Genomic DNA, 72,089 nt, shown 5'->3' on the forward strand with positions numbered 1-72,089 from the left:
AAGATTGCATCAGAGAACAACCTTGCAGACTTTTTCACAAAAGCTTTACCACAAAAGTCTTCTGATAGGCATGTTGAAGGAATGGGTGTTAGCGTTGTAGGTACATGGTTATGAGTCTAAGTAAGAGATTGTTAGGATATACTATTAACCATGCTTTTTGATATAGTATTAATATTGAATAATTATTTATTCATTTATTCATTTCAATAAAGTGTTACATTAAATAGGTCAATTGTCATATATGTGTCCTTAACTTATATAGTAGATGATTTGGTATAGAGTTTAAGTTTATACAAAAAAGACTAAATCATCGGTTCTTCTAAGTTAAAATTTATAGTTCACAATCATAGATGAAAATTTATTTTGATTGGACAAACCACCAGATAGATTGTAGCACGAGATTAAATGTAATTTATCTTGATTATGAGAATGACATAGTTCTAACTTCTCGTGCTAGTGCATTTGGTATATATTGAATGGGACCAAGAAGAGATAGTTGTTTTAGACTGACTGATAAAAATATATTCTCTAAACTATTAAATGTACTTATATTCTTAATCTTGATATAACGATTATGATTTGTATATATTAATTATCATTTTGATTTATTAAAAGTTGAGATTCTGACATGGGTCAATATGCCTGGTAGATTGGATGATAATAATATATATTGGTGAAATATTTAGTTAGTTGATGCAATCCATGTCTCAGTTTAGAGATTGATGATACACCTTTTATGAAATGCTTATAAGTTTTCATGTGTAAACCCATCGGTATATTTATGAATCTGACACATGAAATAAGTTAAGCATTGCTCAAAAATAAGTTAATAATTGAATTAAATTCGTCAGTAATTTAATTTATTAATTAGTATCGGTAATCTTAACATGGGGAATTACATAAGTGTTTAATGGTGAATTTCAAAATAAATAGAGGAGTGAAATTACGAATTTTTAGTGGAATGATTTGTAATTTGTTATGGTAAGAATAATTCAAATTAATTATTTAGAATTATTACAATAATAGGGAGCCTCAATTAGTGTTACAAAAGGCAAGCACCCCCTCGCCTTTGGCGAGAGGCGAGACGATGGAACCTCGCCATTCTCTGCCGAGGCGCGGTGATAGCAAAAAGGAGAGGAGTAGCGCTACAATGGCGACAGAAAAGGCACCGCCTTTTTAATTAAAAATATTTGACTTAATAATATTAGTCAAAATTAAGGTTTTTTTTTTTTTTGAAATTTTTGAAACTCCATCGCGACTCTCTCTCTCCAGTTCTCTTCTCCTCCATCGCTGTCTCTTCTCCCTCGCTCTCCATCACTGTCGGCTTCTCGGCTTCTACATCCCGAGCCTCTCTACAGTTCTCCCTTACTGTCGGATTTTGCTCGCCTTCTCCCTCGCCGACCGCCGGCTCATGATTGTGTTCCCTTCAACCCTCACGACTCTCTGTTCTCACTTCTCCAGGTATGTCGTTTTCTCTCTTCTTCTTCAACAATTTTTCTGCTCTTCTTCTTCATTTTTTTTCCAGTGGTGTTTTTTTAGGCTGTAAGTTGTGCTTAGTTGCTTACTGCTTTGGCAGTTTGGCCTTTGTGTAAACTTTTTTTTAAATTATAGGCAATTATTCAAAAAAAATCTTTCCATTTTCCTAATTATTTATTCCAATATTCCTAAACAGCGAATTAATTGAATTTAATAATCAATGGCGGATGCTAGCAAAATGAGGGATATTGGATGGAATTATGGCACTCATGAAGCGACGAAAGATTCGGTTAACTGTAACTTTTGTGGGAGTACTTTCAATGGTGGAATAACTCGACACAAACAACATTTAGTGGGTCGTTTCAAGAATGTTAAACAATGTGTCGCTTTTCCGTCGGAGATTATAGAAGAAGTAAGGGCTTATATGCAAAACAAAATAGCTAATAATCCCAAATTTCAAGTGGGGCAGCCGGATTAATTTGTTGATATTGATTATCTTGATGAAATGGATGATTATGCGGAAATGATGCCTCCCTCCAAAACTCAAAAGATATCTTCTAGTGGAGGTTCATCCAACGCACGGAGTGTGACGAAAGGACCATTGAACCTCTATTTTTCACAAAAATCAACACAAAAAGGAGGCTTAGAAAAAGGAGGAGGAATCGAAGAAACAAAGAAAATTCTAAGAGAGCGTGCGGTAAGTGCTTTTGCAATTTGGATGTTTAATGCCGGGCTCCCTTTTAATTGCGTCAATCACAAATCATTCGATAAATTTATTGAGGCGGTTGGACAACATGGCCCCGGAATGAACCCTCCTACATTCCATGAAGTTAGAGTCACTCACCTTAAAAAAAAGGTGGATAAAGTAGAAAAAATTGTTGATGAGCATAAAGTGAAATGAACAAAGTTTGGATGTTCCATTATGATGGACAAATGGACGGCACGAAATGGCAAAATGATCATCAATATTTTGGTGAATTCTCCAATCGCTAGTGTATTTCTTGGTTCTGTTGATGCTAGCAATGAATCTACCGATTCCACCAAAATGTACAAGTTATTTGAAAGCACTATCGAAAGAATTGGACCGGAAAATGTTGTACAAATTTTCACTGATAATGCTAGGGAGAATGTCAAAGCGGGAAGTATGATGATTGGTGCGTATCCACACATTTATTGGACTCCATGTGCCTCTCATTGCATCAACTTGATATTTGGTGACATATTCAAGGTTAAGCCATATGCTTCCGGTAATCAACCTATAGTCAATAATTAGCTACTAATTAATATAATTTAATCTTTCTGTAACAGTTTTTAAGAAGGCCATCAGAATCCATTCTTACATTAGTCAAAGGCCATTATTGTTAAACTTGATGAGAAAATTCACCATAGAAAGAAATTTGGTGAAACCGGCCAAGACAAGATTTGCAACGACATTCTTAACTTTGAGAGCTATGTACATACAAAGAAAAAACTTGAGAACTTTAGTCCTCTCAACCGAATGGAATTCAAGTAAATTTGCAAAGGAAACTTTGGGAAAAGAAGTTTCCAATCTTATTATTTCTGTCCACTTTTGGAATAATGTTGTTCGGGCACTTACATTTTGTAGCCCTTTGACAAAAGTGCTTCGTTTGGTGGATGGGGAGAAAAAACCACCAATGGGTTATATTTATGAAGCAATGGATAGAGCCAAAGAAGCTATTGCACATGGTTTTCGTGGAGTTAGGAAGCAATATGAGAAAGTGTTTCAAATTATTGGTGCAAGGTGGTCAGAACAACTCCATCGGCCTTTGCATGCTGCAAGCCATATTTTGAACCCAGGATTATATTATAAAGCTGAAGAAGAGGGAACTCTATTATAGACTTTGTGGACCGAGAATTATGCATGTGTTGAGAAGTTGGTACATGATACAAAAATACAAGATGCACTAGTCGCTGAGCTTCCTAAGTACAAAATGGCGGATGGACTATTTGGTTGTGGTCCGACTTAAAAAGCTAGAGAAACAAGGTCACCGGGTAAGTGGGTTGATTTAGATCTTACTTAAATTATTTGACTTATTTATAGTCACTAACCTTAAATTTTATTTTGTTATAGTTGAAGGGTGGTCACTATTTGGTAGTGAAACACCAAACTTGCAAAAGTTTGCCATGAAAGTATTAAGCCTATCTTGTAGCTCATCCGGACGTGAGCGAAAGTGGAGTGTGTTTGAACACATAAGTAAAATTTATATTCTATTTTTCATATTATATTATTATCAATATCAACTAGTTAATATCAATAACTTATGCACAGATTCATTCCAAAAAGAGGAATAGGCTTACACTATCGCGTCTCAATGATCTAGTGTAGATTAAGTACAATAGAACATTGAAACGTCGTTATGATGCTCGTGATCTTATTGATCAAATTCGCTTGGATAACATAGAGGATTCAAATGAATGGTTAGTTGGATGCCCCGAAGATCAAGATGATGAACTAGTATATGAGGATGATGATCTTACTTGGGGTAGTGTTGCTACGACAATTGGAGCGAACGAGAGTATATATCATCTTAGGGGACTTTCTTCAAGATCAACAGTACTTGACAAGGGCAAAGGAGTAGAAAGTACATCTAAAAGTTCATCTTCAAGTAGGACTCGGACCTTAATTGATGAAGAATACGAGGAGGAAGAAGATGAAGAGCAATATAATGATGTAGAGGATTTTGATCTTCAAGAGTTGGATAATTTTGAATAAGAATAGACTTTTAAAGTTTTGGTTTATTGTATTTTGAATTGTTTGGTCTTTAAAGTTTTAGGCATTTTAGTATCTACTATTGGTTTTTGAATTGAATATTTGCTAATATGTGTTATTGCTATTAATATTTTGGATAAAATATGGAATTAAATATTTTTAATTTTTGGTATTAATTGGCGCCTTTATTCAAAAAGGCAAGCGCCTGCCGCTTGCCTCGCCGCGTGGCGAGGCAGGCCCTTGTCGCCTTTTGTCGCCTCTGGCCGTCCACAACACTGGCCTCAATAATAAATTTTGTGGTCTCTCCAGTTCCCAATTTAACTACAACTTAGAATTCTATTTTCTAGAAAAAAGAAAAAAAATAACGTGTTCTTCTCAAAAAAAGGAAGAAGAAACGTGTAATGTTCTTTTTTTTTTCTTGAAAGAAAAGGAATTCTCTTTGGACTAGGAAGACAACTGTATAAGTAGGGATTCTTCTGACCTTGAAAGAGATCGAATTTAGTATTCTATACAATACATGTCCACCCAAGTATTGAGAGATCCCAATTCACTGTAGAAGACTGTAGAACTAGAGTTGGATTGCTTCAAGATATCTGGAGTTAGATATATGCTTCAAGATATCTGCACACGCTTCAAGAGGTAATTCTGAGTTAATTTTCAACATACTTTGTATGTGAAGTAATCCCGAGTTAATTTTCAACATACTTTGTATGTGATGACTATTTGTGATTGTTATTTATATTCATGCAAGATGTATAATTTTGCAATGCTTCCGCTTAGTATGCTATTTTCTAACAACTAGGTATGTTGTTATTATCGTAATCAACTTTGTAATGTTTTGCTCCAGTTTTAAGATTCTTATTTTTGAATTTACGAATATGATGTCTCTTTTTTTGTAGTTCACAACGTTTGATTGGAGAGCTAAGACATCTATTCCAAAATTTCTCACACGAGACGGGCACAAAACTTGCATTTCATAAAGAAAATTTCTGAACTTCAAAATTATTTTACTATACTTTAGAGATTCATGCTTAACTTGACTCCAATGAATATGAATGATGTTAGAAAGAAAAATACATTATCAGCTATATGAAGCTCTTAACCTGCAAAGTCATTACTGAGAACTCAAATCTATCTTTAGGTGTTGAAAATAAATTTACCTGTGAGCACTTTAATTATTATTTATTGCCTTAAAAAGCAATGAAAAACAACATTAGCACATGTTTTGTAGTTAGACGTATCTATAGGTAAAAGATAGATGTAAAAAAAATGTGTGGAAAAGTAATCCTCTAGCCTTTGATATTCTCAACTCTCCGGTGTATAAGAGATATTTATTCTGAAGAAGAAGAGCAAAGGGGATGTGTAGGCATTTCGATAGTGTTGTGGTGATCCTGACCATTTTCAACATGTAGGTTAAAAAATCTGATGTCAAGTCTCTGCTGACCAAACTATCAAGAATATGTATGCATTCTTCTTGCTTCTCAAGTTATTCATTACATTTAATGGCTGATTATCCCTTCTACGATAGACATAATGTATATATTTATATTCTATCATATTCAAATTATCGCTAATGTTCAAGTAAAATGAATTTGGCAAGTTGAGAAATCAATAGTATAATTACAGTTAGAGATGTTCATGTCAAGAGTTTGAGCTCAGTCCTCGACCCGAAGTTGGGGAGAATTTACTGGAATCATACGAAGGGGCACGTCCATACTTCAGAAATTTTCTGACGAATAACTAAGGTTTGGCTAGCTAACTAAAAGAAAAATTTCCGACTATTAAATAAAACTGACTCTTTTCTCGACTAAATGATCTGTTTTAGTTTTTAACCATATAGCTCAGACTCTTTGAAAGTGTTAGTGGATGAGTTCTCAATGATTATAATTATGTTGTTTTCTCCTTATGAGTTGTTTACCTCATCCAATCCTTCACAATTTGATCAATATGTTCTGCTAGATTGTTGGACAGATTGCAAGAGAAGCTTATTTGGATGAGAATCACATATCATGTAGAGTTATTTCTTTCATTGTTTAAGTATTGTACCCTGTACTTTATTCTATTTAGTATAAGATCTCTTCTAGTTACTAATTCCTGCACTATAGAACATGGGCACATTGTATGATCCTTTTGAAGATCCTTCATAATGTGGAATTTTGATTCAAGATGCTTCACGAATCTGAAAGAAGAACTAAAGAATGTTGAATTTCCCGGTCTACCTGTTTGTTCTCATGAGTTTAACTTTCTATACATAATCAAATATAAATCCATATAATTTGAAGTGATTTAGCTATAATTCAGTGTGTAAAATTTTACATTATGCTGGTATAGAGATGCAATGATGTTTTGTCAAGTTTACTCCTTTTGATGCCTCAGATTGTTCTAAACAATTTTTTTTTTTTGAGCAAGGTAAAGTTATATTAATCAGCAATGTGGGTGCTATCAACCATCGAAAAAATCACAGTGCAAGTAATCATAATTAAAGAGTCTAAGAAGTCTACTTGTTGTTCTACCTCATATATACCCTCTTCTTTACACCAAAGATTTCGAGGCTTATACCTCCCTATTACTGGACCTAGAAAGGCTTTTACCCCTTTTTCAGTCTTTCCTGCACCAATTTTTGACCTTAACTTCTTTATTTTCTCGAATCTCCTCCACTTCATGTTTAATGCCAGTTTCCCGTTTTTTCCCAAAATTTTTTACTATGCATGTGATATCAACCTAATGGGAAGTTGCAGGGGATAGTCTTGAAAGTTATAACGATTGCTTTTTATTATTCTCCAAAAGCATGTTTAGATTTTAAGTGATAGAGAACTTTAAAACAATCAATGAGCCTTTATGCAGGCGAAGGTTATTAAATTGATTGTTGGCTTAATAATTTGTTGCATTTAAGGTAGATATATGTTATTGTCTATGTAAATTGAAACATCTCTTGAGCTTCCTTTCATTACTAAGGGCTAAAATAGAAGATATATTGTTGGGTTTCTGTTCTTTGAAATGCATACTACTTTTGTGGCTTGTGTATTACTAATAAACTTCTGCTTTAGAAAATTTTCTATAAGTTTCAGTTTGAGTATTAGAAAGGTAATTAAAAGTTATACGTGAGTGAATCTTAGAAATAAAATTGTGTTTCTATCATTTTTTTTTATCAATTGGTTATATAGTATCTTGTATTTGTTCTACCAAAAAAATGTTTTGCTTATGTTAAAGACATAGATCTTTGTTTTATTATAATCTTCTGTATATATATATATATATATAATAGTAGAGGTATGTATATGTGTCAGCATCACAAAAATAAGATTGTTTTAAATAACTAAAATTGTTTTAAAGTATTTTTTTTAAAAAAAGGAATTTTTTTTTTAAAAAATAAGGAATAACTGAAAATATATGTATTTATTATTTTAAAAAACACTACAAAGTAACGTATGTGATCCTTTTCTTTGTGGAAACATATTTTTAAAATTTTAACCATTTTTCCACCACCTTCTCGTTTAATGAAAAACAAATAATAATAATAATAATAGTGATGATGATGATGACGACGATGATAATAATAATAATAATAATGATGATAATGATAATGCCGATTAGTTAGTGGAGAATTTTAAGTATTATTAGTGCCCTATAATAGTTTCAAATTTAAAAATAAATATTAAATTTCAAATTTTTAATTGTTCAGTGAGATAGTAAAAAGAACATGTATCACGTTATTTAAAATAATTTTAAGGAGACAATTATAGAATTCCAAAAATAATTTAAAAATAATTTTAAAAAGGTAGATTCATATTTATATTAATTAGTGGAGAATTTTTGGGTTGATTTTAGTGCACCATAATAATTTCAAATTTTAGAATAGATATTAAATATGAAAATTTAAATTTCAAATTTTTAACTGTGTAATAATTAGTATTAAATTTAAAAACAAAAACATGCATCACGTTAATTAAAATAATTTTAAGGAGTGGTTTTAGTATGTGGTTATTAGTATAAATTTTTTAAAATACAGCATTTTTATTTATAAAAAATGCATATAATAATAATAACATAGAATGCAAAATACGGTGAAAACATATACTAAAATAATTAATAGAATTAAAATAATTAAAAAAAATCATTTTTGAAAACAAAAATTAAATTGCAAACATAGAATGAAAAAATGGGGATCACGGAAAGAAAAATTCAAAAAACACAGACAAAGTAGTTGAAGTCTGAATAAAAATATATTTCAATTACCCATATACAAAATGTTGTTCATCTTGTTTTCCTAACATACTTTAAACAAAACTTTGAAGGTTTAATAGAATCTATGACATGAATGAAACATGATAAACTAATCAATTCTAAATAAAATAATCCTTGAAAAAGAGGAAGGATCAAAGAATCAAAATGATCATAATAAGGAGACAATGTGCTCTTAGAGAGCCTACGACATAACACTTTATGAAAATCTCATGAGAGGGGTAGCTACCTAAAATAATGTAGTGAATGAGATCTCAATAAGTTTTATCATAATGTGAATCGATACAAAATGGTATATCGTTGACGTTATCTTTGATACAATATCACGCAATATTGTAAATGATTATTATGATATAATTTCTATGACTAATAAAGCATGCAGGTGTAGACATAATTATCAAGTGAAAAGTGAAATGGCGCATCTTGCTAAGCGTAAATCTTATTTGACTTGCAATCTAGGCACTAGAAGATGTCATACATCTAACATTGGATGTTGTCACTTTAAAAAATTGAGATGAAAATATCTGATGAGTTCAAAATCTAAAGCATATACAAGTTTTTGGAAAACTTATTTATCGTCCTCATAAGGATTAAATTGATACAAAATGCATAGAGAATATACAAGTATTATTATGCAAGTTGACGACTAGAATTAAAACTCTTGAAGAGTTTCCAAAATGCAATAGATTATTTGCATAAAAAAGTTGAAGTAAGGAACTTGCAGAAATTTTTGATCCTGAAGGAAAGTCTCATAAAAGCAGACAGAAGAAAACATATTTCATCAAGGTTTTTCTACACTCTTGAGCTCCCAAGGACGGCGATATCAACATGCAAGAGATCTGTTCAAGTAACATTATGTTGATTTATTCACCAAGTCTCTATCTTTATCAACTACAACTTTTAAGAAGATGTTGCACAAACTTGAAAAATAAAGATTCTAGTCTCTGAATTGATGTTGTCATTAGGGGGAGTTAATACGCGATGTACTTTTTTTTTCTTTCTCACAAGGTTTTAGCCTACTAGGTTTTCCTTGTAAGGTTTTTAATGAGGCAATTATAATGCGTATTATTAGATATGTGTACTCTTTTTTCTTCGCTACATTTTTTTCCTACAAGGTTTTATCTAGTAAGGTTTTTTATGAGGCACATAATCTACCGACATTCAAGGGGGAGTGTTATAAACAATTTGTATTATAGTGAATGTCTAATCGTGTGGAGTCCTTGTAGATATGGTTAGTAATCCTACTTGGGGACCAAGTAAGGTTTCCCATATAAATAAAGGATTTTCCTTCATTGTAAATAAGATTTATGAAAGATGTATGAATCCTGAATATACTATGAATTAGAGATCTTTTCTCTTCTCTCTACTTTCTTCCTCTAATTTCATATAGTTTCATAACAATATTTATATTAATTAGTGGAGAATTTTATGGGTTGATTTTAGTGCACCATAGTAATTTCAAATTTTAAAATATATATTAAATATAAAAATTTATATTTTGTTACGAAACTATACGAAATTAGAAGACGATAAAGTAGGGAGAAGATAAAAGATTTCTTATTCATCTTGAAGTATATTAGGATTCATTGATCTTTCACCAATCTTCTTTAAAATGAAAGAAAACTCTTTATTTATAGGGAAAACCTTACATGTTCCCCAAGTAGGATTCCTAACCATATTCTACAAGGACTCCACATAACTAGACATTCACTATAATACAAATTGTTTATAACACTCCCCCTTGAATGTCGGTAGATTATGTGCTTCGTTAAAACCTTACTAGATAAAACCCAGTAGGAAAAAAATCTAGTGAAGGAAAAAGAGTATATATCCAATAATATGCATTATGGATGCCTCATTAAAAACCTTACAAGGAAAACCCAGTGGGACAAAACCTTGTGAGAAAAAAAGAGTACATCGTGTATTAACTCCCCCTAATGACAACATCAATTTCGAGAGTAGAATCTTCGTTTTTCAAGCTTGTGCACCATCTTCTTGAAAGTTGTAGTTGGTAGAGACATGATGAATAAACCAACTACAATATTACTTGTAGAGACCTCTTACATGTTGATATCACCATTCTTGGGAGCCCATGAGTGTAGAACAACCGTGATGAAATATGCTTTCTTCTATCGTCTTTTATGAATCTTTCCTTTCAGGGTCAAAGATTTCTCCAAGTTCCTTACTTTAACTTCATTACTCAAATAATATATTGCCTTTTGAAAACTCTTCAAGAGTTTCAATTCTAGTCATCAACTTGCATAATAATACTTGTATATGTTAACTGCATTTTGAATCTATTTAATCCTTATGAGGATGGTAAACAAGTTTTTCAAAAACTTGTATATGCTTTAGATTTTGAACCCATTGGATATTTTCATATCAATTTTATGAATTAACAACATTCAATATTAGATGTATGACATCTTCTAGTGCCTAGATTGCAAGTCAAATAAGTTTTACGCTTACCAAGATGCATCGTTTCACTTTTCACTTGATAGTTATTTATACACCAACATGCTTTTATAATCGTAGAATTTATATCATAATAATCTTTTTACAATATTTCGTGCTATGTATCAAAGATATCGTCAACGATATACCATTTTGTATCGATTCACAATATGATAAAACTTATTGAGATCTCATTCACTACATTATTTTAGGTAGCTAGCCCTCTCATGAGATTTTCATAAAGTGTTATGTTGTAGGCTCTCCAAGAGCACATTGTCTCCTTATTATGATCATTTTGATTCTTTGATCCTCCCTTTTTTCAAAGATTATTTTATTTAGAATTGATTAGTATATCATGCTTCATGCATGTCATTGACTTTATCCTTAAGGGACATTCAATAGATGTATTTACAACTCTTGTGTTGCTTCTAGTCTCCTCCTTATGTTAGACAAACTAAATATATCTCAATTTTTTGGAGAATCTATCTTTGTGCATCATTGTATATTCGTTGATTATGTACTACATACCAAAATAATCAGATAAAAAATATTTGTCCCTGACCATGAATCAATAGAAAGAAAATTTGATAATAATTTGTTGGTTTAATTGCATGCTGTATCATATTTCAGATCAATACATGGAGCTTTACTTTCACAAGCAATGATTTCACTATCTCAGACATTTAATGTCACAATATCTTGAGTATTTATCAATATTATCAATATAAATTATCTTGATTACATATTTTAAAATTGTGCTCTTAACTCAATTATTTTTGCACAAACATTTTTTTTGAATGTCAAACTATAGGTTGACAACAAACGCACATGTGATTATCTTATAGATGCATCTTTTTATCGTATCATATGATAGGTGAACGGGCTCATATTCACCTTTTATACTTTTCAGAATTTAGTAATTTAATCTCAACTTTAGTTTATCCAATCAACTTTATCACGAGAACAAGCAACATAAAGAATTCTTGAAGAATCTTCTAGTTTTTCAATGTATGTCCATTATTCACTATGCACATCTTTGGGATGATCAAATTATTCATGCCAACTAATAAAATTATTAGTAATCGTAAACTCCATGTTTACTATGTCATGTGTCTTTTTGCTTTTAGTAAATTCTCAATTTATTACTATTATATGAAAAAATTTCAGCTTTAAAACTCTGAGAGTACATTTCAAAAATAAAATTCCTCAATTACTCTACCTCTTCTAAATGTGAGTCATGATCCCATCACTAAATAGAATCTCTGATAATCAGAAAATTGTGCATGTAATCGTATTATTCAAGTCAATACTTTTGCAAACATCAAGTTGCGATATAGCAATATGCACACATGTGATCATCTAAAAGAAACATCATTTAGGACCATTAAGTATCTAAACAAACCATTAGGTGTATGAATAAGTCCACAAATATCTGTATACGTTCCTGGAAAGCAGGAGATTCAATCTCAACTTTCGTTTATGATGGTCTCAAAATTAACTTGCCTTGCAACAAGCAGTACAAGAAAATTCACCATTTAAAATTTTTTTTAGGTTCTTCCATGGATGTCCATTTTAATTTTTCATAATTTATTTATACATTATAGATTAATGATGTTCCAAATAATCATGTCAAATTAAGAAAGTATTGGAATTAATAAACTTTTTCTTTATCATATAATGTGCCTCAATTGCACTAATTTTTGTCCAATACAAGCTTGAAGATAAAGTATGAAACTTTTCTATAATACATGTCTTCTTAGAGACATTGTTGGTGATACCACATCATTGATCAAAGGTTGCAATTTTTCACATGCCTAGCATGATGACTTACACCTCCTTCCCTTTAGAGAATGGATCAATATTTTAGTATTTATCAGAAGTTCTCATTCTTCATGAATGGAGCACAAACATGTGAGCTTTTTAAATTATGATAGCTTTAGTATCTCATTTCATGTTTATGTGCATTATTCAATCACTTGTCTTCTTTCAGACATATTATGCACTAATACCACATTCACTTTTGTAATGGAGTAAATTCTGTAAATTTCATGACTCTTCATCTAAAACACATTAGTTTTTCTTTAGTCATTATTATATCATCAATATGGTGCATCAAGACTCAAATTCAATGTCTTATCCACATAAAAGTGTCTTAGGTCATAAATCGACGGGCCTTGTACCCAATATCTTATCATCATGGTGTATCAAGACTTTAACCCAATGTCTTACCTTCTTTGTGCGATTAGACATAAAGCTATCGTCTTATTTTTTTGGTGCGATAAAACTTAAATCTATCGTCTTACCCACAATGAGGCTCAACCTCAAGCCTTCATAATAATTGTAATTTTACCACTTTTGATGACCATTAATATGATCGTACACTATAACTACATACAGAATTGAGATTATTGAATTCTTATAATCAACATTACTAGTTAATAAATATAGCTTAATAGATCACACACCTCATATAAAGGTTGAAAACATACCTTTCACTAAATTGTGCTTATTCAATTATTAAAGTAAATTGAGAAATTCTCTTCCCAATCGATTGAAATTAAACGTATAAAAAGTCAACAAGTCTCTTTAAATACTTACTTTAAATGGTACCTCCAGATCTGTCACATAAATAATTATAACATGAAGACAAATCATACCTTGAAGATATAAGAATCTTATTGCATAACTTATGCAAGACCTCTTTTGCACTGTTTCCGTCTTCTTCATAATTCTTTAAGAATAGAACAATTTTGCTGATAACGTGTTATGAAACTATATGAAATTGGAAGACGAATAAAGTAGGGAGAAGAGAAAAGATTTCTTATTCATCACGTTAATTAAAATGATTTTAAGGAGTGGTTTTAGTATGTAGTTATTAGTATAAAATTTTAAAATACAACATTTTTTTATATAAAAAAATGCATATAATAATAATAACATAGAATGCAAAATACGGTTAAAACATATATTAAAATAATTAACAAAATTAAAATAATTTAAAAAATCATTTTTGAAAATAAAAATTAAATTGCAAACATAGAATGAAAAAATGGGGAACACGAAAAGAAAAATTCAGAAAACACAGGCAAAGTAGTTGAAGTTTGAATAAAAAATATTTCAATTAACCCACATAGAAAATGTTGTTCATCTTGTTTTCCTAACATACTTAGAATAAAACTTTGAAGACTACAAAGTTTAAGAATATTTTCAAAACTAGAAAATTAAAACTAGTAGTGATGTACCGTGATTTCACGGTACTTTCAATGTTTTTTTCTTAAGATTGGTGTGTCTAGAGCCTATTGTAGTAATTTTAATATGATTTTGTCTTTGTTTTTCAAGAAAGTAGTCCAAAACTGAAACACAGAAGGCTGTGGAAATTAAGTGTAGATTCAATCCATGAAGTCATCGACGTCCGTCGTCTCATCAACGGACCATAGGTGGTGATCTTCAATCGGAGGTTCAAGCATCTTGAAGCAATTTGAGAAATTCTGACCAAGCACAAGGCTACGAGGGATCATCAGTCCGTCAACTGATCGAAGGACCGTCCTGGAAAATCCTCGATGTGATCAGGGACTACCCAGTATCCGATGTTGGAGAAAAGCTAAGTATGAAACAACGATAAGCATCGACGGACCTTAAGTAAATCGACGAAGTATGGATCAACGGAGAAGTCGACAAACAATGGACCGTCTGTGGGGTCGTTGATAGAAGCCGCGTTTTGGACAAAACTTTTCTTATTTTGAATCTTTTTTAATTTAGGACTCTTTTTATTATAATAGGGTGAAAACCTCATTTTTGGGGTTAATTTCTATTACTTATTTCATACTTTTGTTCTTGGAAATTTTTTTTTTTACAATTAATTCAAATTTCTGGATTTGGTGTTAAACATAATTGTGTAATTTAAAGTTGAATTTCTGGATTTTCTTAGAATTTGTTAAAGTAAGTTCATGATTTATTTTTTATCAATTATGAATTGTGTTCTTCTAAGAATGAGTAACTAAATCCACAACTAGGGTTGTGGTAACCATGCGTGATTAACAAGATAAACCAGCTAATTGACAATTATCAAATAGGTTATTGCATGCATCAAAAATTCTTTCGTCTAGAAGTCTTTTTACGAGTGCACGCGTTAGTTTTTACCTTATTGTTACTTGCCGGATCAAGGGGGTAGTTAATAGGAAAATAATTATCGACACAAATTTAGTGGATACTATCTAATAGGCTAGTATCGATTGTTGCAAAGCAATAACTAAGATAAACATCGAATATGATGCTTAATATGAAGTAAAGGTAAGGGTTAGTAACTTCAACACATGTAGCAGGACCATGTTACAGGGTGAAATTTTGTAAATGTTGGACCAAGGATTTAGAGATACACAACTTATCACTTTGCATGCAAAACATTGGAAAGAATCGTTATAGTTAGGATATGGCGTTATGAACCTACGGGGAACACTTACACACTAGTTTCTCTCATAACTTGATAAACACTAATAATTCACTCTTGTTACTTGTTTGAGTTCACAACATCTCAACATTTTTGCTTTCAAAACCCCCCTTTACTTACTAGTTTTTGGAAAGGACTTGACTAATTCGATGTAATTGTGCATTAAAGTTAAGTCTAAATCATTTTTCTCGTGGGATTGACCCCAACCTAATAGTGGGGTTCTTTACAAGATACGACCGCTTATACTTCATTAGGGAAGTGTAATTTGAGCGTATCAAATTTTAGCGCCGCTGCCGAGGAAAGTGGAGAACCAATACTTTCATTCGATCCAGAACTGAACCGTGCACTCTGCAGAACTAATAATAAACAAAATCCCACAAATCTAGGTGATGGGATCAACCGTCAGCTTCCTCCTCCAGTTGATGCTCACAACCAAGTGATTGTGGAGAACCCTGGTGATTGTGCTTTGAGGAGGCAACCTCCCGCCCCACGCCCTCAAGATTGTATAGGGGCAATGTTAACATCACCGATTCTGATGGGCCTCTTGTCCTACCTCCTCTAGCACATGGTCATTCATTCGTGGTAACTAGTAGTTTGATGTAGATGCTTATTGCCAGCGGTTTGTTTTTGGGGCTACCATCTGAGGATCCACATGCTCACATTGCCAAACTAAGGTCGGTGTGTAAGAGCTGTGTAGGAAGGACAGACTTGGACATGGACGTCATCGAGTTAAGAGTGTTCCCTCTCTCACTAATGAAAGAGACCACAATTTGGTTCACTGAGTTGTCCTATAATTTGATCTATACTTGGGAGCAGTTCAGGGAGATGTGTTCCTAGCACAATATTAACCGGTGTCTAAAAAGCTCAACAACAAATATAGAGTGAACAACTTTTTGGCATTGCCTGGGGAGTCGGTGAGTAGCTCTTGGTATAGGCTCACCTTGTTTATGAGAAGTGTCTCAAACCACCGCATTGAAGATGAGTCTTCAAAAGAATACTTCTATCGGGGGCAAAATGATAATAATAAGGTATTACTTGATACTATTGCGGGTGGTTCTTATGGTGAGTGCACATATGTAGAGATCGTACTAAATTTGGAGAAAATCTCTCGCAACAATAAGGCTGGAGCACTAGAAAGTCGGACACTAGAAGAAACACCTTTGAAGTGCAAGCTACACACAACTCGGTCGCAGATGAGATTTTGAAGAGATTGCTCAAATGAAAACTGAGCTTGGGTTGGTATTGAAACATGTCACTGGGGGTGCAGGGAAAGTAAATGCGACAAATTATTTTACTAAACCATCACTGCCAGCGGATGAGTGCTACTGTGAAGAGGATTCTTATGCAGTGAATGAGCAGACGGGGGGTTCCCGACCGAACACCCAAGGCTCCAATCAGGAGAATTGGCGCCAAGGTCATGGAAATCAAGGTTGGAACTATAGGAATTACAACAGAGAGGGTCATCATGTTTGAGATGGAAACTACAAATGTGACAATCACTTTAATCTAGGTAACTATAATAACCGAAACAATCGGAGTGGGCCCTATGTTCCGCCTCAAAATTAAGAAGTTGCTCCAAGGGATGGAAGAGGTAGTATGGCGAGAGTTGAAGATATGTTGCAAAAGATGATGAGGAGGATTGATGTTAGTCACGAGCATGACAAAGAGTGGAGAGGTAATTTGGCTAATATTTGGCAGAAGGTGGATGCACAGGCAATATCAATCAAGCATCTTTAGTTACAAATGGAACAATTGTCTTCTACTGCGAGCCCACGTCAATCAGGTACTCTTCCTAGAAATACCGTCCAAAATCTGAAAAATCATGGACATTGCATGACAGTCACTACTCGAGGGGGTAAGCAAACCATTAATCCACCTATGTTGTCTGGTGTGGAAGATGAGGTGAGAAAAGATGATGAGGTAGTGGAAGATAATGGCGAGTTGGTAGATACAACGGTGAAAGTAGTAGAGATACCCCAAAAGGTGATCCCCGTTCCAAGACCACCACCACCATTCCCGAAAAGATTAGTGAAGAAGACTGAGGATGGTAAATATCAGCATTTTATTCCTATGTTGAAACAACATTCCATCAATGTCCCTTTGATAGAAGATCTTGAACAAATGCCCGATTATCCAAAGTTTATGAAAGATATGGTTACTAAGAAGAAATCAGTATGTTTTGAGGATGATGACCGAATGCAATATTGTAGTTCTATTGCTACAAGGTCTCTTGTGCAAAAGAAAGAAGATCCGGGAGCATTCACTGCTCCATGTACCATCGGGTTGTTACACTTTTCTAAACCACTATGTCATCTTGGTGCAAGCATAAATCTCATGCCTCTCTGTATTTACAAGAAATTGGGTTTGGGTTACAAAGCCCACTGCGATGCGGTTACCGATAGCCGATCGAATAGTGAAGATGCCTATTGGGATACTCCATGATGTGTTAGTGAAGGTGGAGTAATTTATATTTTTGGAAGATTTTGTGATTCTTGAATGTGAGGGTGATTTTGAGGTACCTATTATTCTTGGGAGGCCGTTCCTTGCTACCGATCACGCCTTGGTTGACATGGAAAAAGGGAAGATGATGTTTAGACTAAACAATGAAGAAGCAACTTTCAACATTTATAGGTCCATGAAGAAAAGTGTTGAGATCCAAACGGTATCTACTATATCGTACAGGGTTGAGAGTACGTCTGAGGTACAAATTGAAGAGCGCCTTGGTGTTAAGGCACTAGCGGCAGTGATCATGAATTTTGAGAGGTGATGGTATTGAAGAGTATGGGCCGTCGGCTGCGGCACTTGATCGAGGTGATTATCATTTCAAACCAAAGAAATTGGAGTTAGATATGAAGCATCTCGAGTCTCCACCCGCGAAATCATCTATTGAGGAGGCCCCAAAATTAGAGCTTAAGGCTTTACCACCTCATATAAGGTATATATTCTTGGGAAGAGATGACACTTAGCCAGTAATCATTGAATCAAATTTGAATTTGGAACAAGTAAAGTGTCTGGCAGGAGTTTTAAAGAGGTTCAAACAAGCCATTGGTTGGACTATTACTGATATTATTGGGATCCCACTCGGTATTTGTTCACACAAAAATCCAACTCATGCCCGATCACAAGCGAAGTATTGAGCAACAAAGACTTTTGAATCCACCTATGCAAGAGGTAGTTAAGAAGGAGATTATTAAGTGGTTGGATGGCGGAGTCTTATATCCTATTGCAGATAGTAGTTGGGTATGCCCTGTTCAGTATGTTCCCAAAAAAGGGGGAATGACAATGGTCCCTAATGAGAAGAATGAGCTTGTTTAAATGAGGCCGATGACCGGAGGGAGAGTTTGTATGGATTGCCGGAAGTTGAATGCATGGACTGAGAAAGACCATTTTTCTATGCCCTTCATGGATCAGATGTTAGATAGGTTTGAAGAAAAAAAGATGATACTATTTTCTTGATGGTTATTCGGGTTACAATCAAATCTCTATTGCACCAGATGATCAAGAGAGAACCACATTCACCTGCCCTTATGGGACATTCGCATTCAAGAGAATGCTTTTTGGGTTGTGTAATGCACCTGCTACTTTTCAGAGATGTATGATGTTGATATTATCCGATATGGTGGAGGACAGTATTGAGGTGTTTATGGATGACTTTTCAGTTGTTGGCGACTCTTTTGATCGTTGTTTGAGTCACTTGGCTGAGGTTCTCAAAAGATGTGAAGATTGCAACCTTGTGCTAATTTGGGAAAAAAATTACATCATGGTGAAAGAGGGTATCGTATTGGGCCATCACATTTCAGAGAAGGGGATATAGGTTTATCAAGCCAAAGTTAAGGTTATAGAGAGACTTCCTCCACCTTTCTATGTAAAAGGTGTGAGAAGTTTTCTTGGGACCGGAGTTTATTAAGGATTTCTCAAAAAAATGCACATCCTATGTGCATGTTACTTGGGAAGGATTGTAAGTTCTATTTTGATGAATCCCGTGTGAAGGAATTTGGAGAGCTGAAGGAGAAGTTGGTGTCTGCGCCCATAATTATTTCCCCATATTGGCAATAAGCCATTTGAGGTAATGTGTGATGCTAGTGGGGTTTCTCTTGGTGTGGTATTGGGACAAAGAAGGGATAAAATCCTTCACCCCATCTATTATGCCAGTAAATCCCTAAATGAAGCACAAAAAAATGACACTGTGACTAAATAAGAGCTCCTTGTGGTAGTATTTGCTTTCAAAAAATTTTCTCCTATTTGCTTGGCACAAGAGTTATAGTGCATACTGACCACTCCGCTTTGTGGTATTTGATGGGAAAGAAGGATGCAAAACAAAGGTTGATTAGATGGGTCTTACTATTACAAGAATTCGATTTTGAGGTGAAAGATAGAAAAGGGACCGAAAATCAAGTTGTCGATCACTTGTCTAGATTAGAGGATAAAGTTATGCGAGAGTTGGGTTAAAAAGCTGAAATTGATGATACCTTTCCCTGATGAGCATGTATTGGCCACTTCTCATGAATTGATTCCGTAGTTCGCCGATTTCGCGAATTATCTTGCTATTGATATAGTCCCATTGGACTTGTCCTTCCATCAGAGGAAAAAGTTCATGCATGATGTGGAAGAGTTTTTTTGGGATGAGCCTTATTTATACCGGAGTTGTGCTGATTGACTTATCCGCCAGTGTGTTCCGGAAGTTGAGATGCTAAGTGTTTTGGAGGCATGCCATTCTTCGCCTGTGGGTGGGCATCATAGTGGTATCCGTTCTTCCCTTAAGATTTTTCAGTGTGGGTACTATTGGCCAACCATCCACTAAAATGCTCACGATTTTGCCCAGACATGTGATAGGTGCCAAAGAGATGGATAAATTTCGAAGAGGAAAGAGCTTCCTTTAAATTCCATTCTAGTGATCGAGTTATTTGATGTATGGGGCATTGATTTTATGGTACCATTTGTGAGTTCTCATGGGATGAAATATATTCTTGTGGCGGTGGATTATGTGTCAAAGTGGGTGGAAGTCATAGCACATGCCAACAATGAAGGGAAGAGTATCTCTGCGTTCTTGAAAAAGAACATCTTCTCTAGATTTAGCACACCTAGGGCCATTATTAGTGATGGGGGATCCCACTTTTGCAACAGTTTGTTCAAAAGTTTATTGGAGAAATATGGGGTTCTCCACAATGTAGCCACTCCGTACCATCCACAAACTAGCGGGCAAGTTGAGGTGTCCAACAGAGAAATCAAGTAGATCTTGTCGAAAACAGTGAATGCTAATAGAACGGATTGTCAAGGAGGCTTGATGATGCTCTTTGGTCTTTTTGGACTGCATACAAGACCCTCATAGGTATGTCTCCATAACAACTTGTTAATGGGAAGGCTTGTCACTTGTCGGTTGAGTTAGAGCACAAGCCATGTGGGCGATGAAGAAACTAAAGATGGACTGGAATGAAGTAGTGGAATAGAGACTTAATGGGTTGAATGTTGTATCGTGGTTTTAGGGTACTTTCAATGCTTTTTCCTTAAGATTGGTGTGTGTCTAGAGACTTTTTGTAGTAATTTTAATATGAGTTTTTCTTTGTTTTGCAGGAAAGCTGTCCAAAACTGAAATGCAGAAGACTGTAAAAATTAAGTGCAAATTCGACCCATGAAGATATCGACGGTCCATCGTCTCATCGACGGACCGTAGGTGGTGATCGTCGGTTGGAGGTTCAAACATTTGGAAGAAACTCGGGGAATTTTTACTAAGTGTGGGGCTACGGAAGGATCGACGGTCCGTCTATTGATTGAACGAACGTCCTGAGAAATCGTCGATGTGATCAGAGACTGCCTCTAGTACCCAATGTCGAAGAAAAGCTAAGTATGGAACAACGATAAGCATCGACGGACCATAAGTACATCGACGGACCGTGTTGCTGGTCCATCAATTGGATCAAGGAAGATGCATGTGGAGGCTTTGAAAAGATGCTAAGTATGGACCGACAAAGGCAGTCGATGGTCCGTCGTTTGAACGACAGACCGTCTGTGGGATCGTTGATTGAAGGCGCGTTTTGGACAAAACATTCCTTACTTTGAATCCCTTTTAATTTAGGCCTCCTTTTATTGTAAATAGGGTGAAAAACCTAGTTTTTGGGGTTGGATTCTTTTACTAATTTCATACTTTTGTTCTTGGATATTTGTTTTTACAATTAATTTAAATTTCCGCTTTTGGTTTTGAAGATAACTCTGTGATTTCAAGTTGAATTTTTGGATTTTCTTCGAATTTGATAAATTATGTTCATGATTTATTTTTTATCAATTATAAATTGTGTTCTTCTAAGAAAGCGTAACTAATTCCACAACTAGGGTTGTGCGAACCATGGGTTACTAACGAGATAAAACTAGCTAATTAACAATTCTCAAATAGGTTATTGCATGCATCAATAATTTTTTTGTCTAGAAGTCTTTTTAATGAGTGCGCGCGTTAGAATTTGCCTTATTGCTACTTGTCGGAGCAAGCGGGTAGTAAATATGAAAAGAAATATCGACATAGATTTAGTGGATACTATCTAATAGGCTAGTTTCGATTGTGCAAAGTAATAACTAAGCCAAACATCGAATATGATGCTTAATATGAAGTAAAGGTAAGGGTAAGTAACTTAAACACACGTAGCCGTACCAAGGTACGGGGTGAAATTCTCTAAATACTGTATCAATGATTTAGAGATACACAACATATCACTTTGCATGCAAAACATTAGGAAAAAATTGTTATATCTAGGATTATGGTGTTATGAACCTATAAGGAACACTTACACCCTAGTTTCTGTCACAACTTGATAAACACTAATAATTCTCTCTTCTTACTTGTTTGAGCTCACAACATTGCAATGCTTTTTGTTTACAAACTTCCCCCCTCCTTTATACCTTGTTTTCGGAAAGGACTTGACTAAATTGAGGTAATCGTACATTAAAGTTAAGTCTAAATCATTTTCCTGTGTGATCGACGCCAACCTAATAGTTGGGTTCTTTACACTATACGACCGATTATACTTCTATAGGAAAGTGTAATTTGAACATTTCAAGTAGCGAAACTAGAATTAGAAAAAGATTAGAAAAAATATACGAAATATTTTTGGTAAAGAAGAACTATTGTTAATATGTGTCTAAAGAATCTTACTGATTCTAACAAACTTTCCAGAAACACGACCGTATCAAAATTTAATGAACCAGTGAAGAACAAAAGAATAGAAGAACTGAAACTAATTCACGAATCTAAAATCTGTAACACATCAGAATCTGAAAAAAGAGAAAGAGGATCAAACCACTGAATGCACAGTGTCCCCTTAAGAAAATTATTTCCCCTCTAATATTCGAGGTTTGATTTGGAATATGTCCTCCCAGAGTAGAATGATCTCAATCACTACTGTATTGATACCCAAAATGCTGGTGTCAGCGAGCTACTCAACGGCAGTAAAGTACACTTAGAATACTAGATTTAGTAGTAGAAAAAGCAGTCCATAAATTCTCTTTTTAAAATGAGAGTAAGTACCTCAATTTATAGAAAACAAAGGTTAGTGCGAAAAGGTTCTTATTGTGCCTTATTGGAAAGGTCACAAACCTTTGAAAAAGTAACAATCTTTTGGAAAGGTCATCACCTTTCATAAAATTTACAACTTTCCATTAAATTCACAAATTTTCATAAAAGTCGCAACCTTTCATAAAGTTACAACTCTTCAAAAAGTCGCAACTCTTCATTTTTCATTCACACCTTTTAAAACCCAACAATCCCCCCCATGAATGGGGAATGAATTCAAGAGAAAGAAACGAACAAGTATGTGTACTTTACAAGGAAGAATTAATTGCATTTTGATAAGTAGATTTCCCCTTGTATTTTCTATAGTGAAGATATGTCGGATATACTCGGTTAATCGGTAGATGCGATATCTTTGAACCGTTGAGCTTTGGTGTATACCTAGACAACCATATGCCACATAATTAACCTTTTATCATTATGATTCTTACGGTTGTGTTTGTTTTAGCCATGAACACCTCTTAGTTTCATGAGTGTAGAGACAGATAGGCTTTTGACAATCATCTTCTAAGCAGCTTCCACTTCACACTCACATGGGTGATTTCTAATCGTGTTGTCACGTAGATACACTATTTGGTCGACTCTGTCAAACTTAGAAAATTATTAACATCATTCAACTTTATTAACGTATTAACAAGCCTTAATGTTGCATCCTTGTACCTTAGCATTGTCTTCATCATGAGAATGGATTGAGTTTGTTGACAATGCCGAACCGTCATTCACAACTTTATTTTTCTCCTTGAATCTTGCTCTTGGGATCTCCAGTCTACTAGATAGAGTTACCGCCATGATGATTTGTCTTAAGAAATAAATCAATTCCCTTAGATGATCTTTCAACTTTCTCTCTAGTTAGGCCTTTTTGTAAGTGGACTGACACATTATCCTTTGAATTTACATAGTCAATTTTGATAATTTCACTAGAGAGTAGTTTTCTATCGGTATCATGTCTATGTCATATATGACGAGACTTTCGTAATACATCATGATTCATGACCTACCTATTTCATCTTGACTATCAAAGTGTATGCATACTAATGCCAATGGTTTGGGCCAAAAAAAGAATATCTATCAAGAAATATTGGAGTCTTTCAACTTATTCACCGACCTTATCTAAAGCACCTAGCTCAGAGATCATTGTAGAGCTAGCAATACATGTCTCTTTTGAAATATTTCCAAGAGACTGCTCCTCTACCAAGAATAAATATATATCCACTTGTGGATATTACTTTATTTGTCCGATGATCCAATTTGCATCACTATATCCTTTCAATACTGTTGGATATTATAATTCATGGCATAGTTTTAAGTATTATTTTAATACTCCAAAAATCTATTCATTGCCATCTAATGAGTTTATTTGGGATCACTTGTGAACTGACTTAGTTTATAATAGCAAATGTTGTATTTGGTCATGCACACTTCATGATATACATCATACTTTCCAATACGCTAGCACAATCGAATTGTAAGTCACTTTTTCTTTAATTTTTTTAAATGCAAAGATCACAATTATTTGAGACTTGACAATATTGACGTCCAAATATTTGAACTAGTCAAGTAACTTTTTAATGCAATGAGACCGTGAAAATGCTAAACATTATGGAGTTCTAAGGATTCTTATATCTAAGATCGCATAAGTAACTCCAATATATTTCATTCCAAACTTGCTTTCTAGCATATGTTTGATATATTTATGTCATTAGTGTCTCTATTGATGATAAACATATCATCAATATACAAACAAACAATGACATTATGATTTTAATGTGAACACATCTTAAATCCATTTGCCAACATGATTTGGTCAAATTTCTTATGTCATTGTTTCGGTGCTTGTTTTATTCCATAATGTGACTTAACAAGTTCGAAAACTTTCTTTTATTTACCAGGAACCACAAAATCCTCGGGTTATTTCATGTTAATTTCTTCCTTCAATTCTACATTTAAGAAAGTTCTTTTCACATTCATTTGTTGAATTGAGAGGTCATATATCGCAACTAATAATTTAAGCATCCGAATGGATATAATTCTAGTTACAAACAAGTATATATATGGACAAGATCAAACCCCTATTTTTGTCTAATGACTTTGACACAAAGTCTTGCTTTATAATTTTCAACAGTTCCATCAACTATTATTTTCCTTCTAAAGATTCACTTTTAACCGAAAGGTTTATTTTCTGAAAAAAGATAAATTAACTTCCAATATGGTTGCTCAAGATTGCATCAATCTCACTATTGACACCATCTTTCCAAAGGATGAGTCTACAGAATACACAAGAAATGTTACAAAATCATATTCGAAGGAAGTAATTGACCTTTGACATTTATTTCGCTTCTGAATATCTTTATTAAGTACATTATCCTTTTTCCTTTCCTAGGCCTTTTAGACCCTTCTCTAGACTACTCAGGTCTAATTTTACAGTCCACAGTCATAGGTCCTGTTTTAATTCTTTTAGTAATAGGAACTTGGACTTTGACTAGACACCCCCACGCTTTGAAATATTTCAAGTTGGATTTCCTTCCTTTCCATTTCTCATATGAAAAAGATTGTATCATGAACAAACAAAAGCACTTTCTTTTTAAAAAGACAACTTTTTGTTGTTCCCTTTTGCAGTAAGAATAGTTCCTCCACACAAATTTTGCGGTAAACCCACACTTATAAATAATGCATCCATCATTTCTTTCAACGTTTAGTTTTTAATTAGATTGAGGTGAATAGGGCAGTAGTTTGATTGATAATTCCACTTTCCAAACATATTTCTGCACAAGGAGATTTATACTCTCGATTCTTATTACTTCTTATCTTTTTCCAATCTGATTTTCAACTTCGATATTACATTGTTGAGACATTTCTATTGTTTCATCCTTAACATTCTGCAAATAGACATAGTCATTTCTAATGCAATTGTCACTAAAAGTAACAAGATACTTTTTCCCACTATAAGATGGTGTTTACTTCATATAAAAAATGTCAGTGTAAATCAATTCTAAGGGATTAGAATTCCTTTCAACAGATTTATAAGATTGCTCCGCATACTTAGATTCCACACAAACTTGACATTTTTATTTATTGCACTCAAAGTTAGACAATACTTTTAAGTTGATTAGTTTTCCTTACTAGGTATTGTAATTGACATGCCCCAAGTGTTCATGTCGCAAACATCGACTCAAGAAAGTCAAAACAAATAAAAATATTGAGTTTGAAAATCTCTTCACGGGTTAGCTTTTTTCTCACTAATATCTTATTCCTATTTCTTACAATTTTGTGTGATACAAACATTGTTTAGAGTGTCAAATCTATTTTTCAGAAGGACATTTCCATAACTTTCCATTTGATTGTTATAGAACTACACATGAATCAAGTTTCATCGGGTCCAATAAAGGCAATATAGTTCGAATATTTCTTTTACAAACATAACAAATGACTATTCACCAATATTCATGTCTATGCAAATACTTTCATTATAATAGACGTATCTTTTCATAAAAAATCACAACATATTAAGTGAAACTTTTTCATAAAATAACACAATTATTTTGAACGAGTATATATATAATTTGGTAGTTTCATACTAAAATAGAGAAACTCAACAACCTCAATACCAAATATACTCCAAAATTTTTGTTGGTCTAACATAATACAAAAGTATCATTTAATTTCATATATTTTGCTCCAAAGTTAAATTAAACACCAAGTCTAATCATAAGAAAAAAACCCCACATTTTAAATGTGATATAAAAAATATTTTTCAAGTATGTGAAAATAGTTATTCCACTTATTTTCCTAGACTTTCAAAATGTCATCTACAATATGAAACCTCTTTGGAAATATTATTCTACAAAAGAATTATATATCTTCAATTCTCTTTGATAATGTTTACACAATGACAAAGTTTATTCCATAGAGGCACAAAATCACAAACTCTAAGTCATTGATATTTTTTGTCTATCACAAATAGACATACCACTTAGTATTCTAAATACTAACAATAAGGACAAAAAAATTGTACAATTTATTTATATATAACATTGAAGTTTATAGACAATCAAAAGTACAAAACACTGACTTATTATGTGAAGTTTTCGTATTCTTCAAATCAATTGCATAGTCTAATTTATCCAGAGTAGAAAACCACAAAGTTATTAGTTTTACAAAAATCAGACACACTAACATTTCATGTGGAGTAAAACACTACAAAAATCTTTTTTTTTCCTCTCCAAACAGAATAACACATATTCTTAGACCATCACATAAAAATGTTTTTCTTTTCAAATAGTCTTCTAAATAGAACATTTTAACATACTATTTATCAAACAAAAATATGTATATCTCATTCTGCAAACTAGTAAATTTTAAAGGAAACACTATTTGCCAAAAAAATCATTTAAAAATATCAATTATTAGAACTTTTTCCTAATACACACATGATAAGTATCAAAATTTTTAACCTTTACAAACTATTTTCCTCCTAACATAAACAATAAGAAGGTTACCGAATGTAATCTTTAATTGGAATGCCACCAATTTTTTTTGGTACATTCTCAATTCAACCTTGCTAACAAAACAACAAATTATTGAGAAGTAATGCATTTATCTTTTATTCCCATCAGTAGAATATAAGAAATACTAACAGTATAATAATTTTCTTAAGATTGTTATTCATCTTGTATTCCTAACATACTTAGAACAAAAGTTTGAAAAACTTTGTAAGACAACAAAGTTTAAGAACATGTTCACAACTAGAAAATTAAAACTAGTAGCGAAACTACAATCAGAAAAGATTAGAAAAAATATACGAAACATTTTTCTTAAAGAAGAATTGTTATTAATATGTGTTAAAAGATTCTTACAAATTCCAATAAACTTTCCAGAAACACGAAATTACAAAAGTTTAATGAACCAGTGAAGAATAAAATAATAGAAGTACTGAAATTAATTCACAAATCTAGAATTTGTAACACATACCAGAATCTGGAAATAAAGAAAGAAGATCAAGCCCACTGAATGCATAGTGCCCCCTTAAGGAAATAATTTCCTCTAGTATCCGAGGTTTAATTTGGAATATGTCCTCCCAGGGTAGAATGATTTCAATCACCAGTGTATTGATACCCAAAATGCTGATGTCAGCGAAACACTCAACGACAATAGTAAAATACACTTAGAATACTAGATTTAGTAGTAGAAGAAGAAGTTCATAAATTCTATTTTTAAAATGAAAGTAAATACCTCAATTTATAGAAAATAAAGGGTAGTGCGAAAAGGTTCTTATTGTGCCTTATCGAAAAAAAGTCACAACTTTCCATAAAAATCACAAGTTTTCATAAAATTCATTGTAGACATAGAAATTTTGTGGAACTCTAGAAGATGCGTTCAATTCGAGTTGGGACTCTACAAATTGTGTTCAATTCAGATTAGGATTGTTGGATACTACTCAACCCTAAACTGTAGTTTATGCCTATATATAGAGTACTAAATTCCTTAAAAAGGCATCTCGGAAGTTCCATAAATAGATCAAGATATCGAATAATATACAAATTGATGGATTATTCATAGAGAGAGGTCAAATGTAAATCATCCTAGTTCGAGAAATACGCCACTAACGACCCTCGAATCATACAAAATCATGGAGAGTAGAATTAAGGGATCAACAGAATTGTACCGCTGGTTTAATCAATAAAATTATGTTTCTTCATATTTTATTTGTATGGTTATTTTATTTTCAATATGTTTAAAATTTGTTGCAAACAAAAATTGGCATGCCCAATGGGAAAATCTCTACCTGTCATTTTAACTTTTTAAACTCAAAGAATATCGAGATGACTTCCATGAACAACAACTCTTGATCAACCGCCTCTAAGGTCACTAGCTCCAAGTTCTCTACTGAAGTTGAAGACATCATCGGAGTTAGCTTTGGAATTTTTGGAGCTGTTACGAGAAGCAAGGATGCTACACTAGGAAAATAAACGCTTCAAGTGTCTTCTGCATCAACTTCTATTTTTGGGTCTTCGACTCCAAAAGGAGCAAGTTACTCCATAAATGCTCTAGAAGGAGGAAGTAGTGTTGCTGAAAAGATCAAGAAGACATTAGATCAACTTAAGCAATATGGTTCTAATAACTCTACCACAAGGGAGAACTGTGATTCAACTTATGAATCATCTCCACGTATATCACGTAACATGAGTCCACTGAAAATTAACTTACGCAACAATCCATTTTATTCTCCTGCATCTACGATGATCATGCAAACGATGGTGACTGCTGCTACTTGTCCCGAGGAACAACTCGCAAATTTGACGAAGTTGGTTGAATGATTGACGAAGCATGTACAATACCAAGAATCTCGAATTGACAAGTTGATGGACAGGATAGAAGTACTTTTAGATGGAGATGCGAGCCATGCACCTGGAAAGGGCATTGAAGTTCAAGAAATCGAAGATCCTATTAAGAAAGCCCCATTTGTTAAAGAGATGCCAGTTTCTTCTGGAGGAATGATCCCACTCGATCACTCAAAGGAGTTTATTGAAGGCACTATCAAAGATAAGTATGAAGTCTCCACAAAGTCTTCTCATATGTATGCTAAGCCATACACTGCTAGGATTGATAACTTTAAAATGTTTGTTGGTTATCAACCTCCCAAATTTCAACAATTTGAGGGAAAAGGAAAACCAAAAAAACATGTCGCGCACTTTATGTAGACATTTAATAATGCTGGAACATATGATGACTATCTTGTCAAACAGTTTGTCCGCTCTCTAAAAGGAAATGCCTTTGATTGGTACACGGATCTCGAACCTCACTCTATTGATAGTTGGGAGCAACTAGAACATGAGTTTCTCAATCGCTTCTATAGCACAAAGCGCACGGTGATCATGGTAGAACTCACAAATACTCGCCAAAGAAAGGATGAATCGGTCATAGATTTCATAAATCGATGGAGGAACGCGAGCCTAAATTGCAAGAACAAGCTTAGTGAAGCTTCTTCAATCGAAATGTGTATTCAAAGAATGCACTGGGAGCTTCTTTACATCTTGCAAGGAATAAAACCAAAATATTTTGAGGATTTAGACACTCGCGCTTATGATATGGAGTTGAGCATGTCATCTGCTGGAAAATATATGACTATTGTCCATGATCTTCGCAAAGAAAGGGACAAGAAAGAACCCAAGAGATGGAGCAAGTTTTTGCAAAGAAATGACAACAAAGAATCCATGAGTGTAAATGTGTCACCCGCAAAGTTCACCACAAATGAGGGCATAAAACAAAATGTGAAAATGACTTTCCAAGCACGTTCAAATCAAAAGTTGACGCTAAGGGAGATGCAAGGAAAAAAGTATCCCTTCTTGGATTCTGACGTTTCTAAAATTTTTGATGAATTGCTTGAGTTAAAGCTCATTGATTTGCCAGAGATGAAGCGACCTGATGAAGCTGGAAAAATTGATGACCCAAATTTTCGCAAGTATCACAGACTTGTGAGTCATCCTCTTTAAAAATGTTTTGTCTTTAAGGATAGAGTGATGTGATTGGTTAACGAAAATAAAATTGTCCTTGATGATGAGAAGGATAGTTCTAAACAGATCTCTATCACGTTTGGGTCACTGGATCTGGTCAAAATATATATCTATGAAAATCAGGAAGAAGAGTCAGTAGACGAGGACGTTGACATAGATGGTAATGAGGGTTGGATTCTTGTAACTAGCGAAGACGCAACAAGTCAAGCTTACGAAAAGAATTATCCGAGCAACCGGTTAGAGGAAAAATTTTGAAGAAATCTTAGAAGCAAAAATCAATCAGGCTCCCCAAAAAGGCAAAGGTTGAAGTGCATCACTACCAAAAACCTCGACGTCTTGTGACTCTAGAGAAATTCTTGCCAAGCTCGTTTGACACAAAGTCTACTCAAGGCAATGTCGAGGCATCATGTTTCAATGCGGATAAAGAACAAACAATGAAGGTGCCTCCTACTGCAAAAGAAGGAACAACGAGTGAATCCTCACCAAAAGTGTCTCCTGGGGAAGAAGAAAAAAAACAAGGGAAATCTCAAAAATGCTGTCTATTTCATCTTCTGAAAAATCTATTGAACTTTCTTCCCAAGAAGCACATGTCTGTGATACTAAAATCACTTTTACATATAACGATCATCTATTTGTGAAACACTACACAATCATCCTTTGTATATAGTGGGTCATGTGCTAGAGAAGAAGATAAATAGAATCTTAATAGATGAAGGCATTTTGCCAATCCACACATTGAAGGAAATTGACATCACAACTGGGGAACTTAGTGAAAGTCATCTGTTGATACAAGGATTTAATCAAGGCAGGCAGAGGTCTATAGGCTCTATTAAATTAGAGATCCACATGGAAGATTTGCGATCAAGCGCATGGATGCATGTGGTTGACGCAAAGACATCATACAATATATTACTTGGAAGACCTTGGGTACATGAGAATGGAATTGTCTCATCTTCTTACTATCAATGTTTGAAATATCTTGAAGGTGGAATTGAAAGAAAGATAGTTGCAGATGATAATCCTTTCACCGAAGTGGAGACACACTTTGTGGATGCAAAATTCTATTTGACAAGTTATGTTGTTAAAGGGATCCAATTCAATGACGTCAAATCAATCAAGATTGATGATATCATAAGCAAAAGAATTGATGCGGCTATCGAAAAGGTGAAAATTGACACTAAAGACTTTTATCCCATTCTTAATGAAGGGAAGATCATGTCTTCAAAGAAGAAGTTGACTTCTAGGCTTTGCTATGTTCCAAAAGCGAAGAAAGAACAAGATCAACCATCTAACATTAAACAAAAATCATTGAAAGGGCTAAATCTTCCTATAAGATGGATTGATGCAATAAACTTGTCTTCAAAGTTGCCAAAAAAGTCATTCTCTCAAGATCAAGTACTAGATATGGCTCTCCCTACAAAAAGCACAAGAGAAGGTTTTGATGCCAATGCCTACAAGTTATTTGTGAAGGCATGATACAACCCTAGTGAGTCATCAATGCTAGGGAAACTCCCATCAGAAGATACCACTAGGAAAAAGCGTGAAGGCCTAGGTTATAGCCAACCGCCGCCAATTCGCATTTCCATACGAAGGGCCAGTAATAATCATATAACTTTTGAAGATGACGTAACTGCTTCCAATAAAAGGCCTTCCGTATTTGATCGACTTGGTGAAGCGACAACAAGAATTTCTTTGTTTAAGAGGTTAGGTCCTTTGAAAAAGAATAACAAGAACCTGAGAAGTTATTTAAAAGTTACAACGCCTACTTCACATTTGATTCGAAAGGATTTCACAAGTATGATTCCTTCCAGGATGAGGCGACGAGTGGAACTTGTGGTTTCCTGTAAAGAGGACCTCAAGGCAAAGGTTCATATTGTGTTTTACACCAAAGAGCGCGAGGAAGATGAAGAAAGTGTAGGTTCCTCAAAGCATGTAACAATCCAAAATGAGTAGGATTCTTCACCTCAAAAGAAGATTGAGGAAGAGGCAGAAGATATTCTCTCGTGTTGTCATATATTGGTCAATGACAATGATCCTATGGAAGAGGAAGATGCTAAAGATGCTCCACTAGAACTAGAAGAAGGAGTAAAGATCACAATAGATCCTTTGAAAGAAGTTAACCTTTGCACCTATGAAAACCGAAAGCCAACTTACTTGAGTGCATTTCTATAAATTGATGAAGAAGTCGCTTACATGAATATACTCAAATAATATAGAGATGTCTTTGCTTGAATTTATAAAGAAATGCCTAGATTGAATCCTAGAGTAGCGGTCCATCAGTTGGTAGTCAAAAATGGTTCTCGACCTGTTAAACGAGCTCAAAGACGTTTTAGACCGGACTTGATTCCGTTGATAGAAAATGAAATTAACAAACTCAATAAGGTAGGATTTATTCGTGAGGTCAAATATCCTACATGGATTTCAAGTATTGTTCCTGTGAGGAAAAAGAATGGTCAAATTCGAGTTTGCATTGACTTTAAAGATCTCAATAATGCATGCCCTAAAGATGAGTTTCCTCTTCCCATTCCAGAGTTGATGATCGATGCCACCAATGGTTATGAGCCAATGTCGTTCATGGATGGCTCTTCTGGATATAATCAAATTTTCATGTCACCAAAAGATGAAGAACTCAGTGCATTTCGCACGCCAAAAGGTATTTAGTGCTACAAAGTGATGCCATTTGGTTTAAAGAATGATGGAGCCACATATCAAAGAGCTATGCAAAATATCTTTAATGACTTTCTCCATAAAAATGTTGAAGGTTATGTTGATGATTTTGGTAGTAAAGTCGAGGAAGAGGGGTGATCATTTGAAAGACTTAAGGATGGTGTTTGAGTTACTCTGAAGATACGAACTAAGGATGAATCCATTGAAATGTGCCTTCGGAGTTACTTCTGGCAAGTTCCTTGGCTTTATTGTGAGACATCGAGGAATTGAAATTGATCAAGCCAAAGTCAATGCAATATCAAAGATGCCTGAACCTCGAGATATTCATGATTTAAAAAGTCTCCAAGGAAATTTAGCCTACTTGATGTCAACCCTTCAATCATCTCATGAAGAAAGGTGCTCCTTTTAATTAGGACCAAACATGTAGCGAAGCCTTTAAAATTTTCAAATGGTATCTAGCGAAACCTCCGATTTTGGCAGCCCCTATACTTGGAAAACCATTGATACTCTACATTGAAGCACAAGAAAGGTATGTAGGAGACCTGTTAGCTCAAAAGAATAGTGAAGGCAAAGAAAATGCTCTTTATTACTTAAGTAGAACGATGACGCCAAATGAGCTAAATTATTCGCCAATCAAAAAGTTATGCTTGGCACTGGTCTTCTCAATTCAAAAGATGAAGCATTATTTTCAAGCTCATGTTGTCCGCCTTCTTTATAGAGCAAATCCCATCAAGTTTGTTATGTCAAAACTTGTCCTTAGTGACCGACTAGCAATACGGTACCTCCAATTTAAACAATTTGAGATTGCGTACATCCCTCAAAAATCCGTGAAGGGACAAGTAGCAGAATATCCTATACCAAATGATTGGGAGTGAACTGCTGAGTTTCATGATGAAGATGCGATGTTAATTGAAGTTCAACCTCCTCAGAAAATGTACTTTGACGGGACTGCACATCGCGACAGAGCTGGTGCTAGCGTGGTGTTCATCACTTCACAAGTAGAGATTCTACTATTCTCTTTTACTTTAAAACGATTTTGCTCCAATAAGTTTTTTGAATATCAACCACTGATACTTGGACTTGAAATGGTCGTTGACATGAAACAATTACATTTACAGGTCTTTGGTGACTCTCAATTGGTGATTAATCAATTCTTGGGAAGTTATGATGTGAAAAAGCCTAAATTTCGCCCTTATCATGATTATGCTCAAAAGTTGATAAGATGGCTTGGAGATGTAACCCTTCAACATGTGCGTAGAACAGAGAATAAGAAAGCTGATACATTGGTTGCTCTAGCTTCAACGCTAACCCTTCATGATCAAACGCAAGTCATTGTCTATTAAAAATGGATAGTATCACCGTCAAATAAGGAAGAATATATTTAAAATGAGATTGATCATATCGTCGCCATTGTTGAATCCGCGAATGAAGATTGACAACCCATCATTGACTACCTATGTTATAGGATACTTCCAGAAAATCCAAGAAGAAGAACTGACATACGTCGTCGTGCGCCTTGTTTCCTTTACTACATCGACACATTATAAAGTAGATCATTTGAGGGTATGTTATTACGATGTTTGGGAGAGAAAGAAGCGATTCAAGCTCTGCAAGAAGCACACTCAGGAGTATGTGGATCACATCAATCTGGACCAAAACTTCAATTTCAGATAAAGAGGATGGGGTATTACTGGCCAACCATGGTGAAAGATTGCTTATATTACTCCAGGAGGTGCGATGCTTGTCAATTTCACGCGAATTTCATTCATCAATCACCCAAAGTATTTCACCCAACCATCGCATCTTGTCCATTTGACGCTTGGTGACTGGATATTATAGGACCATTATCAAAGTCTTATGGTGGACACTTGTACATCTTGGCTGCAACTCATTACTTTTCAAAATGGGCTGAAGCTATCGCTCTTTAAGAGGTGAAGAAAGAGAATCTAGCAAATATTATCCGAGCAAATATTATCTATCGCTTTAGCATCCCTCGCTATATAATAACAAACAATGACAAACGATTTGATAACAAGTTAATGAACAAGATTTGTGATCTTTTTGACTTTAAGCGGCGTAAATATTCTATGTATCATGCTACCGGTAATTGTCTTGATGGAGCATTCAATAAAACTCTATGCAACTTGCACAAAAAAGTTGTCTCCAAATCCAAACGGGATTGGCATGAAAGAATGGAAGAAGCTTTGTGGGCATATATGGACAACGTATCGCACACTAGCTCAAGCAACACCATATTCACTTTCTTTTGGAGTTGAAGCAGTCTTGCCACTCGAGCGTCAAATACGCTCCTTAAGACTTGCTATTCAAGAAGGGCTAAGGCTTGCTGAGGAAGAAAATTCTCGATTGCGTATTGATGAGTTAGAAGCACTTGATGAAAAGAGGTTAGAAGCCCATCTCATGCTTTAAATTAGAATATTCGTTTGAGGTGCTTTCAACTTGGAGATCAATTTCTCGCGGTAAGATTACCCATCATTACTTCGCATAAGTTTGGAGGAAAATTTACCTCAAAGTGGGATGGACCATATGTCGTACAAGAAGCATATTGAAATGGTGCTTACAAGCTTGTTGATACTGTTGGATTAAGGATCGGTCTTTTTAATGTCGAATTCCTAAAGAGATATTACTTCGCATAAGTTTGGAGGAAAATTTACCTCAAAGTGGGATGGACCATATGTCGTACAAGAAGCATATTGAAATGGTGCTTACAAGCTTGTTGATACTGTTGGATTAAGGATCGGTCTTTTTAATGTCGAATTCCTAAAGAGACATTATCCTTGAAATAAGATGATGATCCTTAAGGTACGAGCCTAAAATGCATGTCACTCCTGGCCCTCAAGAGTATAAACTATGTACGACACAACCACAAAAAAAATCACTCAAATCCCCAGAACTACGTTGTGACTTGATCCTCCTCACCGAGGTACGTAGGCGCTTAGAACCATATTTATAAGTTCAGTTGCATGAGTGTCAAAAAAAATGTTCCCACTTGATCTATTTCATGAAAGTCAAAACGATATATATTTTATTTTATCTTTTGTCTCATCAAATTTAAGACTTGCACAAAGTATTGATGGGTCAATGGAGGGGGCAAACCTTTATAAAATATAAGTCTCTTATTAGTACAGTTGAAGTCTTGAAATTAGATCAAGTATGCAAATTGAAGTCTTTATATTCTTCGTGTTTATTTTTTAAGTACCCAAATCCTCCAAATATACAAGTTGAAGTATTCAAATCCTCCAACTATAAAGGTAAAACTTCAAGTGTGTAAGTACAAGTCTTCAAAATCTCCAAATGCGCTTGTAATTGAATTTCATGCCTTAAGGTGGGCGATATTTGTCCCTTTGCACCTTAAGCTAGAGTTTCCACGAGTGTATACTGTAAAGGATATTTAAATTTTCATGCCTTAAGGTGGACAAGATTTGTCCCTTTGCACCTTAAGTTGGCCTTTTGACTGGTGTATATTTAAAAGGATCTTTAAATTTTCATGCCTTAAGGCGGACAATATTAGTCCATTTGCACCTTAAGCTAGCTTTATTGCGATTTTTATCCTTCAACAAATCTTTAAATTTATATGCCTTAAGGTTGGCAAACTTGTCCCTTTGCACCTTAAGATAGAGTATCCACGGATTTATCTTTAAAGGATCCTTAAATTTTCATGTCTTAAGGTGGACAATATTTGCCCCTTTGCACCTTAAAATGGTCTTTTCATGGATTATCCTGCCTCAAGTTTGTTAAATATTAGAGACCTTGTAACACCTTGACTTTATTTTCTAGGCAGGAGCGTTACACGGTATTCTAGTAAAGCTTCAAGTTTGTTAAGCATTCTGGACCTTGTAGCTCCTTGAGTTTATTTTCAAGGCGGGAGCGTTACACGGTATTCTAGTAAAGTTTCAAGTTGGTTAAACATTCGGGACCTTGTAACACCTTGAATTTATTTTCAAGGCAGGATCATTACATTGAATTCTAGTAAAGCTTCAAGTTGGTTAAGCCTTCCGAACCTTGTAACACCTTGATTTTATTTTCAAGGCGGGAGCGTTACACGGTATTCTAGTAATGCTTTAAGTTGGTAAAGCATTCAGTATCTTGTAATACCTTGAGTATATTTTTAAGGCGGGAGCGTTACACAATATTCAAGTAAAGCTTCAAGTTGGTTAAACATTCAGGACCTTATAACACTTTGAGTTTATTTTGAAGGCAGAGCGTTACACGGTATTCTAGTAAAGCTTCATGGTTAAAAACTTGGGACCTTGTAACGCCTTGAGTTTATTTTCAAGGCGGGAGATTTACACGGTATTCTAGTAAAGTTTTAAGTTAGATAACCATTAAGGGCCATGGAACACCTTGAGAGTATTATTTATTTATTATTTTTTGGCATGGACGTTAACCACATTTTTATGTGATAAATTCTTCCAATATTTAGCCTCCGTAAAATATAAAATTTCTTTTGTTGATCTACAAAAAAAAAGAGGAGAAAAATACAAGTGAAGGAGAGATTTTTACACGTCAAGATGTTTGAGACCCGGAAGGTATTAAATCTTGATTCTTGAATGTGTTGTAGACCTTTATGTGTATATTCGGAATCATCAAGCGGATTATGATTTCGTTGTTCCTACGTCAAGACACGAGATTTTTAGCATGGCAAAATATAGAGCTAACTTCAAAAAATCATCTAGAAAGATTCTGAAGGTGTTAAATTTTTAATTTTGAATATGTTAGAGATTGAAAAGTCTATTTTCTGCAAAATAAAACGGTTCATGATTTTGATTTTTCTACAATGAGATATGAATTTTCTATGACGGATATGTCAGGCTGTAAAAAAAAGTGACAAATTTTTAGCATGACAAAATCTAGAGCTAACTTCAAAAAATCATCTAGAAAGATTCTGAAGGTATTAAATTTTGAATTTTGGATATGTTAGATATCGAAAAGTCGTTTATGAAAAATCAAATGGTTCATGATTTCAATTGTTCTACAATGAGATATAAATTTTCTACGACAGACATGTCAATCTGTAAAAAAGTGATGAAAATAAATAAAAAAAGGAGGAAAATTACCTTGAGTATGCCCTTTTCTTCGTAGGCTCAGAGTTTGTAATTGAAGATAAAATTATGGAGACAATGTATCTATTTATAAATGTCATGTGGTGGGATAAAATCCTTCTCCCAGTTCAATTACAATTTCTTTTTGGCTTGGACAATAAAACATATATATGAATATGAAATTTAGTAGGATTACAATTCCTGGTTGAATTATAATTCCTTTTTGGTTTGGTCAATAAACCATATATAGGAATATGAAATTGAGTAAGATTACAATTTATAGTTCAATTACAATTCCTTTTATGAATATATATATATATGTGTGTGTGTGTGTGTGTGTGTGTGTGTGTGTGTGTGTGTGTGTGTGTGTGTTTGTCTTGAATTTGAGGTATGGTATCCATCCTTGAACCCTCTTCCATTCAGGGAGTCCTTTCTAAAAGATTTCAAAAAGGGTTTTCAAACTCTACTTTTTGTACCTTTGCTTTTAAGCACGGGTCTTCTTGTAAAAGTGTTTTAATGATTGAAATGTATTTATTCTAGCATTAATTGATGATTTTAATTTCAAAACTCTAATGAACTCATGTTTATGCATATTTCAAACTTTTAACTTAAGAAATGGGTTAAGTGAGCATGTTTGTGTAGAGAATGAGCTTTAGTTTTCTTGTGTAGTTATATTGGTTTAGCTACTTCCATTAGGGCCTTATAATGACAAAATATTGAGAAATTGGTTATATATGATACTGGCTTGATTTAATGGTAAGTTGCTTATATTGTATAGTCCTTATTATAAATTTCTCTTAAGTGGTATGGTCCACCTTCTTGGTGGCGGTGTTTACTTGACTTATATGAATGTGAATTTAATTATTCATTGTGAATGAGTACATGAAGGCTTTTTATGTGAAATAAGGATGTAAATGATATTATTCTTGTTTAATGTGTTTTGTAAGGCGAAAATCTGAAGTAGGCTAGAGAGTATGCCTAAATGACTTATATGATTATGTGAAGTATGTAAAGTGTGTGATTTGATGAATAAAGGTCTAAAGCATGTATAGAAGTAATAAGAATGAAATGATGCTTATATGCAAGGTGTGCTCACAAGTACACACACGCACACACACACTTAAATGAATGTATGAAACTAAGATGAGTAAAAAGGGGAGTCTTGGGGTGAACACTTTTCGTTAGTTGAGATAAAGTGTTTAGTAGCAACCTTACTATTCCGAATGAGATTTCTAAGATAGGTTGGAGGATATATTCCCTTCGTGAGTTAACATGTGGTATTCACTAGTTATCCTTAACCTATACTATATAATGTTGAGAATTCGTGCGGAGTTATGCCTAGCACCGAGAGGATATGAAGAAGGGGTGGTTACACTTCGTGAGTTGAGATGTTGTGTTCTAATGTACCTCTTGAGATGAGTACCCGTTGTTAGTAGATAATGAGTTACTTAGTAGCAATATCCTTATCCCTTAATTATGTGCCCGCATAGGTGTAGCTATTGGAAAATTCATGTAAAAGCCAAGAAGTATGACCTTACTTTAGGCAAGTGAGGATCCCTCAATCCAATAGGGGTTAATATCAGGAGTTCCATGTCTAGCTCTCATGGTCTTTGTCGGTTAAGCAAACCCCCACAAATGTTATGAAAGTACTAAGTCTTATAAAAGAGTGTGCTACTTAGGGTAGGTAGTGGAATGGGACGCTATTTATCCGTTGCACTAGGGAGGAATTCCGAAAGGACAGTCTTGGTGAGCCTTATGTGAATTGAATGAACTATGTCTTCTAAAAGAACGTGCTACTTAGGGTAGGTGGTGGCATGTGACACTATCTATCTATTGCACTAAGTAGGACCTTCCAAAAGGGAAGACTTGGTGCCAAACCTTCTAAAAGAGTGTACTACATCAGGTAGGTGGTGGTACGGGACGCTATCTACTCATTCCACTAAGTAAGAACTCCAAAAGGGAAGTCTTTGGTGTTTTATTGGGTGTTCTTCTAATATGTTGTGATTGAGTGGTGACTTGTTCTCCCGAGGTGAGTAAGCTGAAAGGGTTAGTCTTGAGGACTGCATGGGTGTGTATTTGTGTATTCAAGGAAGTGTTTAGATGTTTTCTTCATGTCTTACCTTGGATAGTCTTTGGATAACTTTAGGTAGGGAAACTCCTACTAATCACTTCCTCATTGGCAATACCTTGGATGTTCAGCATCGTAGGAGTCTTTTAGTTCACTGTAATTGTTAAATGAGCTTACTGTAAAGTTGGAAAGTTTACAGTAAAGTGTTCTTTTGGTTTAAAATTTATGGAAACTCTTATCTAAGTGTTAAATGATGTTTCTTATGATGTTTTGCTTATAGATTCATGAATGTTATAATTTTTTTGGCATTAAAGGTTATTTTACTAAAATGTCACTTTTTACATGATTTTACATATGCCATACTGAGTACATTGTTTTGCACTAACCCCATAATGTTATATACTTTATAAGTATAGGTTGGAAGCTTTTGAAGGTTTGGAGGTGAAGCTTGAGAAAGATGCTCTTAAGATAAAGTATGTCGTATAATCAATGGCATAGTCATGTTCATAGTTTCTTAATTAAAGACTTATAATGTATTTCTCTTTCAATGTAAAGGGCCGTATCCCTAGGATATTATGTCGTGTCTTAAGTTTGGTTTGTGATGATGAGATTCTCTAAGTATTTATGAAAGTTTTCTTTTGTTAAATTGTTCGTGAAAAGTTTTAAATGCCTCACTACTTTTCATGTTTTATGTAATGAACGATAGTTAAAGGGCTTGTACAGGACCCCACAGGGTCAAGTACGCCCGGTGACGATCCGAGGGTTATCCCTAGCTTCTAGGGGGTACTTGAGGCTTGTGACAACTACCAGCAAGATCACTCATTGTACATTCAAGTGAAAAAAAACATAACAAACCACTTTAGAGTATTAATTTAAAAAAAATGAAGTTATGGATCACACGTGAAAGATCCTAAATAAGAATAACAATAATCAACTAGAAACAACTTTTAACACTAGATTCAATACTACACTAACATTATTTTTCACCGAAAAATGAATCCAAACAAAAGTATAAACAAAAAATATATATCAACACATTTTTATGAAAAAAAGAAAGATATTAAGCAGAAAAGAAAAAAGAGAGATTCCTTTTACAGAAAGGATGAGTCGGTAGTAAGTAGTCATAGCAATAAAAGTTACCTGAAGTAGAAAACTAAAACAAATCAGTGTGAAATCGATGTAAATTATTTGTGCATAACTCTAGATGTTTTCTTAAACCCTAACACCTATTTTCAGAAAATTTAATTCTACAAAAACATCTATTTTAAGAACATTCAATCTTACTTCAATCTATCCAAAATGGAAAGAGTTTATAGTTATAATATTATATTTTCTTAACACCCAATCGACTAAAATCTCTGTTTTTAGTGGTTGAGTGAAACAATTCCTAGTTAAGGTCCATATTAGCAATCGGAAAACAATGGTATGCCAAGTTAAAATTGCAAGACAATGGTATGTCAAGTTAATTTGATATTCTTATGCAGTAATATAACCAAAACTCTTAGTGGAGTTCTTATTTTTCAAAGATAAACAGTTGAAACTCATCAAAATCGAAGATGGCCTAGATGAAGAAATATTGCAAATTGGAGATAGGATTTTAATTTTATGACCAGTTCTTGATAAACGCAGCTTGGGAAATTGATTCCACTTGATATCTAAACCAACAAATCGATTTGGGCAAACTAGAGCTTTGAAATCGAATATGGAGTTTGAGCGCTTACCTTTCTAGATGGAGACTTGCTTTAGAGCTTCGAGATGGAGTCTTGTTTCGAGCTTTGAGTGTTACCAGCTTCAAGATGGAGTTTTAAATCTAAATGGATTTTCCGAGATGGAGACTAGGAGTTTCAGAACATCATCTGAAAATGTTAGTGTGAATATTTTATGCCCTAAAAATATATCACTTAAAAATATTTTGCAACAGAATTAGTGATAGATTATAACATCCGTCACTATCCAATAAATATATATATATATTTTAAAAATATTACATTGACAGATAGTTTTGTCACTATATAATCTAATTTTTATGACAATATATATAAAAGTTTAGAGTCCATTTTTTCGTCGTTAATTGTTGTGGCAAAATACTAGTTTATTTTTTCACCCTTTTTTTGTTATTAAATCCCTAGGGAAAATTGGGCTGCAAAATTTTGGCGCTAATATTTAGCGACGAATTAAATATTTTGTTGTAAATCTGACGCTATATTAAAAATTAAATATCAATTGTTAATTTTGCAACAAAATGATAATTTCGTCGCAAATCTGACATTATCTAGTGATGGAATATAGTTCGTCACTAATATCCGTTGCTAAACGTTGTTTTTTAGTAGTGAATGAATACTCCTTCCTCGGACTTAGTGCCACACTTTGAGATAAGCAATCCAAGTCTTCTTCAAGAAAAAGAGTGTAAGTTACCTAGTAAAAACCTACACTTACCAAAATGTAGAGGAAGAAAGGGTTAGCACAAAATTGTACCAACTATGGAAACATGTATAAAATCCTTGAAATGTGATACAAAAGGACATTTTATTTGAAAAAAAATGTACCAAGTATGGAAACATGCATAAAATCCTTGAAATATGATAAAAAGACATTTTATTTGAAAAGAATGCATTTATCATGTGTAGAACCCAAAATACATTTTTAATGTTAAAGACAAGCCTTAATAACGTTTATATTCACAACATGGTAAAATCAACACCTTAGAAACCTCTAAGGAACACTTGTGCAATGTGTGGTTGACATCCCATAATACCAACCATACCAAGTAATTCCTTGAAGCTACTTTGGTCATACATATCATCTTTGGACCTCATAATAATCAGTAGTCATCAACAAGGAAATGGTAATGTACATTACTTGAACATAAAGAAAGTCATTCACATCAAATATCCATTCAATATACATGCATACATTCATATCTCATCATATCATAAATAAACCATCCCAAAACATCCTACTATGTCTACTTGTGCAATGCAAAAATGAAGTCGCATACCCTACTCATACTACGTAAATTCACCAATAAGTCATAGTTTAGTTAATGTCTCATCCATTATCTTGTCAGAGAAGAATAGACATAAACGACATAGACTATGTGAGCTACATAGAATGCGGTATTGTGTAACCCCGCACCAAAAGAAGGCGTCCTATTTTCCTAACGTAGAACTGACATGTTTAGTCTTAAGTTTGATCCACTAGGTAAAGTCCTTTCTTGGTACATATTTATGGGATAGGGAGATTGCTTCTACAAACCCGACCTATTGCATTGGCGGAGGAGTTTCTATCTCATGAGTTTACTTGGAATATGACTCAACAAATTGCATTGGTAGAAGGGCATTTAACTCATTGTGGATATCCACTCGGTGCTAAGCATTATTTTCCAAATTATACATAATTAGTCTTAAATTGCATTACATGTGTGAAGGGGTGCTTTACCCTTCATTCAATAGAACTCATTATAATAGCTCATACATTCATTGAAGGTGAGAATGTACTTTCAACCTTAGAATCGTCATCAATATGTGAGTAGAACTTTTACATTACAATCATAGTGTTTTCATGAGTATTAGCCTTTAAATCAACACAACAATGTTATCACCATTCTAGAAAAGTTATATATAAATATGTGTAAAGGTAAGGGGAGAATTAACCTTTCAATAATACCTCAATAAACACAATGGTAACAAGATATTTACCTTTCAAGTGAATTATAAGTCCACATACAACTTTCATTAATCATGAACAAACCTTCACAATTTACCCACTTCAAGGTTCATGAACCAAGTTCTCACAATCACACTTAGAAATACTACTTGAAGCATGAATAAAACAAGATTCAATAACTAATTCAACATAGATATAATTTATAGTATTCATCTTGCATCTATAAACCAATCACAATTCATGAAATTGGGGTCATGGGGTAACAGAGGGTTTCATGGGAAATTTTACAATAAAATTCACCATTATATATCAATTCATCCATAACGTATGACAATTAATATAATGAAATCATTTTTAGAAAGAACTCATGTCTATAAAAAAAACCCTAGTTTTTGATCAACATACCAATTTCGAAATTAGAGTTTGAAGGTCTTAATGGAGAAAAGTGTTACACGAATCAAGGTCCAGATACCTTGATTGAAGCCTCGCCCACGAATTGTTGAGAAGATTGATTCTTGAGCCCTAACCTTCATGTTCTTGGTGTTCTTCAATGGTGAAACTCTAGAGAGAGAAATATTGGAGGTGAAAGGATTTTGGGGAAATATTTTGGTGTTTGAGTTTATGACTTGAATATTATTGAAATTGACTTAAAAAAGTATATGAACCACCCCTAAAATAACCAAAACATGCCCCCCCCCCACCTAATTGGAGTAAAAAAAAGGAGAAGACTTGTTTACCCCTCACTAAAAGCTCACGTCCAGGCACCAAGGGCACCTTCACGAGCATGGTAAGGACAACGACACGTGGTCCTACCCGTGAAGGTGAGGCAGTGGCCTCCATTTTTTTTCATGCCCTTGGAGTTGAGGTAGTGGCTTTGACACTTGAGCCAATTTGGATATTTCCCTAAGGCGACTTCATGAGAGTCTCTCTTGGTCGTGGTCAAAACCACAGACCGTGGTGTAGGTCGTTAAGTTTAGGCAGTAGTTCGGAGAATTGGTGTCAAAAATTTTCGTGGTCAAGGCAAGACTACGACCAACTTCACAAGTCGTGATGTGAACCACGACTCGTGGTCCTTATTGTGAAGGTTGAGGCAGTAGCTAATGGCTAGGGGCATCCTTGGACTTTTGGCATTGGCTTGGCCCCATGTGCATGGCACTTGACTCATCCTAACATTTCAACTCTAGCTTAACCTACCATTTACGGAGTGTTACAAAAAACACTTCAAAAATTTTGACTTGCACCGATGATCTTAGAAGATCATGACGAATAACAAAACAAAATTTTAGTTCTTTTAGTAACTGCCCAAAAATGGCCAAAAATTATGGAACACCCCAAAATGGTCGCATAGTCAAGGAACACATATTAACAATACGAAGAACTCCTTAAAAATTTTCCACTTGCACAAATAACCTTAGAATATCATGATGAATAATAGAATAAAATTTTTCTTCTTTTCATAACTTTTGGAAAATGTACAGATATTATGTAAATACACATAAATGGACGAAATACGATACACATATAAACAATACAAAAAGGGCCTCACAAAAACATCGACTTGCACCGATAACCTTAGAATATCGTTACGAATAACAACACAAAACTTTACTTCTTCTTTACGTTTTAAGCTTTGTATGCATAAGGTAGTCTTCCGCTTGGGGACTAGTAATGGTTCTCGAGTGTGGATTATGTCGATGGTGAAAGCTTGGGTCATGACGTCGTAACTTTCTAAAAATGCCTCAATATTACGTAAATACCTAAAAATGGCCAAAAAAATCAAGAACCATACATAAACAATACAAAAAACACCTCAAAAATATTTCAAAACGAGCACCAATGACATTACAATATCGTGACAAACTAGAGAACAAAGCTTTACTTGTCTTCATAACTGCCCGTAAATGGTCGAATATTATGTAAAAGTCCTAGATAGCCGAAAAATCAAGAAACACACATAAATAATAAAAAATAAACCTCAAAATGTTTTTGACTTTTTCCAATGACCTTAGAATATCGTGACGAACAGAGTACAAAACATTACTTCTTTTAGTAACTCTTCCCGAAAATGTTTGAATATTATGTAAATGATCTAGAAATAAAGAAACACACATGCACAATAACAAAAAACCCACAAAATTTTTTGATTTGGACCAATTACCTCAGAATATCGTGAGAAAAAGGTAACAAAGCTTTATTTCTTTTCATAACTGCCCAAAAATGATTGAATATTACGTAAATGCCCAAAAAAAAGGAAAAACACAAACAATACAAAAAATGCCTCAATTTTTTTTGTCTTACGTAAATTACCTTAGCATATCATGACGACTAAGAGAACAAAATTTTGTTTTCATAACTGCTCGAAAATGGACGAATATTACATAAATGCTCCAACATGGATGAAAAATAAAAAGCGCATAAACAATTAAAAACGCCTCAAAAGAATTCAGAATTGCGCCAATAACATAAGAATATCGTCACGAATAAGAGAACAAAACATTACTTCTGTTCGTTACTTTCGAAAATGGTCAAATATTATGTAAATGCTACAAAATGGCCAAAAAATCAAGAACACACATTAACAATACAAAAAAGGCTCAATTTTTCTCACTAGCAGTAATTACCTTAAAATCTTGTGAAGAATAAGATAATAAAACTTTATTTTTTTTAATTGCTCGAAAATGGCCGAATATTATGTAAATGTCCCAAAAAATCAAGAACCATACAGAGCAATACGAAAAATGCCTCATTTTTTTAATTGCACAAAACACCTTAGAATATTATGAAGAATTAGAAATACTTCTTTATTTCGTTTCATAACTGCCCAAAAATGGCCAAATCTTACGTAAATGCTCCGAAAATGGCAAAAAAATCAAGAGACACAAAAACAATACAAAAAATGCCTCAAAAAACTTTGGACTTGCACCAATGTCCTTAGGATATCGTGAAGAAAAAGAAAACTAAACTTTACTTTTTGTGTAACTGCTTGAAAATGACCGAATATAACATAAATGACCAAAAATGATCGAAAGATAAAGAAACACAAATAAATAATACAAAAAAACCTTAAAATATTTTGACTTGCATCATGACCTTAGAATATCATGACAAATAAGAGAACAAAACTTTACTTCTTTTTTTTCTACCCTAATATGATTGAATATTACATAAATGCCCCCTAAATGGCTCAAAAATCAAGGAACACAAACACTACAAAAAAACAAATACAGTTTTTTTACTTGCACCAATGACCTTTGAAGATTATGACGAATGAGAGAAAAAAACATTATTTCTTTTCATAAGTGCCAAAAAATGGTCAAGTACTATGTAAATGCCTCAAAAATAAAGAAACATACATAACTGATATAAAAAAACACCGCTAAAATTTTGAATTGCACCAATGACCTTGAAATATCGTAACAAATAAGAGAACAGTATTTTACTTCATTTCGTAACTGTAAGAAAATTGCCAAATATGACATAAATGACCCAAATTGCCAAAAAATTAAGAAACACATGTATACAAAATAAAATATAATGCAAAACAATTTCGACACGCACCAATGACCTTCTAATATTGTGACAAATAGGAGAACAAAACTTTACTTCTTCTCCTAACTCCCTCAAATGGCCGAATATTATGTAAATTCCCTATTGTGACTGATAATAAAGAAACACACATAAACAATACAAAAATTCCTCAAAAAAAAATTCAATTTGCGTCAATGACCATAGAGTATCGTGATGAATAAGAGAACATAGCGTTACTTCTTTTCGTAATCGTCAATGACCGAATATTATGTAAATGCACTAATAACCTTAGAATATCGTGACGAATAATAGAAAAACTTTACTTCTCTTTGTAAATGTCCAAAAATGGCTAATGTTACTTAATTCCCCATAATGACCGAAGAATCAAGTAACATACCTAAAAATACAAAATGAATACATCAAAAAAATTCAACTTGCACCAATAACCTTAGTATATCGTGACAAAAAACAAAACAAAATTTCACTTCTTTTTTCAACTGCTCGAACATGGCCAAATATTTCATAAATGCTCTAAAATGACCGAAAATTTAAGAAACACCCAAAAACACAAAAACGCCTCAAAATTTTGACTCGCATCAGTAACCTTAGAATATTGTGAGGAATGATACAAAAAGACATTAGTTCTTTTCGTAACTGTCGCAAAATAGCGGAATATGACATCAATGCCCAAAAATGACCGAAAAATAAAGAAACACACCTACACAATACAAAAAAATAGCTCAAATTTTTTTAACTTGCACCAATGACCAAAGAATATCGAAACGAATAACATAATAAAATTTTACTTCTTTTCTTAACGGATTGAAAATGGGTGAATTTTACATAAATTTCCCAAAAAGGCTGAAAAATGAAGAAACAGAATCAATACAAAAGAAGGTTCAAAAAAATTCCGACTTGCCTCAATGACCTTAGAATATCATGACGAATTACATAACAAAACTTTACTTCTTTTTTTAAATGCTCAAAAATGGCCGAATATTACTTCAATGTTCCAAAATTGTCGAAAGAAAATAAAGAAACACTTTTAAACAATATAAAAATGCCTAAAAAATTCAGACTTGCGCCAATAATCTAAGAATATCATGACGAATAACAAAACTTTACTTCTTTTCGTAACCCCACAAAAATGGACGAATATTACGTAAATGACCCAGAATGACCAAAATATCAAGAAATACATATAAACAATACAAAAAATACCTCAAAATTTTCATAGTTTCACCAAACACCTTAGATTATTGTGATAAATTCTTTTCGTAATTTCTCGAAAATGGCCGAACATTAAGTAAATTTCCCAAACTAGTCGCGAAGTCAGGAAATACACATAAAAAATATGAAAAACCTCCCAAAAAATTTCGACTTGCACCAATGATCTTTGAATATCGTGACAAACAACAAAATGAAATTTTAATTCTATTTGCACCTACCCGAAAATGGAGAATGTTACTGAATGCTTCAAATTGTTGAAAATCAAGAAAGACACATCATCAATACAAAAATGGCTATAACTTTTCCCACTAGAACAAATGACTTAAGAATATCATAAAGATTTGACGAGCAAAATTTCACTTCTTCCCTTAATTTCCCAAAAATCTGAATATTACTAAAATGCCCCCAAAAAATGAAAAACACACATATAGAATACCAAAAAACGCCTCAAGAAAATCTCGACTCGGACCAATGATCCTAGAATATAGTGAAAAATAAGAGACCAAAACTTTATTTCTATTTGTAACTTCCCAAAAATGGTCGAATATTACGTAAATGCCCCTAAATTGTCAAAAATAAAGAAACTCACACAGATAATAAGAAAAAATCTCCATAAAAGTTTCAACTTCCAACAATGACCTTAGATTATCGTGAAGAATAAGAGAACAAATTTTTCCTCTTTTTGTAACTGCCCGAAAATGGACGAATATTGCTTAAATTCCCCCGGAATAGCTGAAAACCCAAGAAACATATATAAAACAAATACAATTAATACCTCATAAAATTTCGACTTTCATCAATGACCTTAGAAGATCATGACGAACAAGAGAACAAAAGTTCAATTATATTCGTAAATGCCCGAATATGGTCGAATATTACGTAAATGCCTTGAAAAATCAACAAAAACACATCAAGAATACAAAATACGCCTCCAAAAAATTTTAACTTGCACCAAAGACTGTAGAGTATCGTGAGGAATAAGCGACCCAAAATTTACTTCTTTTCGTAACTGTCGAAAAATGGAAAACTATGACGTAAATTTCCCTAATGATAGAAAAATCAAGAAACACCCAAAAAAATAAAAATACCTCAATAAATTTTGAATAGCACCAATGACCTTAGATTATTTAGAAGAATAACAGAATAAAATTTTACTTATTTTCGTAACCGCTTGAAATGGTCGAATATTACGTAAAGGCCCCAAGAATGAATGAAAATCAAGAAACACACATAATCAATACAAAAAAAACCACAAAAGTTTTTTGACCTGTGTCACTAACCTTAGAATATCGTGATAAATAACAGAACAAAACCTTACTTCTTTTTATAACTACCAGAAAATGGACGAATATTACCTAAATGCCCAGAAATGCTCGAAAAATAAAGAACAAACATAAACAGCATAAAAAATGCCCCAAAATTTTTTTTACGACTTTAGAATATTTTGAGAAATGACAGAACAAAAATTTACTTATATTTGTAACTGTCCAAAAATGACCGAATATTATGTAAATGCCTTAAAATGATCGAAAATTTTAAAAAGAAAACACACAAAAATAATATTAAAAAATGCCTCAATAATATTTTCTCTTGCACCAATGACCATAGAATATCATGACGAAAATACAACAAAACCTATTTCTTTTTGTAAAGACATAAATGGTTTAATATTATGTAAATGCCCCAAAATGACAGAAAAAGCAAGAAACACACTCAAACAATACAAAAAGCAACTCTAAAATTTTTCAACTTCCACCAATGATCTTATATTATAGTTACAAATAACAGAATAAAACATTACTTCTTTTCGTAACCTCCAAAGATAGCCTAATATTATCTAAATGCCCCCAAAATGACTAAAAATCAAGAAAGAAATACAAAAAAGGTCACCAAAAAAGTTTGAGTTGCATCAATGACCTTATATTATCGTGACAATTAACAAAACAAAACTTTACCTCTTTTCGAAACTTCTCGAAAATAACCGAATATTATATAAATGCCCCAAACTGGATGGAAAGTCAAAAAACACATATAAAAAATACAAAAAATGCCTTAAAGAAATTTTGACTTGCACCAATGACCTTAGAATACAGTGATGAATAACAGAACAAAACTTTTCTTGTTTTCGTAACTACCTTGAAATTGTTGAATATAACGTAAAAGGCCCAAAATGGCCAAAAATTCAAGAAACACACATTAACATACCAAAAATGCCTAAACAAAATTTCAACTTCCACCAATGACCTTAGAATATCGTGAAGAATAAAAAAAACATTACTTCTTTTTGTAACTTACCAAGTATGGACTAAACTATGTAAATGCCCCTAAATGACCGAAAAATTAAATAACACGAAAAAATGCCACAAGAAAATTTTGACTGGCACCAATGACCTTAGATTATCGTGACAGATAACAGAACAAAATTTTAGTTCTTTTCGTAACTGCTCAAAAGTAGCAGAAAATTACATAAATGCACCAAAATAATAGGAAAATTAAGAAACACATAAAAAGAATACAATAAACACCTCAAAAAATGTTCACCTTCCACCAATGACCTTAGAATATCATGATGAATAATAAAACAATATTGTACTTCTTTTTCCAACTACTTGAAAAAGGTCGTATATTACATAAATTCCCCAAAAATGGACAAAATTTCAAGAAGCACACATAAAAAGCATAAAAACCGCCTCAAAATTTTTTAGACTTGTACAAATAACCTTAGAATATCTTGAGAAATGAGAGAACAAACATTTATTCTTTTCTTTACAGCCAGAAAATGGTGGAATATGATGTTAATTCACCAAAATATATGAAAAATAAGAGAACACACATAAGCAAAACAAAAACACCTCAAAAAAATTTAAACTTGTAACAATGACCTAAGATTATCGGGATGAATAACAAAACAAGACTTTACTTCTTTTTGTAACTCCACGAAAATTGCCGAATATTACCTAAATGCCCCAAAATAGCCAAAAATCAAGAAACACATATAAAAATACAAAAAAACGCCTCAAAAGTTTTTGAGGTACATCAAATGACCTTAGATTATCGTGAAGAATAATAGAATAAAACTTTACTTGTTTTCGTTACTGTCGAAAAGTAGTTGAATATTACCTTAATGCCCTCAATTGCTAGGTAAGTCAAGAAACACAGACATGACATACAAAAAATGCCTCAACAAAATTTTGACATGCACCAATGACCTTTGAAAATCGTGATGAATAACATAATAAAATTTTATTTCTTTTCATAACTATCCAAAGTCGTTGAATAAAACGTATAATCCCTAAAATGACAGAAAAATCAAGAAACACACATAAACAATACAAAAACTACGTAAAAAAATTTAACTTGCACCAATGACCTTAGAATATCACGACGAATAACAGAACAAAACTTCACTTCATCTCATAACTGCCCAAAAATTATCGAATATTAAGTAAAATGCCCCAAAATTAAAGAATAATCAAGAAATATACATAATAATACAAAAATAAGGTCAAAATAATTTCGACATGCACCAATGACCTTATAATATCATGAATAATAATAGAAAATTATTTTACTTGTTTTCGTAACTACCTGAAAATTGCCGAGTATCACGTAAATTCCCCAAAATCATATGGCAAAAAAGTCAAGAACAATCCATAAAGAATACAAAAAACGCCTCAATAAAATTTTGACTTGCACCAATGGCCTTATTATATCTTGGCGAATAACATAACAAAAGTTTACTTCTTTTCATAACTCCTTGAAAACCACTGAATATTACATAAGTGTCGTAATATGACAAAAAATCAATAAACACAAAAAAATCCAAAAAATGCCTCAATTTTTTTGAGTTGCACCGATGACCTTCGAATATCATAATGAATAAGAGAACAAAACTTTACTTCTTTTTAAAACTACCTTAAAATGACCGAATATTACGTAAATATCTCAAACTGGCGGGGAAGTCAAGAAACACACATAAACAATACAAAAATAGTTAAATAATTAGTTGCATTAGTGATTTTAGAATATCCTCACAAATAATAGAAAAAAACTTTAATCTTTTCGTGACTACATGAAAATTTCCAAATATTACGTAAATGTCCCCAAATGACCAAAAAATCAAGAAACACACATAGTTAATAGAAACATGCTTTAAAAAAGTTCAACTTGCACCAGTGACCTTATAATATCATCACAAATAACAAGATAAAAATCTATTTCTTTTTGTAACAATATCATCACGAATAACAAGATAAAACTCTATTTCTTTTTGTAACTACCCAAAAATGGTTGCATATTACGTTAATTGCCCAAAATGGCTGAAAACCAAGAAACACAAAAAAAGCCTTAAAAGATTTCAGATTGCAGCAATGACTTTAGAATATCGTGAAGAATAACAAAATAAAACTTTTATTCTTTTTATAACTGCTCGAAGATGGCTAAATATTACATAAATACCCCCGGATGACTAGAAAATAAGGAAACATTGAAAAAGAATACAAAAAACGCCTTTAAAACATTCAAGTTCCACCAACGACATTAGAATATCATGAAGAGTAACAGAACAAAATTTTACTTCTTTTCGTAACTACCCGAAAATGGTTGAATACTACGTAAGGCCCCAAAATGGCATAAAACTCAAGAAACATACATAAACAATACAAAAAATGCCTCAAAAATTTTACATGCACCAATGACCTTAGAGTATTAGGATGAATAACAGACCATAATTGTACTTTAATTCGTAACTATCCAAAAATGTCTTAATATTAAGTAAATGCCCAAAATGGCCAATAAATCAAGAAACACACATGAGAAATACAAAAAAAAACACCTCAAAAAAATATTGGCTTGCACCAATGACGTTAAAATTTCATACTGAAAATAGAACAAAACTTTACTTAAATGCCTAAAATGGCTGAAACATAAAGAAACACATATAAGCAAAATAAAAAAGGCCTCAATTTTTTTACTTGCATCAATGATTTTAGAATATCATAATGAATAACAACAACTTTACTTCTTTTTGTAACCTTCTTAAAATGGCCGAATATTCGTAAATGACCCAAAATGACTGATAAACCAATAAATACACAAAAATAATACAAAAATTGCCTAAAATGTTCCCACCAATAAGCTGAGAATATTGTGACAAATAACAGAACAAAACCTTACTTCTTTCCGTAACTACCTAAAAATGGCCGAATATTATGTAAATGCCCTAAAATGGCCGAAAATCAAGAAATGCACATAAACAATACAAAAATGTATCAAAACATTCAACTGGACATTAAGGCAAACTCAAGTCTTAACAAAAAATAATGATAATGAACAGACTAAAGAACTAACATCACACTGCCTATGAAGCCGCTGAAAAACTGAGATGGATGTCGAAACAAGACCCATGATATCCTTATGAACTAATAATAAAACTGAAATCAATAAAAGAATTCCTCCTAAAGCAAGGAGTCTCACCACAAGACTCTGCGATCTCAGCTGGATCAACGTTGCATTTGATGTTGATCGTGATTACATGTGTCTTCATAATAATAAGATGCAGGAAATATGATATCAGTACATTGAATGTACAAGTATTTGAGGGGAACCATAAATTAAGACATAATCTTGATAGAAACTGAAGAACTTACCCAACAACTCAAAATAAATGAAATCATTTCAATATAAAGTAGTTTAAAACAAGTGCAATATATAGAAAAGTTGTTCAAAACATGATGTTAACTCGATGTGTATGGAAAGATACATATACCTTTGAAACGTATGTAAAATACAATATATTATGTATATAAAATATAATTACTACCGTGGAAGTTTCTCTAACCAAAAATCATCACTTAAGAAGTATTGTGATGATACAACATTTTGTCTCACACTACTAGGGTCGTCCTATACCTTGCCGGGAGTATAGAACCTAAACTACTAAGTGGATCCATTAGTCTATGCTAAAAAGCACGAAGGAATTATCTAAAAGGTATGACCCTTTTCTACCAATGGTGGTTACATAGTTTCCGGGGGTTGTGAGTTGTCTTAACTATTTCCCATATCGGTGTTCAATACTACTCTCAAAGTATAATACTAGCTCTTTTGTTTTAAAAACATACTTTTTTCTGTGATTTGAGATAATTTCTCAAAAACATAGCTCAAAGGCTATCTTTGAAATCAAAGTTTCTCCTCTTGCTTAATTATGAAAATGTTTTCTTGGTTAATTATGAAAATGTTTACCCTTTACTGAAAACTAGCTCAAAGGCTCTTTGGAAATAAAGATTTCCTTTTCTTGTTTAAATGTAAAAACATTTAAAACCCTTTGGTAATACATAGTCCCCATATACTTTTAAAGAAAAAAACTTCAATCTTTACTCTTAACTGTTTACTCAACTTTAATTTTAAGTTCTTGAAAAGATTCTAAGAACTTCATAGAATCGGGTCTTAAGTTTGTGTAATTTTGAATATATATCATTTTTCTAGATGATCTCTAGGTATTTAGACATCCTTTAGAGTAGTTAGAATCAATGAAAAGTGTTAGTACACTTTAGAAGGACTTATATACACTAAACGATGAAATTGGGTGAAAATGATGATCCGGGCGTGTCACTTGTGCGCCACGCAAACCCTAAGTTACTAGGGCTCATTTTGGGTGCACTGCAAGCGTGCTGCATCAGCCCCTTGGGCGGTACAGGATCGTGTCGGGCCAGCCCCTTCCTAGGCAAATCCGACAAACTATTCAACTCGTTATATGTCCTTATTTGATTATTTTCGAATCTTTTTGTCAATATCTCTTTAGATTCGTGTACCAAAAACATATAAAAAAATTCTAACTTAATAGTCAACATAAAACTCTAACGAACTTTTCAATCTCTTCACAAATTCAATAAAGAATCTTATTCAAGATTACAACTCAAAATCATCAATTCTCAATCATTTGGGGTGAAAATACGTCGAATTAAACATATTTGGGGTGTGGATGAACTGACTAAAAGCTTTGTGATCTTACATACCTCTTTGGATTGAATCCTTGGAGATATCCACACTCAAAACGTTCATGACAAATTTTGCCTTTTTCTCTTTCTTTGTCCTTTTTTAAAGTCCGAGCGTGGCATACAAATTTTCTAAACATACAAAATTCAGCTTTGACACTTAATTAATTCATAAAAAAATTAAATTAATTGGGTAAGAAAAAGACCAAACTACCCTTTCAAATTCGGTTGTACTTTTCATATTTGAATATCCAAATTCAAATGGGCATCTCACTAATAAGAACTCGGAATCACACACTCAACGGTTGGAAAGATTATTTGAAGATATGTCCTACGATATTTGGAAAAACACCTGATTCATTTTAAGCTAGAAGTTATTGTCGTTTGTAGTTTACAAACAAATCCAAATTAACATACTTAACAAATTTTCCGTATTTTATATTCTTAATAGACATGACTATTTTCACTTTTTACCTTTTTTCTAGTTCTTTCTATTTACGGGGTGTTACAACAACAAAACTTTACTTCTTTTCATAACTTCCCAAAAATGGCTGACTATTACGTAAATGCCCAAAATGACCACATATTATGAAGCACATGTAAACAATAAAAAAAAAGCCTCATTTTTTTTATTTACACTAATGACCTTAGAATATCGTGATGAATAACAAATAAAACTTTACTTTGTTTCGTAACTTCCCCAAAATGGCCCAACAATCAAGAAACATAAACAATATAAAAACCGCCTAAAAATCTACACTTACACCAATGACCTTAGAATATCTTGACGAATAACAAAACAAAACATTACTTCTTTTTCGTAACTAACCAAAAATGGCCGAACATTACGTAAATTCTTCAAAATTACAAAAAAAAACCAGAAACATCCATAGAAAAAATACAAAAAATGCCTCAAAAAAATTGTCTTTGACAAATGACCTTAGAATATCGTGAAGAATAATAGAAGCAAACTTTACTATTTTTTGTAACTACCTGAAAATTGCTTAATACCACAAAAATGCTCCAAAAATGGCCAAAAAATCAAGAAATACAAATAACAATACAAAAAATGCCTTAAAATTTTCGAATTGCACCAATAACCTTAAAATATCATGAATAATAATAAATTAAAATTTTCATCTTTTTGTAATTGCTATAAAGTGTGTGAATATTACGTAAATGCATCAAAATGGAGGATAGATCAAGAAAATACATAAACTATAACATCTCACAACTCATAATAGCCAATAATAAGCTAAAAAACTAAAAATACTCACTTTTTGGATGAATAGGAAAAGCCTAGAAAACTTCCTAACTTAAGAAAGTGAGTTTTCATCCTTTCCAAATGTCCATAAATTCTAGCTCAAGATGAGTAAAATTCAGTTCTTTTCTCCCAAGTTTGCTCATTTTTGATATCGTATGAGGGAGATATGCTTATCGGAAGTTAGGCTGTTTGGTTGAGGAAGATTCCAATCCGAATTTTAGTAAGGTTAAACTTATCATTTAACCCAAGTATTTCCTAATTTTTTAAGGTTTTATTAGAAGTTAAAATAAGCCTTAAGTCAGTTTTAGAAAACGAATTCACACTTTGGGCTTGGTAGAAAAGAGAAGAGAAGGAGAAAAGGAGAGAAAGATCAAGAATCCATCAAGAATTGTAAGGTTTTGCGAGTTGAATTCATCGAGGGTGATCCCTATTGAGGTATGTGATATCTTTATGTGTTGGGTTCTTTCACCCAAACACCAACGTGTTTAAATCAGCACATTTAGAGTAGATTGAATGATGAACATCTAAGTTCTTGATTAACAATTATTGAATTCTTGTTGGTAGAGTTGGAGTATACTTTAGTTGTTTTGATTCTTGTTTTTGGGATTTTTTACGAATCTAATCTATATGGTATCGAGAATATTGGTGATCACAAGTTTTTCGGGTAAGATCCATTGATGTTTAGAAGGTTTAGAGATGAAAATAAGAAAATAGAAGTCAGAAATACAGTCTGACGGGCCTTGGGGCGGCGCACCAACAAGAGTCCCTCAAGACAAACACTGTGCATCAGGATCTGGTGTGCTTTGCCTGCTAGAGCGCCCAAAAATAGTGTTTTTCTGTCAGGCTCTGGAGCCCCGTGCCTCTCAGAGCGTCAAGGCCACCTGGACACCCCATTCCCCCCCTCGTCTTTTCGTACTAAATCCTAAGTGATGTACTTATGTTTCTTAGTTTATTCCAACACTCTAAGGTACATCTAGAAATCATCTATAAACTTAAGACCATGATCCTTGAATCCATAATCCAATTCAAGGAAAGTTAAGATCAAAGTTAAAGAAGTAAAGAGTCATGTTTAAAAGTTAAGAAACAAGTAAAAGTAAGTTCTTAAAGTTTTCAAGAGTCTTAAACAAACATTTTAACTTTGTTTTAATACTCAACCAATCAGTTGAGCAAAGAGTAATGAGTTGAGTTTAAATCCCAAAAGTTACAAGGGTATATTACCTAAGAGTTAAGTTTCAAGTAAAGCAAAGATCAAAGAGAAAGTGCATTTCTCAAAATCTATAAGGGAACTAAGTAGTATTTAAGAGTTCCAAATATTTTTTTCATATTTTATAAAGGAGTGGAAGCTAGACTTCCACAGAACCTTTGGCTAATTTTTAAAAAAGGGAACTATCAGTTCGAAGAATGCTTGTTAAAGATAAGTTTGAGCAATTACCTCAAGCTAGAGAAGAAGTTGTTCAAAAAGCACATGAGCTAAGTATTTTTGGGAGTAATTTTGAGCATCAATTTAAGTCTCCATAAACCATGTAGCCAAAGTGAACAGGTAAAGGATCATACTTTTTAGATGATTCCTTAGTTTATTTCAACATAGACTAGTGGATCCAATTCGTAGTTCAGGTTATATACCGACACCAAGGTATTGAGTAGTCCAGGATAAGTATCCAGCGCATCATTGATCCAGTTTGAAAACTCGGAGTCACTGATGAGCCTCCTTGCATTCGGAGGATCCTTTTTATGCTCTTCAGTCTTTATATTTCAGAATGTTTTGAAGTCTGTCCCAACAGGCATCCTAGTATTTTTAGAGGCTTCATCGACGAATAATCATCTAGTTCAATTGAGTCTCTTTTATTTCAGAGATTATATTTAAAAGTTAAGTGTCATTTTGACAAAGATGTTAAATTAAGTCAATTATGAGAATGTTATTGTTTTACTATTGGGTCATGTGTTCCACAGAGTTAAGTAAGCTAGGCCAAGGGTTCGCTCAAGGATATCAATGGTCATGGGGTGTCGTCCACGTCCAGGGTATAAGCTCGGGGTGTTATAAACTTGGTATCAGAGCATAGACTTCAAGTGTCCTAGGGAGTACGAAGTCATGTCCGTAGAGTCTTAGTTATCAGTGTGAAGAGCACCACATTTATGATAAGGAGTTTGCAACATTTAGGAAATTCTTCACTTCTTTCATATTCATTTTTCGTGAGTTAGAGTTCATTGCTAAAAAAGTTTCCTCTACTTTTTGGTTACGCATGTTTCAGATTATCAAGCCTCCATGAAGAGTAGCACGATGTCATCAAGCCATAAGGAATGTTGAAGAGCCAGAGGTACCGAATGCACCAAATGTGCAACCTCAAGGAAAAGTCACCAATGTTGAATTTCGTGAGGCTATCCAGATGTTAAACCATGTTGCGACCATCCAAGTTGGCCAACAAATAGGAGATCGACAAGAAGGGGCTCACACTTCGAAGATTCATGAATTCTTGAGCATGATTTCCCTAAGATTCCTTGGTTCGAGCACTACTGAGGTTTCCGAAAAACTTTTTAGTAGAGTTGAAGAAGGTATTTTATGTGATGCATGAGTGTGATGTTGAGAGAGTTGAGCTAACCGCATACAACCTCAATAATGTGGCTAGGACTTGGTTCAATTAATGGAAGGAAAACAGAGATGAGGATGCACCGTATCAAAGTTGGGTTTTCTTTGAAGAAGCCTTCTTAGGGATTTTCTTTCCTCGAGAACTGAAGAAGCAAAGGGACAAGAGTTCCTTACTTTGAAACAAGACTCATTGAGTGTTCATGAGTATGGTTAAAGTTCACCAGACTCTCTCACTATGCTTTTGAGATGGTTAAAGATATGAGAAGCTGAATGAGCTTCTTTTTTGTTGGTTTGGGTTGGGCATCAAGCAAAGAAGCAGAGTTGCCATGCTCATTGAAGACATGGATATTTTAAGGTTAATGGTCTATATGCATCAGGTAGAGGAAGAGAAGCTCCGGGAAAGTGAGAATTATAGGAACAAGAAAGCTAAGACTGTAAATGAATCTGGTCAATAGAATGATGGTTCAAGTTGACCACAATCTCGTGAACCAAAGGGGAATGCTCTATAATCTGCTAGTGCATGTGCTCCTAGAAACAGAGGTGAGTATAATGGCTGAAATTCGAAGAACATCAAGGCTAGACCAGCCCAATCCCAAGGTAGTGTGGCACAAGGAGGTAGTTGGGCTCCTGCATGTAGTAGGTGTGGTAGAAACCACATCGGCAATTGTTTTGATGTCTAGTCGAGTTTGTTCAAGTGTGGTCAAGAGGGGCACTACATACAAGAGTTTTGTTAGAATAAGCAGGGAGGTGAAAATTTGGGAAATTGAGCCCATCTAGAGTAGCCACTTTTGGTACTGGCGGAGGGGTAAATTTTCTCTATGCAATCATTAGCTGCCAAGAGTATGAGAATTCACCAAATGTTGTCAAGGGTATGATCAAAATCTTTGTTTTTTATGTTTATGCTTTTTTAGACCCACGAGCAAGTTATTCTTTTGTAACTTCCTATGTTACAAATATTTTTGAGATTCTTCTTGAGAAACTTTGTGGACCTTTCTAAGTATCTACCCTTGTTAGAGATTTTTTTCTAGCGGAAAGAGTTTATCGTGATTGTACTATCTCTATCAATCACAAGAACACCATGGTTGACCTAGTGGAGTTAAAAATGGTAGATTTTGATGTCATTCCATGTATGGACTAGCTCCATGCTTTTTATACGTCAATAGATTGTAGAACTCGAGTTATCAAGTTTCAAATCCCTAACAAGCCCATTATAGAGTGGAGTAGTAGTTTATCAATGCCTAAGGGTCGTTTAATTTTGTACCTTATTGTGAGGAAGTTAGTTTCAAAGGGATTTATCTATCACTTAGTCTGACTAAGTGTAATCAAGTGTTGAGGTACCTTCGAAATAGATATAATTTCAAATACTCATCCTTTCTTTATTCCTCCATATAAATTGTCACCAACAGAGTTGAAAGAGTTGAAAGAACATCTGAAAAATCTGTTAGAAAAAGGTTTTATTCGACCAAGTGTCTCCTATTGGGGCGCTCCAATCTTATTTGTGAGGAAAAATGATGGGTCCCTCAGGATGTGTATAGACTACCGCCAATTGATTAAGGTGACCACCAAGAATAAGTATCCTCTTCTAAGGATATATGAACTTTTCAACCAACTTCAAGGTGCTTCTTGCTTTTCAAAAATTTATCTTAGATCAAGCTACCATCAGTTGAAGTTAGGGAATGTTACATTCCAAAGACAACTTTCAGAACCATGTATGGACATTATGAGTTTTTAGTTATGTCCATTTGTTTGACAAATGCACCAATAAGATTCATGGGTATTCTGAACATATTCTGCAAACCTTATTTATATATGTTTATCATCATCTTCATCGAGGACATACTGATTTTTTCAAGGAATGAAGAAGATCATGCTAGTCACCTCAGGATTGTTCTTTGGAATTTGAAAGAAGAGGAGTTATATGCCAAGTTCATCAAGTGTGAGTTTTTTCTCAAGTTTGTAGCAATATTGGGCCACATCGTTTCTGGTGATGGGATTAAAGTTGATACCCAAAATATAGAACCATTTTAGATTCGTCATAGACCCACATTTTCAATAGATATAAAAAGTTTCTTGGGTTTGGCTGGCTATTATAGAAGATTTGTTGAAGGCTTTTCATCTATCTCATCTTTTTTTACCAAGCTAACTCAGAAGTCAGTCAAGTTTCAATGGTCTGAAGCTTGTGAGAAAAGCTTTTAGGAGATGAAAAAAAGATTGACTACCACTCCGGTTATGACCCTACCTGAGGGTACTCAAGTTTTTTTGTGGTGTACTATGATGCATCAAGAGTTGGATTGGGTTGTGTGTTAATGCAGAAAGGCGAGGTCATAGCTTCTGCCGCCAGACAGTTGAAAGTTCACGAGAATAACTACCCAACTAATGACTTAGAGTTGGATATTGTGGTTTTCTCCTTGACGATATTGTGTCACTATTTGTACGACGTCCATGTGGATATATTCTCTTACCACAAGAGCCTGCAATATTTGTTCACCTAGAAGGAGCTCAATCTCAGACAAAGGAGGTGGTTAGAATGACATGAGTATTCTTCACCACCCACGTAAGGCTAATGTGATTGTTGATGCATGAAACAGGTAATCAATGGGGAGTACCGCCCATGTTGAGGAAGAAAAGATGGAATTATCTAAATATGTGAACAGACTTGCACGCCTGGAATTTAGACTTATGGATTTCGTAGAAGGAGGGATAGTAGTGTCTAATGGGGTTGAATCATCACCAGTGTTAGAGGTGAACGAAAAGCACGACAAAGACACCATTTTTCTTGATTTGAAGGTTAACGTTCATAAGCAAAAAGTATTTGCTTTTGAATAACGGAGAAATGGTGTGTTGAAGTATCAAGGCAGATTATGAACACCTAGGGTAGATGGACTCCAAGGCAGAATCATGGAGGAGGTTCATTGCTCTAGCTATTCCATTCATCCGGGTTCCACCAAGGTGTACTACGATTAGTGAAAGGTATATTGGTAGGAAGGCATGAAGAAATACATTGTTGGGTTTGTTGCCAATTGCCCAAATTGCGAAAAAGTTAAAGTAGAACACACAAAGTCCTAGAGGGTTGGATCAGGATATAGAACTTCTGGAATGGAAGTGGGAGATGATTAATATTGACTTCATCACAGGATAGACAAGGTCTTGTAGGAAGCATGATTCTATTTGGGTAATTACTAATAGAATGACAAAATCATATCACTTTTTGCTGGTAAAGACTACCTATTCGGGTGAGGGTATGCTAAGTTGTACATTCAAGAAGTTGTAAGACTTTATGGGGTTCCGGTTTCCATTATTTCAGATAGAGGTGCATAATTTATTGCTCAATTTTAGAAGTCCTTCAAGAAAGGTTTGGATTCAAAGGTGAACTTAAGAACTGCTTTCCATCCTAATACAAATGGAAAAGCAGACTGTACTATCCAAACCTTGGAAAATATATTGAGAGATTGTCTGATTTATTTCAAAGGTAATTGGGATGATTGCATATCTTTCATTGAGTTTGCTTACAACAATAGCTACCATTTGAGCATCCAAATGGCTCCATACAAAGCTCTTGATGAGAGAAGATGCAGATTTCCTATTGGATGGTTCGGAGTTAGTGAGGCAGGGTTGATAATAAAAGATCTAGTTAACAAAGACATGGAGAAAGTGAAAGTGATTCAGGAGAGGTTGAAGACAACAAAGAATTGCCAACAGTCCTACACGGATGTTAAGAGATGGTCGTTAGTGTTTGAGGTGGAAAATTGGGTATAGTATAAGGTTTCACCCATGAAGTAATTTATGATGTTTTGTTAGAATGGGAAAGTTAGTCCCTGATATATTTCTTATAGAATATCCAAAAAATTTGTCAATGTAGCTTATAAGTTGGAGCTACTACCAGAATTAGCAGCGGTTCCTCCGATACTTCATGTGTCCATGTTGAGGAAGTGCATGGGTGATCCATCATTGATAATAACAAATGAGGATGTTAGGATTAAGGATAGTTTATCATATGAAGATATTGCAATTCAATTTACGATCACCACGTTCGCAAGTTGAGAACAAAGGAAGTTGCATCAGTCAAAGTCCTTTGGAGGAAACCATATGTTGAAGAAGCAACTTAGAAAGATGAGGAGAATATGAAGAAGATAAATCCACATCTATTTTGAGTCCGGAGAGGATGCAGATCAATATACTAATTCTCTTCTTATTACTTTAAGCAATATGAGTAAACATAATTGTTATATATATATATATATATATATATATATATATATATATATATATATATATATATATATATATATATATATATATATATATATATATATATATGGTATGCCTCATTACTGCTTTATATTGAGTTAGTATTTCATGAGTTGAGTAGAGCCAAGATAATTTCTTCTTTAATCCTTTCAGGCTTTAAGTTGTTAGCATTCCAACTCTTATACTCGTACATTCAATGTACTGATGTTAGTTGGCCTGCATCGTCTTATAATGAAGACGCAGGTAACCAGGATCAGCATCCAGCTCATCGTTGATCCAGTTTCAGCACTGAAAGTCAGATGTGAGCCATCTCGCATTCCGGAGTATCCTTTTTATGCTTTCTAGTCTTTAATTTTAAGAATGTTGTGGGGTCTGTCCAAACATTAATCATAGTATTTTTAGAGGCTTCATAGATGGATAGTCAGTTAGTTCAGCTCAGACTTTTTTTATTTAAGAGATTATATTTGAGATTTACGTTCCATTTTGGCCAAGACGTTAATGTTCATGTTTTACTAATGAGTTAAGTCTTCCGCGAAGTTATGTTGGTCAGGACAAGGTTTCGTTCTAGGCCAGCAGAAGTCATTGGGTGCTGGTCGCGTCAAGGGAGTATGCTCGGGGCGTGACATAAACAACATAAAGATCTCCTCAAAAAATTATGACTTGAGTCAATGACCCTAGAAAATCGTGATAAATAATCGATCAAAACTTTATTTCTTTTAATAATTGTCAGGAAATGACCAAATATTGTATAAATGCTCTATAATGAAAGGCGAAGTGAAACACACATAAACAATACAAAAACGTCTTAAAAAATTTAACTTGCACGAACGACCTTAGAATATCGAGACGAATAACAAAACAAAATTCTACTTCTTTCTATAACTGCCTAAAATTACTAAATATTATGTAAATTTCCAAAAATGGTCGAAAAATCAAGAAACACACAAAAATATTATAAAAATACGTCAAAAAATTTCAATTTAGCCGAATGCCGAATGACCTTAGAATATTGTGATGAATCACAGAATAAAACTTTACTTCTTTTCGTAACTACCCAAACAGAGTTGAATATTACGTAAATGACAAAAAAGGCCAAAAAATAAAGAAACACACACAAATAACACAGAAGACGCCTCAAAAATTTGTAGACTTGCACCAATAACCTTAGAATATCGTGACAAATAACAAAACAAAACTTTACTTCTTTTTGTAACTGACTGAAAATGACAAAATATTATGTAAACGAAAAAAAATCTTTGAAACATCAAGAAGTACACATACACAAAACAAAAAATGCTTCAAAAATATTTCGAATTGGACCAATGAATTTAGAATATCGTGATGAAACGTTACTTCTTTCGTAACTTCTCGAAAGTAGCAAATCTTAAGTAAATGCCCCAAATGACTTAAAAATGAAGACCCACACATGAGAAAAAAATGCCTCAAAAAAATTTAGACTTTAACCATTGACCTTAAAACATCGTGACGAATAACAGAACAAAACTTTATTTCTTTTCATAATAGCCCAAATGATGAAAGTATCAAGAGCACATATGAAAAGTAAAAAAAAGCCTCAGAATATTTTGACTTTCACCGATGACCTAAGAAAATTGTGATGAATAACAGAATAAATTTTAATTCTTTTTGTAAATACCTGAATATGATAGAATATTATATGAATGTCCCCAAAAGACAAAAAAAAGCAAGGAACGTAGAGAAACAATAAAGAAAATGCCTCAAAAAATTTCAACTTGAACTAATGACCTTAGAATATCACGATGAATAAAAGAACAAAATGTACTTATTTTCATAATTGCTCGAAAATGGTCAAATATTACATAAAGCCTTAAAATGACCAAAAATAAAGAAATATAGATTAACGGTCCAAAAGAACCCCTTAAATTTTTTTGACTTACATTAATGAAAGTAGAGTATCATGACGGATAACAAAACAAGACTTTGTTTCTTATAATAACTACCCAAAAATGGTCGAATATTATGTATATACCCCCAAAATGGCCAAAAAATCGAGAAACTCACATAAGCAATACAAAAAATACCTTAAAATTTTGACTTATATCAATGACTATAAGTATCTGACAAATAACAGAAAAAAAATTCATAACTGCCTGAAAATGGCCAAATAATAGGTAAATGTCCCAAAATGACCAAAGAATAAAAAAAACACGTAAACAATACAAAAAATGCCCCAAAATTTTTTGACTTGCACCAATATCCTTAGAATACTGTGACGAATAAAAGAACAATACTTAACTTCTTTTCAAAACAACCCGAAGATGACCAAATATTATGTAAATACCCCGAAAAATTAAGAACTCACATAAAGAAATACAAAAATGCCTCAATTTTTTTTTGACTTGCACCAATAATCTTAGAATATCATGGCGAATAAGAGAATAAAATTTTACTTCTTTTCGTAAGTACTTGACAGTGGCCAAATTTTACATAAATGCCTTAAAATTGCCAAATAGTAAGATACACAAAAACAATAAAAAAACCGCATCTACAAAACTCTAATTTGAACTAATGACCTTAGAATATGGTGACGAATGACCGAATAAAACTTTACTTGTTTATTAAATGTTCGAAAATGGTCGTATATTTCATTAATGCCCAAAATGCTAAAATACCAAGAAACAATCATAAAAAAAGAAAAAACCATCTCAAGAAAATTTCAACTTGCACCAATGACCTTAGAATATTGTGACGAATAAGAGAACAAAACTTTGCTTCTCTTCGTAACTATCTGAATATAGTTTAATATTACTTAAATGCCCCAAAATGATTGAAAATTAATAAACACCTCAAAAAAATTAGGACCGGTACCAATGACCTTAGAATAGCGTGACGAATAAGAAAATAAACTTTAGTTCTTTTCGTAACTTCCAGAAAATGGCCAAATATTACGTTAATGCTCCAAAGGGTTGAAAATCAAGAAACACACATAAACACTTCAAAAAGTACCTCAAACCGATTTCTACTTGAACAATGACCTTAGAATATCGTGACTAATAGCAAAATAAAAGTTTACTTCTTTTTGTAACAGCCCAAAATTTGTCGTATATTGGGTAAAGCCACAACATTGCTGAAAACTCAAGAAACACAAATAAACAATACAACTATTCATCAAAAAAATTTAACTGTACTACGTTACGAATCATAGAACAAAACTTTAATTTTTTTGCAACTACCCAAAAATGATTGGATATTACGTAAATGCCCAAAATGACCGAAAAATCAAGAAACACACAAACAATATAGAAAACACCTCAAAAAATTTTTGACTCGCACCAATAATGTTAGAATATCGTGTCAAATAGCAAAACAAAACTTTACTTCTTTTAGTAACTGCCAAAACAGAATATTAAGTAAACCAAAAAAATGATCAAAAAATCGAGAAACAAACATACACAAAACAAAAATAGCCTCAAAATATTTTGAATTGCACCAATTAACATAAAATATCGTGACGAATAACACAACAAAATATTACTTCTTTTTGTAACTTCCCAAAAAGAGCAGAATATTACGTAAATGCCCTTAAATGACCGAAAAGCAACATACACACATTAAAAAATATACAAAAAAACTCTTCAAAAAAATTTAGACTTGAACCAATGACCGTAAAAAATTGTGACGGATAACAAAACAAAACTTTACTTCTTTCCGTAACGACCCAAATAACGGAAATATCAAGAAGCACACATAAAAAATTAAAAAAAGCCTTAAATTTTTTTGACTTTCACCGATAACCTAAGAAAATCCCGATGAATAATGGAATAAAATTTTGCTTATTTTGTAACTGCCTGAAACAGGCAGAATATTACATCAATGCCCCAATGACAAATAAATCAAGAAACACACAACTACAATATGAAAAACACCTCAAAAAAAATTCAACTTGAACTAATGACCTTAGAATATCTTGACGAATAAAAGAACAAATTCTACTTATAATGGTAATTGCATGAAAATGGTCAAATATTACGTAAATGCCCTAAAATTACCAAAAATCAAGAAACATACATAAACAATCCAAAAAATACTTAATTTTTTTTACTTACTTTAGTGAAATTAGAATATCATGACGAATAACTGAAAACAAACTTTATTTCTTATCATCACTATCCGAAATGGCCGAATATTACGTAAATGCCCAAAAATGGCCAAAAAAATCAAGAAACTCAAATAACCAATACAAAAAATGCCTCAAACAATTTTGACCTGCACCATTGACCTTAAATATCTGAGTGAATATCATGACAACTTTTCATAACCGCCTGAAAATGGCCGAATAATACATAAATGTCCCAAAATGACCAAAGAATAAAAAAACTCATGTAAACAATACAAAAGATGCCCTTCAAAAAAATTGACTAGCATCAATTTCCTTAAAATATAACGACGAATAAAAGAACAAGATTTTATTTCTTTTTAAAAAAATTCGAAAATGGCCGAATATTACGTAAATACCCCCAAAAATCAAGAAACACACATTTAGAGATACAAAAATGCCTCAATTTTTTAAACTAACACCAATCACCTAACAATATCGTGACGAATAAGAGAATGAAACTTTACTTCTTTTCGTAACTACCCAAAAATGACCGAATATTACATAAATGTCTTAAAATTACTGAAAAAACAAGAAAAACACACAAAAAATAAAAAAAGCGTCTAGAAAATTTTGATATGCACCACTGACCGTAGTAAACGGTGACGAACAACTGAATAAAACATTATGTGTTTTTGTAACTTTCCTAAAATGGTCAAATATTTCATAAATGCCCACAATTCCAAAATATCAAAAAACAAACATTAAAAAAAATGTCTCAATCAATTTAATCTTGCACCAATGACCTTAAAATATTGTGAAGAATAGGAGAATAAAACTTTACTTCTCTTCGTAACTATCTTAATATGGTCAAACATTACTTAAATGCCCTAGAATGGCTGAAAATAAAGAAACACAAAAAAAATAATTAAGAAACGCCTCAAAAAGATTATGACTTGCACCAATGACCTTAGAATATCTTGACAAAGAGAACAAAATTTACTTCTTTTTGTAATGGCTAGACAATGGCAAAATGTAATGTTAATTCTCCAAAACGGCTGAAAATCAAGTAATGCACATAAACACTACAAAAAATGCGTCAAACAAATTACTACTTGCAAAATTACCTCAGAATATCATGTCGAATAACAAATAAAAATTTATTTTTTTCGTAACTGTCCAAAAATTGCAAAATATTATGTAAATGCCACAAAATTATTAAAAACTCATGAAACACACATAAAAAATAAATAAACATCAAAATATTTCGAATTGCACTACGTGACAAATAACATATTAAAACTTTACTTCTTTTAATAACTTCCCAAAAATAACCAAATATTGTGTAGTTGACCAAATATAAAAAAACACACATACACAATACAAAAATGCGTCAAAAAAATTTAGACTTGCACCAATAACCTTAAAATATCACGACGAATGAAAAAACAACACTTAACTTTTTTTGTAACTTCTCGAAAATGGTAGAATATAATTTAAATGCCCGTAAATCAAGATACATATAAACAATAAAAAAGTCTTAATAAAACATCGACTAGCACAAATGACCTTAGTATATCCTAACGAATACCAGAATAAAACTTTACTTTTTTCATAACTACCCAAAAATGTCCAGACATTACATAAATTCCACCAAAATGGTTGAAAAATCAAGAAACACAAAAATTATACAAAAATAGTCTCAAACATTTTTTGACTTACACTGATGACTTAAGAATATTGTGACGAATAAGAGAATAAAACTTTACTTCTCTTCGTAACTATCCGAAGATTGTCGAATATTACTCCAATACCCCAAAATGACTGAAACTCAAGAAACACGCATTAAGAATACAAAAAATGTCTCAACAAAATTTCAACTTGCACCAATGACCTAAGAATATCGTGACGAATATAAAAAAAACTTTACTTCTTTTTAAAACTGCCCAAAAATGGCAAAATATTATGTAAATTCCCCAAAATGACAAAAATTCAAGAAAAACACATAAAGAATACAAAACACGAGTGAAAAAAATTCAACTTGCACCAATGACCTTAGAATATCGTGACGAATAACAAAATCAAACCTTAATTCTTTTCAAAACTACCAAAAATAGTTGAAAATTAGGTAAATGCCCTAAAATAGATGAAAACTATAGAAACACACATAAACAATACACAAAATGGGTCAACAACATTTTGACTAGAACAAATTACCTTACAATATAGAACAACACTTTACTTTTTTCAGATAACTCAAAAGTTGCAGGATATTACATAAATGCCCCCAAAATGGCCAAAAATTCAAGAAAAACACATATACTATACAAAAAAACGTCTCAACAAAAATTTCAATTTGTACTTATGAACCTTAGGATGTCATGACAAATAAAAAAAGAAAATTTTATTTGTCTTCGTAATTGCATAAAAATTGTTGAATATTACATAAATGCCCCTAAGATGACGAAAAACAAGAAACTAACCAACAATAAAAAAAAGCCTCAAAAAAATTTCAAATTGCACCAATGACTTTGAAATATCGTGAATAATAACAGAAAAAATTTTACTTCTTCGGATAACTTCCTAAAAATGATTGAATATTACGTATAAGGCCAAAATGGGCGAAAAATCAAGAAACACACACAAAAAATACAAAACACCTCAAAAAATCATACTTTCAACAAGGACCTTAGAATACCGTGACGAATAGGAGAACAAAACTTTACTTCTTTTTGTAACTACCGAAAAATGATTGAATATTACATAAATGCCCCATAATGGTCAAAAAATTAAGAAATTCACATTAACAATAAAAAAATGCCTTGAGAAAATTTCGACTTACACTAATGACTTAAGAAATCGTAATGAATAAGAACACAAAAATTTACTTCTCTTCCTAACTATCCAAAACTGATCAAAAATTACTTAAATGTCCCAAATCGCGCGAAAAATCAAGAAACATACATAAACAATAAAAAATTTCTCAAAAAAAAATTTGACTTGCAGCAATGACCTTAGAATATCGTAATGAATAAGAGAACAAAACTTTACTTCTTTTCGAAACTGCTTTAATATGGCTAAATATTACATAAATCCCTGAAATAGCAACAAAATTATGAAACACACATAAACAATACAAAAAATGCCTCACAAAAATTTTGTATTACACCTATGACCTTCGAATATCGTGATGGATAAGAAAATAAAACTTTACTTCTTTTTTGTAGCTGCCCGAAAATGACCGAATATTAAATAAATGTCCCCAGATTTGCCAAAAATTCAAGAAACATACATAAACAATGCAAAAAATCGCTCAAAAAATTTTGACTTGTACAAATGACCTAAGAATATCGTGGCGATTAGAATAATAAAACATTACTACATCTTATAACTGCCTGAAAATTATCAAATATTATGTAAATGCTCAAAAAATAAAGAAACACATAACAAATACAAAAAACGCTTCAATATGTTTTTGACTTGCACCAATAACCATAGAATATTGTGCTAAATAAGATAACAAAACATTACTTCTTTTCATATCTGCCCTAAGATGGTCAAATATTACTTAAATGCCCCAAAATGGTTGAAAATCAAGAAATATACATCATGAAAACACAAATCGCTTCAAAAACATTTCAACCTTCACCAATAATCATAATATATCATGATGAATAAGAGAACAAAAATTTACTTCTTTTGAATATTACGTAAATGCCCAAAACAAATAAAAGAAAATGTCTCATATTTTGAAGTGAAAAATATGATAAAAAAATGTAGTATGGCCGAATATTACGTAAGTTCCTTGAAAAAATCAAGAAACACACATAAACACTCGAAAATAGCCCTCAATTTTTTTTTGACGTGCACAAATGACCATAGAATAACATGAGGAATAAGAGAACAAAACTTTACTTCTTTACGTAAAAGTCATAAAATGGCAGAATATGACGTAAATTCCCTAAAATGATAGAATAATGAAGAAACACACCAAACAAAACTAAATACACCACAATTTTTAAACATGAAACAATCACCTTAGAGTATCGAGACGAAAAAAAGTACAAAAAATTTACATCTTTTCATAGCTGCCCAAAAGTAGCAGAATATAACGTAAATAACCTAAAATGCCCAAAAAATTAAGAAACACACACAAAAAATAAAAAAATAACTCAAAAGTTTTTTGACTTGGACCAATAACCTTAGAATATCGTGATGAATAAGAGAGCAAAACTTTACTTCTTTTTGTATCTACCTTAAAATGCCCAAATATTAGATACATGCCAAAAAT

The 72,089-nt window shown here is 33.1% G+C and overlaps 1 long non-coding RNA gene across 2 annotated transcripts; it reads right to left on the reverse strand.

Moving 5' to 3' along the window:
* Window positions 1-27,710: 27,710 nt before the first annotated feature.
* Window positions 27,711-42,341, reverse strand: LOC109119253 (uncharacterized). 2 transcript variants are annotated; one of them, XR_011214444.1, is made up of 2 exons: window positions 41,933-42,341; window positions 27,711-37,713 (listed from the first exon to the last, which is right to left on the reverse strand). It is a non-coding gene; the product is annotated as an uncharacterized lncRNA (long non-coding RNA). The 2 variants fall into 2 exon arrangements; XR_002026519.3 differs by lacking the exon at window positions 27,711-37,713 and adding an exon at window positions 40,843-41,351.
* Window positions 42,342-72,089: the final 29,748 nt, after the last annotated feature.

Source organism: Solanum lycopersicum, chromosome 2 (assembly GCF_036512215.1).
Source record: "Solanum lycopersicum chromosome 2, SLM_r2.1".
Taxonomy (NCBI): Eukaryota; Viridiplantae; Streptophyta; class Magnoliopsida; order Solanales; family Solanaceae; genus Solanum; species Solanum lycopersicum.